This window comes from Schistocerca nitens, chromosome 6 (assembly GCF_023898315.1).
Source record: "Schistocerca nitens isolate TAMUIC-IGC-003100 chromosome 6, iqSchNite1.1, whole genome shotgun sequence".
Classification (NCBI taxonomy): Eukaryota; Metazoa; Arthropoda; class Insecta; order Orthoptera; family Acrididae; genus Schistocerca; species Schistocerca nitens.
In genome coordinates, this window is record NC_064619.1 from 387,996,637 (window position 1) to 388,068,725 (window position 72,089).

The window sequence follows — 72,089 nt, forward strand, 5'->3', positions numbered from 1 at the left end:
GCAGATTGGTAACGGATCAATAAGGGCAATGCTGAAAGGGCCATGTTTGCCTGTAAACTTGTGACACTACGCTTTACCTCAGTACACAACTAGGAATAATGAAAGTGTATCCCTGTCGCCAGGCAGTTGCTCCAGGCTTTGGTTACGCCGGGGACCCCGATATACAAGATAGTTTCACCACTGTCGGTGACCAAAACGTTAATCGGCAGACATCAGTTAACTCCTGGAACAGCCATCACAGAGAATTAGTTTTTGACATGGGTCGCCAGATCGACAAGACTAAAACATTAACTTCATTTAAATGCCGCTACCGGTTTTAGACTATCATTATCAAGTTCAGTAGGCTAACATATTTACTTACAGAAATGTGTTAGCCAGCAGCAGGCCGTCCGTTCCTCCACTGCACATGAATATCTGGGTATTTAGCGTTACTTGATGTGTTGTGTAGATAGCAGAAAGATTCTATGTATGTGCATTTGGTAAGATATAAAACGAAAGATTTGTATACACTTATATTCGTTTTTCTCGAGGTGGTTCCGTCTTCTACGGCTCATTATGCCCTCTCAGGAGAATGTGATGGTGTGTAAACAGCACACATAGCCGGCCGGTGTGGCGGAGAGGTTCTAGGCGGTTCAGTCTGGAACCGCGCTACCGCTACGGTCGCAGGTTCGAATCCTGCCTCGGGCATGGATGTGTGTGATGTCCTTCTGTAGCTCCTTGTCTGTTCCAGTATGTTGTGTTCATAGCCAGAGATGAACATCAGGGGGAGCCAAGTCCGAGCTGTAGTGTGGGTGATCAAACACTTCCCATCGAAAACGCTGCGTGGGAGTTCTCGTTGCCCCTGCAGTGTGTTGCCGAGAATTGTCATGGAGAAGGAAATGTATGATAGGTACATTATGTGGGGCCGAAGTCAGGCGAAACGTCGCAGCTGGCATCCATACATGGCGGGAGACATTATTGTTCTAGGAAGATTTACGTGCACACTGAGTGCTCAGCATGTGTTGCAGTCGACAGGCGTACTACAGATACTGCCCAACACACCTGTGCAAATATTCATCGGATTTTCATTTCGCGACCGATCGGACCTTAGTTCCCGAACAGCCGTTGTACGTTCGCAAATAGCCATACTCCAGATGTAGTTCGCAGAAGTCAGCCACACTAGGGCAATCCCAATTCTGACCGAACACACCGTATGACTACTAATATTGCCGAACCGCAACAGCAACCCACCGATTTGTGTATACACAGAAACACATCGCTCTTTCTGTACGCCAGACTTCAACAGACTCCACTAGATGTTGATGTAAATGTGCCTATGTGTTCATTATAACTTTCATTAAAGTATGCAAGAGAAATCAAGAGATGTTCTTAGGATTTGTCACTCTGGCAAAAGCGTTCCACAATGTCAAATGGTGAAAGATGTTCGAAATTCAGGGAAAATAGGCATAAGCTATATGGAAAGAAGGGTAATGTACAATACGTGCAAGTACCAAGAGGGGAACAGCAACGCTGGAGACCAAGAACGAAGTGCTCGGATTAAAAAGGGTGTAACACAGGGATGTAATCTTCTGCCCCTATGATTCAATCTATACGTCGCAGAAGCAATGACGAAAATAAAAGGAAGTTTCAAATGTGGGATTAAAATTCAGGCTGAAAGGACATTAGTGATAAGATTCACTGATCGCTTTGGTGAAGAAAAATTCAGGATCTGTTGAACGGAGTGAACAGTCTAATGAATACGGAACATGGGAGAATAAATCGAAGAAATGAGAAGGTAATGTGATGGTTCATATGGCTCTGAGCACTATGGGACTCAACTGCTGTGGTTATCAGTCCCCTAGAACTTAGAACTACTTAAACCTAACTAACCTAAGGACATCACACACATCCATGCCCGAGGCAGGATTCGAACCTGCGACCGTAGCAGTCCCACGGTTCCGGACTGCGCGCCTAGAACCGCGAGACCACCGCGGCCGGCAAGGGAATATGAAGTAGCAGAACTGAGGACAGGGAGAAACTTACCATCAGAACTGGGGATCACAAAGTAGACGAAGACAAGGAATACTGGTACGAAGGAAGCAAAATAGCCTTGAGGGACGGAGCAAGCAAAACATCAAAAGCAGACTAGCGCTGGCAAAAAGGGCATTCCTGGCCAAGAGAATTCTAATAGTATTAAACTAGGCCTTCATTTGAGGAAGAAACTTCTGAGAATGTGCGTTTGGAGCACACCATTACAGGATAGTGAAAAATGGATTGCGGAAATACCGGACCAGAAGAGAATCTAAGCGTGAGACGTGGTGCTACAGAAAAAGGTGAAAATTAGGTGGACTGACAAGGTAAGGAACAGGGAGGTTCCCCGTAGAATCGGCGAGGAAAGCAGTATATGGAAAATAGAGGCAGGGAACAACGGACAGGATGCTGGGACATGTGCTGAGACATCAGGGAACAACTTCCATGGTGCGAGAGCGAGTTGTAGACGTTGAAAACTGTAGAGAAAGACAAAAACTGGAATACATTCAGCAAATAATTGAGAATGGAGGTTCTACTTACTACACTGAGATAAAATGGTTGACAAATGAGACGAAGTCGTGTTGGGACACATCAAACCAGCCAGCTCAAAAAAAAAAAAAAAAAAAAAAAAAAACCTGGCCTGTTGGGAATCCGAGACACCGAGACACTCGAACAGTACTCAATAATGCTTCACACTAGTGTTCAGAACGCTGTCTCCTTTACAGATGAACCACTCTTTGTAAAACTCTCTCAATAAACTTAAGACGGTAATTTGCCTACCCTACTTCAATACTTACATGCTCCTTCCATTTCATATCACTTGGCGACGTTGCGCTTGGATAATTAATCGATCTGACTGTGTCAAGCTGCACATTACTATGCTGTATTCGAACATTAGTAGAACGTTTTTCCTCCTCATCTGCATTAGCCTTTTTTTTTCTACATTCAGAGCTAGCTGCCAATCACAACACAACTAGAAATTTTATCTAGGTCTTCTTGTATCCTCCCACAGCCACTCAACAACGACACATGTCTGTACACCACATCATCAGCGAACAGCCGCAGATTGCTGCTCACCGTGTCCGTCGGATCATGTATGTGTACTGAGAATAATGTCAGTCCTATCACATTCTCTGGGGCACTCCTGACGATACCCTTGTCTTTGACCAACACTCGCTGTCGAGGTCAAGGTACTGGGACCTATTACTTAAGCAACTTTCATATCTGGTAACCTGTGTGGAATAGATTTCATGTAATAGTTTATTTTGTGCATGAAGATTACTTTTGATATTCTTGGGTACTAGCTGCTTGTTAATGACTCATAACTGATGGTGCACAGGACACATGCCATTTTTATTCAGTATGTGGTCCAAGTATTCTACTCCTGCCTTGAAGAATTTGGCCAAAGTCGCAATGTAGCCCGGCTGCCTGCTGTTTCTTGAACAAGATTGATATTGGTGTTAATTAGCTGCTAGGGCAATGATATCGTCTAAATAGTTCTTAAAGGATGGTATGTCTGTTGTCAGTTCTAAAGATTGTTACTAACTTGCTGGTGCAGTGCGTTGCCTAAAGGCAGACGCTGAAACTGTTGGAGCCCAAATGGTGTATCAGTAACATCTACCTTTTAATACTCTTCATCTACTGAGCGGGGTGACGCAGTGCACACTGGACTCGCATTCTGGAGGACGACGGTTCAATCCCGCGTCCGGCCATCCAGATTAAGGTTTTCCGTGATTTCCCTAAATCGCTTCAGGTAAATGCCGGGATGGTTCCTCTGAAAGGACACGGCCGACTTCTTTTCCCATCCTTCCCTAATCCGATGAGACTGATGACCTCGCTGCCTGGTCTCCTCCCCCAAAACGACCCAACCCAACCAGTACTCTTCATCTAAGGGGATCTGCAAGAATGCATCTGATAGGTGAATGTTTGAGATCCAAAGGCTGCTGGATAGCTTGGCTAAAAGTACGTTAGCAGTGTAACTGGGTAGAAATCAAAAACGGCTTGCGAATACACAGTTAGTCTGAAGATGTCGCAAAGGTGTAGTTTTACACTTAGTTTTATCATTATTATTATTACAAACACTGACGTTGCTCATTGACTGATAGAGATTTGTTGGAGAACGTCCTGCTGCTCTAATCAGTTGAAATTATCTTTAATAGCATATTTTAATGTCAGTGGAATCGTCTGAAGCCGAAAGGACACGAGGAGAGCTGATGTATTTAAAATGGTATTGGTTGCATGGTAACACGGTCTGGATGAAAAAATGGCAGGAATTCTTTCCACTGCTTCTAGCAATTGAAATGAGATTGTGTCATAAATTACGTTTTATTTATGATAGTAAACCCAGAACATGAAAAAGAGTCCCAAAAAATTATCTACAGCTATGCGATCTACTGCAAATATGTCCAGACGTCAAGTGACATTCTTATAACGAGACGCGCTGAAGACACTCCCTTGAGAGTAATTTGGTGGTTTTTATTTTCTTGTAGGTTTTTGTAGGTTTCGACAGCACTTTGACGCTGGCAATTGTCCAGATTGATTAGCTTTACAGATCTTGGAAACACATTCTGTGCTGCCTAAATTGAAGTCCATGAACACTCGCAGCGGTCGTCCAGGAAGATTGTCTAACTGTGGCCTTATGCTGTTTTATATCTGCTTGTTCCATATGACAGCCTCGTGGATGTAAACGTGTGCGACTGGTCTGGCGCACATTCTACAGAGTGCCTCAGTATGGGGGCAGTTAATTCGTTTTTAAGCAGTGTTCAGATGATGGAGTTGACCGGCGCCGATGTCGGTCATGCCGTTTGATAATGAGGAAGACTCTGAAGAGAAGCTGGAACGACACTGTCTCCGTGACTTGCCCTGGGCTACTTCGGAAAGGGCCAACGTGACCAAGGATATTGCTTGCCAAACTGTAAATGAAAGATAAATAGAAATGAATTTCAACAATACCAGGTCTATACGTTTCAACGCCTCACTTGAACTCTTTCTTCTAGTGAGAATCTAATTACAATGTTCAGATTGAGTGAGAAGGCTTATGATAAGGATGTGGTTCGTCTACCTATAGCAGTCTGAGGTGTTCGTGGTTTATAGGCTGTGGACGATGACCCAATGTCATGCATTCCACCAGTCAAGCCCACAAAGGAGAGCTACGAGCAACTGGTGTTGACACTTCGCCATAGTCGATTTACCGTTTTTAAAGAATTTAGTGACAGCGGCCAACATAACAAAAAAAAAAAAAATCTGTGCCCACATGGAACGTTCATTTTTCTCAGAACCTGTTTGAGAATGTAACAGCCAAGATATAGTACGAAAGTGCTATGAACCCTCTGCCAAACACTCAATTGTGAATTGCAGAGTAGTCACGAAGATGTAGATAAAGATGAATATGAGAACAAGAAAACAATCACTCGTATGGTTATTTCCAGTCTTTTCCCCTCGCTGTTTCAAACACCTCTCTGTCCACTGGATTCACATACATATCACCGTCGAGATATCACCGTCGAGATAAAGTATTACGATGTGGAAGTTTCATTTTCTGGACAGAGAACCTTCTGTAGCGCTATGGCCACTCACATACGGATGGCGCATCCTTTCATGTCGACGAAATGTACTAAAATTTACTTTTCTGTTTTCAAGTCACTTAATGCAGCTCTTGGAGCTACACATACCCTTCCCCGTAACACTAAAGATAACATTACTTGGTCCACACATACAACAATTCTGTGCTTTCTTAATCAGTATTTGCTGGAACATTGCTCTACTTCATCTCCAAATTTGCATTAACTTTATCTACAGTCGGTCTCACAAGAAAGTGTGCGCCGTTTTTTACATGAAATTACAGACACTATTATAAATATATGTTTACTTGAAAATACACGTTATTACTAATTGCACAATTACCTAATACTTAATCCAATCACCGCCATTATTGCTTATAGCTAGGAACCTTTGTGGCATGCTGTCACAAGATTTTCTGAATATTCTCTCGGTAATCATCTCCATATCGTCCTAATTTTATATGACAGCTGCTACAAAATATATACTGGTTTTCCTTCAAGTTCCATCTCAATATGTGACCGAACATTTTCGATCGGATTTGCATCCAGAGGCATTGCAGGCCAATTCATTATGGTCACTCTATTGTCTTGTTCCCACACTGTATGGAGAGGGCTACGATGTTTCGGATCGTTATCCTCTTGAAGAAGAGTAGTTTGCCTCTTTCGAACCAAGTAGCTTCGTAACGAACCTCGAAAGACATTTCTGATAAATATTGCAAATGTTTGCACTGCCTCCTGATGCGTCAGCTATTTTGCACTCATTTTAAACTACAGCCGACAAAACAAAACATTCAACCCTCACACTGTTTATCTATTCACCGCACAAAAGCGAATTGAGCACAGATTCGACATCACTACCAGAGATGTGGCTGCGGACGTTACATTTAAAATCATGGCGTACACTTTCTTGTGGAGCTGACTGTATGTTGTAAATATTATGTAAGTTAGTTATGTGCGCCATCTGTCACATTGTATGGTAAATCACAATAACCTGAAACAAGTAAGTTTATTTAATACTGGCTAACCGGGTAATGCTTCAATTTTGCTAAGTACGTATAGGAATTATGTAGCCTCCTTCTCCCTTCTTTCTCTCTGTCCATGTCTTCCTCCCATCTCTGTTTGTTCATCTCCTCCTCCACTCCCTTCTCTCTGTCCATCAACCACGACCTCTCTCTGTTCATCTCCTCCCCTCTCCCTCTCTCTCCGTCCATCAACCACGACCTCTCTCTCCATGTCCTCCTTCCCCATCTATCCTTCTCCCACACCCTCTGTTCATCTCCTCTTCCAACTTCTCCCAGACCTTAACCCTTGTTTTTTTTTTTCAAATAAAACGTCTATTGGGAATTGAAGTCGCTTAAAATGAGTGGTTAAATCTGTTGAGATTGTTGTATACAGGTTACGAGAGCCATCTCTCCAGTTACTGAATCTGGCAGGATAGCAGTTTCAGTGACAGCATTTTGCATAGTTTCAATCTGCGGAGAGGGGATGATTTGAAAGTTTCGGGTAATTCAGTTTCCATACTGTTGTTCTAATCATAAACTGGTAAGCGGTAAGTAGAACTTTCCTGTTTTATATTAAAACTGACTGTGAAAAAGAAAACAAAACAGTGTATTGTTGTGTATACAATTTTTCCTTAAATGTGTATATGAGAAAGAATATATACAGAGGAAACGATTTGCTCTGCCACAGTAGCTGAGACCAACTGTGAGAAAGAAAACTGTATTGCACATTTTCACAACACTGCACAATTTCACAACGCTGCACAACATTTTCTTTCTCCACTCAGATTTAACATGAAACCTATGCATTATTATCAAAAGAATTCATCGCCTTTTGGACTCTCAGTGAGTAATGAAAGTCCCAACGCCACATGTGTCGGAACCTGCTGGACCTAGAATGTCAGAGGGTAGTATAGCTCCTAGGTCCAGTCCCGCTAACACACCCTCAACGTGCAACAGCTGTTATGATTGTCTCAAGTTATGTAGTCCAGTTTCATCAGACTGCTTATGAGAGCATCGTGTAAAACTTTGAAGTAAGGCAGGCAAGAAATTTTCCAGTGTTTTGGTAATAACAATAAACAATGTCTTGTCTCTATATTTTACTGACTTATAGAATTTGTGTATTTCTATAGCTATATGCTGAAATTTTACTGATGAGTTTCCACAACAGAAAACAATGTTTAGTTTAATACAGAATTAAGTTTATAAAATTATAAATACATGTTCTTTTGCGAAACGCAAAGGGATGTATTTTCATTTGCTTACTTTCAAATTCTGCTTAGCTCTCAGACATTTAACATGCTTTAGTAACTGCTCAAAGAGTGCGTTAGCAGCATATTCACCCATTTCAGTTTTAACGAAGAACAATGAATGTCATTTGTTCTTCTTGTAATTCAATTAAGGATGTCATTGTCCCTTCTGAACTTTAATCTATTGTTTACAGTAAAATTCACGAAAGAAATAAAATTTTCTGTGATGCTGCAGTTTAAATGCTGATCTCTTTAAACAATTATCCACCATATGATCTAGGATGAGTTGCAGTTTTGCAGTTAAAACTTTCTTTTTTAAGCACACTTTACTGCAGAATACAATTCTAAACCACAGTATTAAATGAAACGAAGAAAAATATGTTAACTTACAGATCAGTACCTCTCCAAGGCTTTCAATAACATGAAGTGTAAGAGTGCATGAAGTTAAGAAGTTTTAAAATTTTTTTCGTTTTTCAATATACATAGGGTGTCTCTCCTAGGAGTAGTCAGGTGAATTTTCTCTGGTGATTCAGCAGATATTTTCAATGTCGTTAGTGCATTGCATAGCAGAGATCAGCCAAAAAAAAAAATAGTGCTCGTCACACCCAGAGTTGAATGAAAGCACTGGCCTGGCCCACGCTGACTACTACCACCAAGCATGCAGTGCTGCAGAGTCGCGGCTGGACTGCTCTTTATCCTTCCTCTTTCACTGTTCCTGTCAATAAATATTAACAAAACGAATGTCTTACTAAAGGAAGCGCTCTAACGGATGGGCAGTTAAAATTCCGATTTAAAGATAACCTCGTTAATAAAGGGAAAGAAACCGACGTTTTCTGTTGTCACTGGGCGCCGCATGAAAGATGTGACGAGCAGTAATTGTTTAGCTTCATTCCAAGTATGCTCCGCAAGAACGAAATTGAAAATACCTGCTGCAGCACACGAGAGGATGCGTCTGGTGACTCTTAGGAGCGACAACGGGTATAGATACATTTATGGAAGAAAAATCGCAACACCAAAACATAGTTAATGCATTCTATTGTAGTTTCAGGAAAAAATGTCTAGATAACATACTTAAGTGGTTAACATTGAAGATATGCCACTGCAAATGTCAAATGATGATTCATTAACAACCAGTGTAAGCGAGAGGATGTTGAATGAAAGCATGGAAACGTGCCTGAATTGGTACCACATGGCAAATTGTGAGATGGAGTTCAATGCCTGTTGCACTTGGTCGGTAAGTACAGGGCGGTTAATGCTGGTTGTGGATAGCATCGGAGTTGTCGTAAGATCATGTCACATATGTTCTTGAGGGGAGACATATCTGGTGATCGAGCAGGCCAAGGCAATATGTCGCCACTTAGTAGAACATGCTGAGTAGTAATGGGCAGGTTGGGTGCATTTCGGGATAATTTACTGAGCAAAATCAACCCACCCACAAAAATAAGAAAAGGTAAGGTTGGATAAGATATAAAACACTAAACCAATAAAAAATGTATCTAAGCAATGACCTATAGATCGTGAAATTCGTAATCATTATTTTTAGTTCTCTTCATTCCTTTATACTTTAGTTTAATATTGCCATTTTCAAAAAGTTGAATATCCCCATTACCTATTATTTTATTAAACCTTCCAGGCAAAATGATTTTAAATTTATCATCAAGTTCCAAACAAATTTTTCCCCATACCAAGTTTTTAAACATTCACAACCTGTAATGTAATACATTTATTTACCTCTAGCTCACTAATATTTTTAAACAAATTAGAATTGCTAGCATTATTTAGCTTCTTCAGTAGAATATCCATTTACATAGAATGAAAATATAGTAGATTAATTACAACTCTATGGGACTGTGTGTATGGAATATCATTTTGTTTGAGGAATTCGAGATAACAGCCTTTACTTCTTCTTAAAATTGCATAGTTTAAAAATTTAGGTCCTGGAATACAAGCAATACGAAATTCCTTACTTAATAAAAGCTCATTTCATTTGTTTAATTTTTCAGGGTTGACACTTGTAGAACCTGTGATTATGTAACTGTCTGTTAATTATTACAGGTATCAGGTTTTTGGTGCCTGGAATACCATCTGTAATTCCATAAGAGTGTGTCATTATAGATTGCAATTTGTTTCTCATGATGTGCATATTGTACTGCAAACTCATAAATGAGATAAAAAATACACCATAAAAGTAATAATGATAGGAAAAAATTAAAAGTGTCAATAATTTATCTATACAACTATCTATAAAACAGTAACAAGAAAGAGAATTCATTTATCAAGGAATAATTTTAATTATCATAATAAAATCTTGTCTCAGTAAATGCAAGTGTTGAATAAATGTAAAAAAAGCGAAGTGGAGAAGTCAATTGATATCTTTCATTCACATAAATATACAAAGGATAAACATTTACATATGCATAAAGAACATTATAAAATGCTTAGAAAAATACACATAATAATAGTAAAATGAAGAATGTTTTAAACAGCTCATACCTAATTATAAGAATCCTTTCGAAAAATTTAAGGGCATGAAAGATTTTCTTTCTTTTTACAATCAACAGGAGCTAAGTAGAGAACAGCAAAGTGAAGCACATTGTAAAAAATGGATTGGTTGTTAAGTAATTAAGGATTTTCATTGCTTTTACTTACTGCATACATCTAGGGACAAGCTCTCAAGTAGATGCAAGATTTGTCAACTGGAAGATATGTGAAAAATAAAGTTGTGTGTATGTGTGGAAACGAAATACTTCAAACTGGTCTCAATCAACATTTATGAACAAATAGACACATCAAAATAACTGCAAATTAAATGACTACATTTTAGCAAAGCTAATGTTTTCTGTCTTTAAATAAATGGAAGTCTCTCTGAGAGAGTTTACAGTCGCTCAACTCTGTGGTTATTGCAGCAGGAAAATTTACGAGTATGCAGCAGATTTAGAAAAGGAGATTTAGTTAATTTAACTGTTTCAAATAATTTGCAACTGCCTACAAAACTGTCGAAAATTGGAAAGTATATAAACTGAGAGCTAGAGCTAAAAATCTTGGTATTAAAGGGTACAGTAGATTAAAGAAATCAGAGTTAGTTAACGTTGTTGGATTACAGGAGTTTAAATTTCATCCAGAATTATTCCAGAACACTAGATCAAGACCAAAATGCGCACCTAACAAATTGTTTTTACAGATTTGATGATGATGTTATTGAAAAATCTCAACCTTATAGAGAGGAGAAAATAGTGAGATTAGATCAGATTTTGCCATATGGTAGCAAACTATTTGAGCAACAAAAAGAGATTGAACCATCTAAAAAACATTTATTTTATTTTTATTTATTTATTTATGCATTTATTTTACCTGACAAGATTAGGGCCTTCAGGCCCTCTCTTACACCTAACCAGGCATACTCAGATTCAACAAATTTCAGTTTCTACAGAACATTAAGGACATATAACATGTTATACAGTATTAATGTTAAAGAAAAAATAGAGATTATAAACGTAGTACAATGATCATTATAACAATCAAAAAATAATTATAATAATCAAGAATAATTATAATAATAATAGTAATGACTATGTATATGAAAGTAAACATATTTTTCTTTTATGAATGTCAGTCCTATTGCTAGTTGGGAATTTTCTAGTTATATTCTTGCAGCTTGTGAGTTATTCTCATCAAGCAGAGACATAAGACAATAGAATGGAGTGAAAGAGATATAGAAGTTTTTAGATTAAAGAAGCTAGATCATGGTGTAATTAAAAATTTAAAACTTGGTCTGTTGACTTCCAAATCGTTTTTAATTATGTCAGTACTTTCAAACTCAGTACTGTCAGTGATAAAACGGATTATATAACGAAAGCACTCAATTACATGGTTGAAGTAGTAAAAAGGAAAACTAATTTCAGGAAATGAGATAAGTTGAATATAACAACTAACAATCCAACAAGTTTTATACAATTTCCACAAGATATAAAGCATCAGATAGTACTCGAGAATCTGTTCAAGTTTTGGCAATAAAAGGAGAAATGTCTTAACATCTGATGAGACTATTGATATAACAGTTCCTAGAGGCCAAGGTGGTAAAGGTAAAAAAAAGTAAATCTAGTTGAGGACAAAAACACTAGAAGATGTATCACAAGAATTAATAACAATGATAATTTGTGTTGTCCTAGAGTAGTAATTGTGACATTAACATAGCATGCTAATAACATTTTGGGCAGAGAACTATCAACAAATGAGATTAAGCCGGAGGTAAATACAAATTACAGAAAGAGGTAACTGATACATTATGTAATCAGTTGGGTGAACATAATGCAGAGGCGTTTACTCTGGATGACATTAGAAAAGTTGAACAATTGTTGGATATACAAATAAATGTTGTTGTTGTTGTTGTTGTTGTGGTCTTCAGTCCTGAGACTGGTTTGATGCAGCTCTCCATGATACTCTATCCTGTGCAAGCTTCTTCATCTCCCAGTACTTACTGCAACCTACATCCTTCCGAATCTGCTTAGTGTATTCATCTCTTGGTCTCCCCCTACGATTTTTACCCTCCACGCTGCCCTCCAATACTAAATTGGTGATCCCTTGATGCCTCAGAACATGTCCTACCAACCGATCCCTTCTTCTGGTCAAGTTGTGCCACAAACTCCTCTTCTCCCCAATCCTATTCAGTACCTCCTCATTAGTTATGTAATCTACCCATCTAATTTTCAGCATTCTTCTGTAGCACCACATTTCGAAAGCTTGTATTCTCTTCTTGTCCAAACTATTTACTGTCCATGTTTCACTTCCATACATGGCTACACTCCATACAAATACTTTCAGAAATGACTTGCTTTCACGAAAATCTATACTCGATGTTAACAAATTTCTCTTCTTCAGAAACGCTTTCCTTGCCATTGCCAGTCTACATTTTATATCCTCTCTACTTCGACCATCATCAGTTATTTTGCTCCCCAAATAGCAAAATTCCTTTACTACTTTAAGTATCTCATTTCCTAATCTAATACCCTCAACATCACCTGACTTAATTCGACTACATTCCATTGTCCTCGTTTTGCTTTTGTTGATGTTCATCTTATATCCTCCCTTCGAGACACCATCCATTCCGTTCAACTGCTCTTCCAAGTCACTTGCTGTCTCTGACAGAATTACAATGTCATCGGCGAACCTCAAAGTTTTTATTTCTTCTCTATGGATTTTAACACCTACTCCTAATTTTTCTTTTGCTTCCTTTACTGCTTGAATAACATCGGGGAGAGGCTACAACCCTGTCTTACTCCCTTCCCAACCACTGCTTCCCTTTCATGTCCCTCGACTCTTATAACTGCCATCTGGTTTCTGTACAAATTGTAAATAGCCTTTCGCTCCCTGTATTTTACCCCTGCCACCTTTAGAATTTGAAAGAGATTATTCCAGTCCACATTGTCAAAAGCTTTCTCTAAGTCTACAAATGCTAGAAACGTAGGTTTGCCTTTCCTTAATCTTTCTTCTAAGATAAGTCGTAAGGTCAGTATTGCCTCACGTGTTCCAGTATTTCTACGGAATCCAAACTGATCTTCCCCGAGGTCGGCTTCTACTAATTTTTCCATTCGTCTGTAAAGAATTCGTGTTAGTATTTTGCAGCTGTGGCTTATTAAACTGATTGTTCGGTAATTCTCAGATCTGTCAACACCTGTTTTCTTTGGGATTGGAATTATTATATTCTTCTTTAAGTCTGAGGGTATTTCGCCTGTTTCATACATCTTGCTCACCAGATGGTAGACTTTGTCAGGACTGGCTCTCCCAAGGCCATCAGTAGTTCCAATGGAATGTTGTCTACTCCGGAGGCCTTGTTTCGACTCAGGTCTTTCAGTGCTCCGTCAAACTCTTCACGCAGTATCGTATCTCTCATTTCATCTTCATCTACATCCTCTTCCATTTCCATAATATTGTCCTCAAGTACATCGCCCTTGTATAGACCCTCTATATACTCCTTCCACCTTTCTGCTTTCCCTTCTTTGCTTAGAACTGGGTTTCCATCTGAGCTCTTGATGTTCATACAAGTGGTTCTCTTATCTCGAAAGGTCTCTTTAATTTTCCTGTAGGCGGTATCTATCTTACCCCTAGTGAGATAAGCCTCTACATCCTTACATTTGTCCTCTAGCCATCACTGCTTAGCCATTTTGCACTTCCTGTCGATCACATTTTTGAGACGTTTGTATTCCTTTTTGCCTACTTCATTTGCTGCTTTTTTATATTTTCTCCTTTCATCAATTAAATTCAATATTTCTTCTGTTAACCAAGGATTTCCACTAGCCCTCGTCTTTTTACCTAGTTGATCCTCTGCTGCCTTCACTACTTCATCCCTCAAAGCTACCCATTCTTCTTCTACTATATTTCTTTCCCCCATTCCTGTCAATTGTTCCCTTATGCTCTCCCTGAAACTCTGTACAACCTCTGGTTCTTTCAGTTTATCCAGGTCCCATCTCCTTAAATTCCCACCTTTTTGCAGTTTCTTCAGTTTTAATCTACACGTCATAACCAATAGATTGTGGTCAGAGTCCACATCTGCCCCTGGAAATGTCTTACAATTTAAAACCTGGTTCCTAAATCTCTGTCTTACCATTATATAATCTATCTGATACCTTTTAGTATCTCCTGGGTTCTTCCATGTATACAACCTTCTATCATGATTCTTAAACCAAGTGTTAGCTACAGGGTGTTTCAAAAATGACCGGTATATTTGAAACGGCAATAAAAACTAAACGAGCAGCGATAGAAATACACCGTTTGTTGCAATATGCTTGGGACAACATTACATTTTCAGGCGGACAAACTTTCGAAATTACAGTAGTTACAATTTTCAACAACAGATGGCACTGCAAGTGATGTGAAAGATACAGAAGACAACGCAGTCTGTGGGTGCGCCATTCTGTACGTCGTCTTTCTGCTGTAAGCGTGTGCTGTTCACAACGTGCAAGTGTGCCGTAGACAACATGGTTTATTCCTTAGAACAGAGGATTTTTCTGGTGTTGGAATTCCACCGCCTAGAACACAGTGTTGTTGCAACAAGACGAGTTTTCAACGGAGGTTTAATGTAACCAAAGGACCGAAAAGCGATACAATAAAGGATCTGTTTGACAAATTTCAGCGGACTGGGAACGTGACGGATGAACGTGCTGGAAAGGTAGAGCGACCGCGTACGGCAACCACAGAGGGCAACGCGCAGCTAGTGCAGCAGGTGATCCAACAGCGGCCTCGGGTTTCCGTTTGCCGTGTTGCAGCTGCGGTCCAAATGACGCCAACATCCACGTATCTTCCCATGCGCCAGAGTTTACACCTCTATCCATACAAAATTCAAACGCGGCAACCCCTCAGCGCCGCTACCATTGCTGCACGAGAGACATTCGCTAACGATATAGTGCACAGGATTGATGACGGCGATATGCATGTGGGCAGCATTTGGTTTACTGACGAAGCTTATTTTTAGCTGGACGGCTTCGTCAATAAACAGAACTGGCGCATATGGGGAACCGAAAAGCCCCATGTTGCAGTCCCATCGTCCCTGAATCCTCAAAAAGTACTGGACTGGGCCGCCATTTCTTCCAAAGGAATCATTGACCCATTTTTCAGATCCGAAACGATTACTGCATCACGCTATCTGGACATTCTTCGTGAATTTGTGGCGGTACAAACTGCCTTAGACGACACTGCGAACACCTCGTGGTTTATGCAAGATGGTGCCCGGCCACATCGCACGGCCGACGTCTTTAATTTCCTGAATGAATATTTCGATGATCGTGTGATTGCTTTGGGCTATCCGAAACATACAGGAGGCGGCGTGGATTGGCCTCCCTATTCGCCAGACATGAACCCCTGTGACTTCTTTCTGTGGGGACACTTGAAAGACCAGGTGTACCGCCAGAATCCAGAAACAATTGAACAGCTGAAGCAGTACATTTCATCTGCATGTGAAGCCATTCCGCCAGACACGTTGTCAAAGGTTTCGGGTAATTTCATTCAGAGACTACGCCATATTATTGCTACGCATGGTGGATATGTGGAAAATATCGTACTATAGAGTTTCCCAGACCGCAGCGCCATCTGTTGTTGAAAATTGTAACTACTGTAATTTCGAAAGTTTGCCTGCCTGAAAATGTACTGTTGTCCCAAGCATATTGCAACAAACGGTGTATTTCTATCGCTGCTCGTTTAGTTTTTATTGCCGTTTCAAATATACCGGTCATTTTTGAAACACCCTGTATGATTAAGTTGTGCTCTGTGCAAAATTCTACCAGGCGGCTTCCTCTTTCATTTCGTAGCCCCAATCCATATTCACCTACTACGTTTCCTTCTCTCCCTTTTCCTACACTCGAATTCCAGTCACCCATGAGTATTAAATTTTCGTCTCCCTTCACTATCTGAATAATTTCTTTTATTTCATCATACATTTCTTCAATTTCTTCGTCATCTGCAGAGCTAGTTGGCATATAAGCTTGTACTACTGTAGTAGGTGTGGGCTTCGTATCTATCTTGGCCACTATAATGCGTTCACTATGCTGTTTGTAGTAGCTTACCCGTGTTCCTATTTTCCTATTCATTATTAAACCTACTCCTTCATTACCCCTATTTGACTTTGTGTTTATACCCCTGTAGTCACCTGACCAGAAGTCTTGTTCCTCCTGCCACCGAACTTCACTAATTCCCACTATATCTAACTTTAACCTATCCATTTCCCTTTTTAAATTTTCTAACCTACCTGCCCGATTAAGGGATCTGACATTCCACGCTCCGATCTGTAGAATGCCAGTTTTCTTTCTCCTGATAACGACGTCCTCTTGAGTAGTCCCCGCCCGGAGATCCGAATGGGGGACTATTTTACCTCTGGAATATTTTACCCAAGAGGACGCCATCATCATTTAATCGTACAGTAAAGCTGCATGCCCTCAGGAAAAATTACGGCCGTAGTTTCCCCTTGCTTTCAGCCGTTCACAGTACCAGCACAGCAAGGCCGTTTTGGTTATTGTTACAAGGCCAGATCAGTCAATCATCCAGACTGTTGCCCTTGCAACTACTGAAAAGGCTGCTGCCCCTCTTCGGGAACCACACGTTTGTCTGGCCTCTCAACAGATATCCCTCTGTTGTGGTTGTACCTACGGTACGGCTATCTGTATCGCTGAGGCACGCAAGCCTCCCCACCAACGGCAAGTTCCATGGTTCATGGGGGGATAAATGTTGTATGTTCTCAGAAATTCAATTCAGTCATCTATAGTGGTCCTGAGAAAGAAACAACAATTTATCTGTACAACGATCACAATCATTTTGATATAATTAACATCTTTCTTTGGATCATCATATTTATGTGATAACTGTAGTAAGCCATATAACAACAAAGACCACCACAGATGTAAAATAGAGAGAATTATGCAAAAGGGCAGAACACGGAAGTGTAGGAAACAAGATTTATTGTAATGTGTATAACAGATACTGTTACAATGAAGAATGCTTCTAAAATTACCAAAATATTTGTTGTACAGCTTACAAATGTGAAAGATGCAAAAAGATTTGTTTGACATATAAAGAACATAATCTAGCTTTGCACTTTGCAGGAATTGTAAGCAAGCAGTTAAAATTGGAAATCATAAATGTTACATGAAATAAAATTGCAAAAGGGAGGTATCTGTGAAATAAAATTTGGCGACGATTTTATTGTCCAAGGATGCCCAAATTGTAATAAAGAAGTTTGCTATGTTAATGGAGAATTTAAAGATTTTTAAGTTTACCAATGCTTTGAATGCAGTAAAATAGTTACAGGTAAGTAGTTTAAATCTTGTGAAAAGGGCTTCATTAGGAGAGTGAATTGTACCTACGCTGAGAGATATATGTGGTTTGATTATGAAACTCTACAAGAAACTGGAATACATATTCCAAATCTCATAATTGTTCACAATTTTAAAGAAGAAACTGCTCACAAATTTAAGACAGATAATGAATTCTGTCGTTGGAAGGTATCTGAAAAAACAGTTATCACACATTCGTAGCTCACTACGCAAAATGATACGATTCCCAATTAATTTAGAAGTACTGAGTTGAAAATACAATAAAACTATGTACCACATACACAGGAACTAAACTGATGTTATTGGAGATCAAATAGTTCGGCATAAAAATTATAGATAGCAGTAGCTATGCCCTAGATGAACTTAGTAGTTTTCTAAAAACATTTGATTTGAAAGATTTGAAGAAAGGCTAATTCCCTCATCTGTTCAATACACAAGAAAATGAAAATTACATACGGTCCATTCCTGATACTAAATATTATTGTGCTGACACTATGAAGCCAAAAGATGAAGAAGCATTTCTCAAGTCGCACAGCTCAACAGTTAAAGAAAATTATGTGTTCAATGTGAAGAAAGGCATTAATGAGGACAGTAATTCTGATGTGAACATTTTGAGGAGAAGTAGTTTGAAATTAAGAAAACAATTTTTAGAAATAGCTAATATTGATCCATTCCATTATCTAACTATTGCTGGAGCTTGTATGTCTATTTACAGATCTATGTATTTACCTGAAAATACTATTACTGTATTGGATAAAAAACAGAAAGAGAATTATAGTAAATAATCCATAGCTTGGTTAAACAGCTTAAACAATAACAACATTGAACATGCCGTTAATGGTGGAAAAGTAAGAATAGCTGATGCAAAAGTAGATGGTTTGATAAATAAACTAATGCTGTTTATCAATGTCATGATTGCTCCTGGCATGGTTGTAAAAAATGTTTCAAAAGTGAGACAATTAACAGTAAAAATAAGTAAACAATGGATGACCATCATCAAAACATTTTAACTAGAAGCGCAGAAATACGAAATACTGGACATAATTTACTATAGATGTGAGAATGTGATTGGCTAAACTCACCAGAGTATAAAAAGCTTAAGAAATTAAAACAATTAAAATGGCAGTGGTTCCATCTTTTTCTCCTAATGCTGCATCACTTGCATGTATTCTTTCTTTCACAGCTAATTGAAGTTCTTTATCGGCTTCATGTCATATTTTCTAAATATGTATGATCACAATAGGTAATGTCATGCTGTTTGCAAGCTTTGTCTAATGGATTAATTTCTTGATCTCCACCAGTTAATCTTCTTCTAGCTTAATGAAAGTTCCTCAAAATTTATAGCCTGGTAGATGAATATCAGGCATTGGTATATTATTTAAAACCCAACTGACCAATCCATTTCCATGCTTTTCACTTTTTTAAAACGTATGCAGAAGATTATTCAAAATCCTACTCAAATATGGAATTCTTTTTGGATGGTTGACAATGAAGTCACTAAATTTATTTGTCAACATTTGCATTATCCCAATTTTTTCATTGTGATAATTTTTATTCCCAGCTAATTCTTCCCCATGTATCACTGCTAATATATCAATTAATTGACAGACATCATTCATCCAGATATATTCGATTGGTTTTTCAGAATATTTTTTACTAAGCCTTTACCAACTTTTTCTCCTTCACTTTGTAATGTATCATCTAATTTTTTTTTGCCTCAGTGCTGGAAAAGAGTCATCAGCAACTTTTATCAAATATTTGTATTTATTTCCTCTACTCGATTTTATTTTATTTGGATTATTATCAGAATATAATGCTCCTAAATTGTATAATATATCTGAATAATTTGATAAAGCAGAACCTGTAAATAATGTATTTATTTCTTCCATAGTTATCTGCTTTTCAGTTAAAACATTTACTAATCCATCTGCACCTTCATATGTCCTATCACCAACAGTTAATTTTATCTCTAACAAATTTTACTGGTAATGTACCTGTGAATTTAAATGAACCAACAAGTCTTAATTGAGAAACTTTATCTTCACTGTGATTAATATATTCTAACATTCTTGAGTTACATTGATTTATTTAACATTTTTATCAACTTTTGCTGTCTCTCTCTTCCTCATACTTTGTTAATAAATATGTATCTCTGATTCACTGAAAGTATAGTCACGCGGTGGACTTTCAAATTTTTTAATTGTCAGTAAATCATTAAATTCATCTAACTGATTATGAGAATAAGGAACCATTTGCTTTCAACTTCTCTATTTACTTCCATAGCTTTCCAAACATTATCACCTTATTCTTCAGTACCTTGTTTAACTTTTTCAACTGCATTGCTAACTGGTCGATCTTTTTTTTATACTCAGTTTCTGGTTGTTTTTCCGTTTTTTAAACTCTTCTTTTAACGGTTCCTTTGCTCTTCTATTTCACCTAGCGTTTATAAGAATTTCATCATCATATTTTGCAAACATATAGTAGAGATGAAAAAACATTACTTGAACATTTTTTAATGTTGATGTTCAATATTTATGTTTATGTTTAACATTTATGTTGTTTTGAAATGTATTTTATTTCTAAACTTTCCTTCATTCACTTTTATGGTCATCTCTCTTGTAAAAATTCCACATTGATCATTCCAACATTTCCTACACGTTTCTTTAAATTCATCAAACTTTAAACCACCACCAACGAACTCACGGTAAATTTTGTTGCTGTTACCTTCAATGTTTTAAAATCTTTTTATAAATTCTCGTTATTTCAGTTGATCTAAACCTTTAAAATGGATGTACAAATGACTAATTTTATTCCAGGTGCTAGAATATAATTTTCGACCATTAATGTTGTTTTTCCATAATCACTTAGTCCTATGGTGACGCATTGAATAGAATTTGGTAAAAGTTTACCGTGATTACTTATTGATTACCTTTTCAGAACTTTTTTTTGATTACCAATCAGTATTCAATTAATTAAATAAATTTTGAATAGTAAATCAGCAGATTATTTCAATTGAGTGACAAGTCATCTGCTCTCAAAAAAAGATTCACAGATTCACTGTACCTATACAACACAGTTTTAATAATGTTGCACTGATTGGTTCCTATTCAACGTTTTTAACTCCAAATATTACATTAAAAATAACAAATTATATTGTGATGGAAAAACAATAGAAATTTCATCTGGTAGTATAGTTTTAAAAACTTGGAAAAATTTATTCATTTAAAAAAGCCTGGTATTCACATTCAAGCAGATGAAATTTTAAATAGAGTTAGTATTGAAAGTGATATTAAATTGTATATGGATATAAAAGTTAGTATTGGAAGTGTGCCTTGTTTTAGTAACCAAATTGTTGAAGTTAATTAAACACTGTTTGCTAATGACATTCCTAAAATCAATCTATTTGAATTAATTAAAGCAAATTTTTATTTGGCTGATGGGATGTTTGTAAAACATACTGATCCTTTTCAGTGACAAACTAATATTATTGCATCATTCAAGGCTATTGCAGAATTTGGTGGCCTGATAATTTACAAACCACATTATCCTGTAAATATTCCTATTTTTGATCGAATTCAAAATTGAGAAATAACTATACCTAATGAAAATGATAATTTTATTGAGTTCAATGGTGCTTATGTAACAGTTGTTTTAGAAATGTCTTAATAAATTTCATTCTTATTAGATTATGAATAAAATCGAAAGAAGAATAAAAAATCTAAATGACCCCAATAAGAACACAGAGATTAATATAAATATGGGAGATGGATGGGTTCATCCAAATGATGCTCAATTATATATGAGTTTTAGTATTACTGGAGCTGACAGTATACATTATCCATCATATGATGGAAAAGTCAAAAAAAATTAATTGATAACTAAGTCGCAAAGTTGTTTGAGGTCATCACTATAAAGAAAGGTAACAATATTTTGTGTAGACCGGAATATCCATTCATTTCTTCATCTGCCCTCATGAGATTAACCCCGATTATAGCTCGTGAGTTAACTATGGAAGGTCATATACTTAATAATGGTAAGATAAACCTGATGTGGGAAGTAGACTTAACAGTAGATTTAACACTACTTTTGATTTGGAGTTCAAGTGCAGGAGATGCTATTCTTAGATGGGCTGATAAAAACAATACTGGAACTGAAATAAAAGATACACTCCAAAAAGTAGGTAAAATTTTAGTAGAATCTGTGGAAATTCTTGTTCCTGTCAAAAAGTATGAACCAGAATATTCACTTGAGCTAGAAGAAGAATGTTTAAAAATCCAAAAACTCCAGTTTCTTTCTTTGAATTACAAACAGTTGAAATAGCCACATTAGAAGAAAAAAAATTTTTGAACTAGATATTGCTAATAATTAGAGTTCTTCAGAACTTGATATACATTACTTTATTTTCGTTGTTTTCCAAACTAATCGAAAAAATAATCAACTAATTGATTCATCTTTATTCGATCCTGTTAAATTACAAAATATCTATTTGAAAAATGGAAGAAATGAAGTTTTTCCCCAAGAATTTTGGAATCTTGATCCACCAAATAATTATCTGAAAGCATATGAAGCTTCCCTCGATTTTAAGAGAGTCGCTCAATTGAATGACAATGTCAATGTAAATCCCTTCAATTTTATTGAAAATTATCCTATTTTTGTTATAAATATGTCTAGTAGAATGGATGTGTTAGGTACACATAAAACTATAATATTATTAGGTTCCAATTTTGATGATAAAATTCCGAAAGATACAGTTGCCTACATGGCCATGTATGGTAAGAAAAATTTAACATATGATGCTCAGGATAGAATTTTGAGTGAAAATTTTTAATATTGTAATTTTTTTATTCTATACAAATGGATTCTCTACTGAAGAGGATAAATAATGTATGCAATTCTGACTGGTTTACAAAGCTTGGTGAGCTACCAAAAATAAATTATATTATATTACAGGATGTGGATATTTAAATATTAGATATGGAGGGAAAATTTGTGTGGAGCTTGACAGTAAATTAAGATTTATTTTGCCAGACAGGTTTAATAAAGCAAAAATGTGAACTGGACTTCGAATGTTTTGAAGATGGTGATATTAAACTAAAGTATATTGGATTGAAGAGACCCAAAAATTGTGATTACGTATTTCATGAGCTGGAGTTCATTGCTTGATTATTTTTTCATTGATTTAATTTTTTATATCTTACCTTTCTTTGTGGATGGGATGGGTTTTGATCAGTAATTTATCCCTGACTGCACCCAAAATGCCCAATTTCTACTATGCTGTGTAACAACAGCGAAATGTGGGCAACCATTATTCTGTTCGAAAACACTTCTTGGTATGGTGTTCACGAATGTCAGCATAAAAGGTTTAACCACCAGACAGATGCACAGTTTTGCAGCCAGGGTGTGTGGGATATCCATGAGATTGCTCTTGCTGTCATACGAAATTGCAACCCATGTCATAACTCAAGGTGTAGGTCTACTGTGTCGAGCAAGCAGACATGTTTCATGCGGACCCTCAACTGGCATCTTCCTAACCAAAACAAGGCCATCTCTGGTACCATCGTTACTCAGAAAACACAACAAACCTTCACCTTGCCCTCAAATGAGCTCTCGTTTGATACAATAAAAGTCGCAGTTGGCAGTGGGATGGGGCCAGTGGAATGCACACAATGTAGTGTCAACTCAACGTGTCTGATCCCAAAGGTAACAAACGCTACAGTGTCTCTTTAAAGAAAACCTGTTTCTCATCCTCAGACTGGCATTACTTGCGCCATTATTATACGACTGGCGCGAAATTTTTACAGACATCATCTTTCAGACCTAAAAACACGCCTACCGACTTTCGTTATGTGGCACAACTCAGTTCTTCTAAGGTGTAGTAAGTCTAGGAACAAACAGTGCTTTTTGGTCGATACTTCAGGCTAGTGACATATTGTAGAATCAAAAAAACGAATGCGCACCACAGACTGCAGTGTGGATTTGCCGCCAATGACTATTCTCTGATGTTGTTAGACATGAGATTGTTCTTTACGCGGGGTTAGAAATATTTCTCATTCAATACATTTAGGTCTTTTTTTAAGTGACTCGCCACTCTTGCGCTAACCTCTTCAAAAATGGTTCAAATGGCTCTGAGCACTATGGGACTTAACATCTATGGTCATCAGTCCCGTAGAACTTAGAACCACTTAAACCTAACTAACCTAAGGACATCACACAACACCCAGTCATCACGAGGCAGAGAAAATCCAAGACCCTGCCTGGAATCGAACCCGGGCGTGGGAAGCGAGAACGCTACCGCACGACCACGAGCTGCGGACCTAACCTCTTCATCTCAGTGTAGCACTCGCATTTGTTGGACATATAAAATCTTTGTCACAGTTTTTACCCTTATAAAGCTCCCTCTCCCATGGAGTTTATTACCTGATGTCTTAACACATGTCGTATCATCCTATGTCATCTTCTTGTCATTGTTTCCCCAATGTTTCTTTCTTCGCCTATTATGTGTCAGTCCACCTAATTTTTAATGTTCTACTCTATGTCCATGCTCGATTCTTCTCTGTTCCGGTTTCCCACTGTCCTTTCTGCGCTATAATAAAATGGTCTGCTCCAAAACTGTATTCTCGGAAAATTCTTCCTCAAATTAAAACCTATGCTTGAAATTAGGAATACCCTTTTTGTCTGTGATATTCTGCTTTTCGTGTCCTCCTTAGACTGTCTGTCATAGGTTATTTTGTTTCCAAGTTAGGAAAATTCCTTAACTTCAACTACTTTGTAATCACCAATTTTGACGTTACGTTTCTCACAATTCTCATTTCTGTTGTTTGTTGTTACTTGTGTCTTTGCCAATTTGTTCTCAATCCATATTCTGCACACATTAGACTGTTTCTTCCATTAAAGAGTTCCAGTAACACTTCTTCACTTTCACTGAGGATAAAAATGTCATGAACTGATCTTATCATTGATATCCTTTCACCATGAATTTTATTCCACTTGTATCTTTCTTATATTTCCGTCATTGTTTTTTCAATGTATACATTGAACAACAGGATCGAAAGATGGTGTCTATGTCTTACACCCTTTTTAATCTTATCACTTGGTTCTTTGTCTACCAGTTTTACTGTTCCTTCTTTGTTATTGTGCATATTGTATATTGTCCGTCTTTCTCTAACCATAGTCTCATTTTTCTCATAATTTCAAATACCTTGCATCATTTTACACTGTCAATCGCTTTCACTAGGTCGACATAGCAGATGCACATGTCTTGATTTTTCTTCAGTCTTGTTCCCATTAACAAGTGCGACATCATATCTGCCTCTCTGGTGTCCTAATCATTCCTGAAGCCAAACAGATCGTCGCCTAATAGATCCTCTATTTCTATTCCATTTTTTGTACATTAATTGAGAAATCAGCTTAGAAATATGACTTCTTAAGTTAACTGTGTCGTAGTTCTCGTACTGATTTGCCCTTGCTAATTGTGTAGAAGATTCATTTCCGAAAGTCTGATGGTACGTCGCCAGTCCCATGGATTCTACACATCAATCTGTGTAGTAGTATGGTAGCCACTTTCCCAACGATTTAACAAATGCTGATGCAACGTAGTCTGTCCCCTATGCCTTACTTGATCTCCAGTCTTTCTGCGCCCTTTTAAATTCTGACTCTAATATTAGATCCCCTGTGTCTTCCACATCCACTCCTGCTTCTTCTTCTGTCAGGTCATCTGACAGGTCCTCCCCTTCATAGAGGCCTTCAATGTGTCCTTTCCACATATCCGCTCTGTTATTTGCGTTTGACAGTGGAAATGCCGTTGCACACTTAGTATTTCCACCCTTAGTTTTAATTTCAAGTGCTGTATAATATATTAAAGCCATTTGGAATAAACTGTTAATTCTTCAGGTACAGAATTTCATCTTGAGTAAATATATATATATATATATATATATATATATATATATATATATATATATATATATATATATATATATATAGAACTATTTATATAACAAGTGGACAGTCAAGCCGTACCTTGTTACTCGTGCACTATCTTTTACCCTGAAACAGAAGACGGTTCATCACCATGCAACTCATGACACTTGGAAATGAAATGTGTTTCTTTACTGCCTTAACAATGTTTTATCTGTCCTGTAAATGGAAATCTGTAAAATCTGTGTTAGTTACCAACAGCTTCTATTTCAGAATGTAACTGGTTTTTGTTAATACTTGTCTTTCACTTGATTTCACTTACTGATTAATGGTATGTAGAAGAATAATAATGTAAAACTCTATTAAATACAGTATTATAAAAATTTTCTCGACTGTAAACACTTTAAAATTTCGGTCGACTGTTCCTAAAGTAATTTTTGAGATATCAGCTAAGATGTGTATGCCATCGATTCAGAATATCTATTAAACATTTATTACAGGGCTGGATAAACACGAAAATCTGTGAAGTGCACCTAGGTAGAGCACTCTCCACTGCATACATGCTGAGTCACCTAAAACTTTCAACGCCAACATTGCGGCTTTCACAGAATGGATTGGTGGTCAGTGGTTCGTACTATTCGTCATAAACAAATTGTAATAATACTAACAAAGTGTATTTTTGTGGAAACATACGCTTTTTAAATGCAAAATGCCTATTGGCATTAAAAAACTGAAAGTATTATAAATTAGATTGTCAGTGGTAATTGTTGGAGGGTTCTAATGCGAGTTGTTGACGAGATATCGCATTTTGGGAAGTTCTCGTGCCGACGCTTATACAATAACTGTAGTAGCACACGCTTAAGGACAACACAACTGCGTACACTAGCTATGTGGATTCTAACCACTAATGAGACAACTGACCATCACAGCCTGTGTTCAAAATGACCATCGGCAGTGGCAATACACGCTCCCAGTTTGGTATGGAACGACTGCCACAATAGTGCGAGCATTTCAGCGGAGATGTCCGTGCAGGCTGCAGTAATACGTCGTTGCATACCATAGCTTGTAGTTGGTATGTCCTTGTAGATTGTGTCTTTCAGTTTTCACAAAAAAAAAAACAAAAAAAAAAAACAAAAAAAAACTCTACAGGGGTTGAACCCGGGGAACAGGCCGGCCAAGGTACATGTCCTCTGCCTTCAGCCCAAATTTGGAAACAAATCGTGAAGGCATGCTGCAGTATTTCCTGTACTACGGGCTGGCAGCCATCACGTAGGTATCACAGCTTACTTCTAGTGTGCAGACGAATGTCTTCTAGCATTGATGCAAGATAGTTGCGCACGTTCGGTGTTCCCTCTATGAAACTTGGGTCCATAAGCTGATGGTTCACTATTCCACACCAGACGTTTACACTCCATGGACGCTGACGTTCCACCTGACAAAGCCAATAGGGATTGTCAGTAGACCAATAGCTCAGGTTTCGGTGGTTTACCTGGCAATGATTGATAAATGTGATGAAGATCACCAATCAAGATTCATGACACGTCTGGAGATTCCTATCTTAATGCCCATGTACAGAAGTTAACACGATTCTCATAATCGTTTCCATGCAGTTCTTGATGGAGAGAAATGTGATAGTGATGGAAACTGTGTCATTTAAATACGCATAAGACACTTACTTGACTTATTCTACTTCTTCATGTGCTGTACGGGAGCTGACGTGCGCATCAGCTGCAACTGCAGCAAGAACATTAATTTCCCCCACTTCAGTCATCACATATTTCCTTCTGTTACGTTGTCTAAGTGTCACACTACCACTTTCACGTAACCTGTTGGAGACTTTGATCAACAATTGACTTCTATTGGGATATCTTGCTGCATTCACCGTACAAGAAGGAACTGCATTTCTCCTACACTCTCCATACACCATGAGCATGTCGGTTTTTTCTACATTCGAAAACCTCATCGTCCACTCACGACCTACTGCTTGGACTGTCACACACTAACTGACTACCAATTCGCAGTGTACTCGAGGAACACACAAGCACACTGTGAGGAAGCATAACGCCACCATACCTAGCAACAATGCAAGTTGAATGGAACAGGCAAGTGTGGGCGTGGAAACTTTTCAAAATACGTTATCTCGTAAGTGACTCGCTCTAGAATACTGCAACAAAGTACACTGACATTGTAATATTCCCAACTTTTAGTTTTTCTGTGTCAACAGGCACTGTTCCTTTTAAAAAAAACTAATTTTTGGACAAAAAGTACAGTTTCTAACTATTAGTACAATCTGTTCATTGGCTAACAGGATGAACCCTTGCCTACCAACCGTTCTGTGAAAACCACACATGAAAAGCACTTCCCATTTCCGAAATGTTCACGGTGCAAGTTTTACGTGATTAGTCCTTTATATAAGGTGAGTCAACTTCCCCTGCCGATAAGTTTTATGCAACCCGCAACACCTTCAAAAATCACTGTGGTGTCACCGCCAGACACCACACTTGCTAGGTGGTAGCCTTTTAAATCGGCCGCGGTCCATTAGTATACGTCGGACCCGCGTGTCGCCACTGTCAGTAATTGCAGACCGAGCGCCACCACACGGCAGGTCTAGAGAGACGTACTAGCACTCGCCCCAGTTGTACAGCCGACGTAGCTAGCAATGGTTCACTGACAAATACGCTCTCATTTGCCGAGACGATAGTTAGCATAGCCTTCAGCTACATTTGCTACAACCTAGCAAGGCGCCATTACCAGTGTATATAAAAATGGAGATTATATCTGTACAAGAGCGATGTACACCAAGTATGGATTAAAGTTAAGTATTACAAGATTTTCGTACTTTATTGCAATTCTCAAGACATTGTCCTGTTCCAGACCTCACGCCGGTCTGCGTGTATTGAGACGCGTGCATTTCGGCCTCCTGTAGCGACACGGTGTTGGCTCTTGAGCCAACACTACAATCACGTCTGAGGTTTTCGTGTTCTCTCGCTCGCTACACACAACTGTTAGTCCTACAGAAGAAACGAACAGGGCACTTTTGGAGGAAATTTAATGTAGTCAAATTTTCGCTGGAGGCCATGGGTGCTGAGTTAATAAAGGAAAATGTGTTTGAAGGTCAAAGTTGTAAATTTTTCTTCAGTAATTCAATAACTATGGCCTCTGTCGAAAACATATCCCAGTACAGAGTTAAACAACATTATACTTCCTACAAAAAGATCCTCTGAATTTTTGTATAGGACTGTTAGTTCGTGCATATCGAGCGAGAAAATACGAAAGTCTTGAGCATGGTATTTGAAAGCGTAGTGGGTTGCATAATACCCATGGATAGGGGCAGCTGAATCACCTTACATATATCCCACTCTTCACTCTGAAGTTGATGGGACCTTCCTCGTATACGCAGCTGTCGCTTCTGAATTTGTCCCACTACAGTTGTGTAGACTTCCATCCCGGGCGTAGCAGATGATGGTGCGGTTTTCAGTAGATACATTAGCATATGTGACATATGTGCGTTCCACTCTTCATTTGAGGCCGGTGGAACGTGCAACGTATACCCATTTAGAGCTCTTAAAGTTTTCTCATGACATTCGTGTAGAATTTCTTCCTTGGCCAGTATATCAAAAGTTTCCTTCGTAAGTGCGTGGACACCACGACTATGCTACTATGCGCCATTCTGAAAAATAAAATAAAACGAAACTATGCCCCAGGAGCTCAGTCAGACGTGCTTTATGGTGGTGACACAAGTCTTCCCCCATTTACGCGTGGAATTCTGTTTTTCAGTTTCCAGATCAAATATTTTCTACCCTGACTTGGATGCGTCACAGCCTGTGAGGGAATTTTCTAGGATCACTTTGCTGTGCCTCTCATGAGGACTTTTTATACTACAGAAATTTTAATACTACGACCATTGCGGTGGTCTATGGGTAGCGCCTTTGACAAATAATCACAGAGACCTCCCTCCAAGGTTCGAAGCCCGCTACCGCTCAAATTTTCATTCATAATCGGCATTAGCGACCGAAGACTTCCACCCTCATTCTGCAACGGCTTTGTTAAAGAGGGTGGGGGATTAAACAATGGTTCTGGGCTCTCTCTTGTCCTTGGAGTCGGAAACTTCCCATAAAGACGAGACAATTAGCAATAACAGCTTAGGAATGCTGAAGGCAATGGAAACCAATTCATCAAAGACACTTAAAGTGTATCCACAGAACATGTGGCCTGTAACTGAAAAAGTGTAATGATTATATCTCCATTGGCAAAAGATCCCGGAAAAGGCACCCATTCTGATCTCCGGGACTGCCAAGGGGGTGGTGACCACGAGAAAAAAGACTGAATGACCACCGTAAGGATAACGTTCTACGAGTCGGGTCGTGGAATTCACAAGCTTCAACGTAATAGAGAAGCTATAAAATCTGAAAAGAGAAATTCAAAGGCTAAATTTAGATTTATTAGGGGACAGTGAAATGTAATGGAAAGAAGACAGGGATTTCTAGTCAGATGAGCATAGGGTAATATCAACAGCAGCCTAAAATAGTATAACAGAAGTATGATTCTTTATGAATACGAATGTGTGTTATTCTGAACAGTTCAGTGACAGGGTTGTTCTTATCAGGATCGACAGCAAACCAACATCGACAACGACAGTTCAGGTATACATGCCGATGTCGTAAGCTGAAGTTGAAGATATATAGAAAGTATATGAGGATATTGATAGGGTAATACAGTACGTAAAGGGAGATGAAAATCTGAGATTGGAATGCAGTTGTAGGGGAAGGAGTCGAAGAAAGGGTTACAGGGGTATATGGGCTTGAGAAAAGGAATGAGAGAGGAGAAAGACTAATTGAGTTCTACAACAAATTTCATATAGTAATAGCGAATACTCCTTTTTAGAATCACAAGACGAGGAGGTATACATTCAAAAGACCATGTAGTATTGGAAAATTTCAATTAGGTTACATCATGGTCATAAAGAGATTCCGAAATCAGATCCTGAGTTGTAACGCTTACCCAGGAGCAGATATAGACTCCGATCATAAAGTAGTAATGATGAAGAGTAGGCTAAAGTTTAAGAGATTAGTCAGGAGCAATCAACATGCACATAAGTGGGATACGGAAGTACTACAGACTGACCATATACGCTTGAAGTTCTCTAAGGCTATAGACAGATTAATGAGACATTGCTCAGTAGCACTACAGTTGAAGAGGAATGGACATCTATAAAAATGGCAACCACCGAAGTCGGAAACAAAAACATAGGTACAAAGAAGGTAACTGCGAAGAAACTGTTGGTAACAGAAGAAATACTTCAGTTGGGCGATGGAAGAAGGAGAATAAAAATTTCCAGGGGAAATTTGGGAATACAGAAATACAAGTCACTAAGAAATGAAATAAACAGGAAGTGCAGGGAAGCTAAGATGAAATGGCTCCAGGAAAAATGTGAATGAAACGAAACAGAAATGATTGTCGGAGGGACTGACTCAGCATACAGGAAACTCAAAACAACCTTCGGTTAAATTAAAAGCAAAGTTGGTAACATTAATGGTGCAGCAGGAATTCCACTGTTAAATGCAGACGAGAGAGCGCATAAGTGTAAAAAGTACACTGAATGGGAAGATTTGTCTGGCGTGCTACAAGAAGAAACAGGAGTAGATTTAGAAGAGATAAGGATCTAGTATTAGAATCAGAATTTAAAAGAGCTTTGGAGTATTTAAGATGAAATAAGGCATAAGGGATAGGTAAAACTCCATTAAAATTTCTGAAATAGTTAGAGGATGTGGCAACGTGACGGCTGTTGACGTTGGTGTAGAGCATTCATAAGCATTGCGATGTACCATCTGACTTTCGGAAAAATATCATCGACACAATTCTAAAGGCTGCAAGAGCTGACAAGAGCGAGAATTGCTGCATAATCAGCTTAAAAGCTCATGCATCCAAGCTGCTGACAAGAATAATATACAGAAGAACGAAGAAGGAAACTGAGGATGTGTTAGATGACTATCAGTTTAGCGTTGGGGAAAGATCAAGGCACCAGAGAGGCACTTCTGACGTTGCGGTTAATAATGGAAGCAAGAATAAAGAAAAGACACGTTGAAGAATAAGAATAAAGAAAAGAAACGTTCATAGGATCTGTCGACATGGAAAAAAAGCTCAACGATGTAAAATAGTGCAAATTGTCCGAAATTCTGAGAAAAAAGAAAAGACACGTTCAAGAATAAGAATAAAGGAAGGACACGTTCATAGGATCTGTTGACATGGAAAAAGAGTTCGACAATGTAAAATAGTGCAAATTGTTCGAAATTCTGAGAAGAAGAGGAGCAAGGTATAGGAACAGACAGGTAATATACAATATGTGCAACAGCCAAAATAATAAGAGTCGATGATCAAGAACGAAGTGCTCGGATTGAAATTGTGTGATACAAGTACATAGTCTTTCGCCCTTACTGTTCAATCTGTACATCGAAGAAGCAATAAAGGAAATGGAAGACTGGTACAGGAGTGGAATTAAAATTCAAGATGAAAGTATATCAACCATAATATTCGCTGATGATATTGCTATCCTGTGAGAAAGAGAAGAAGAATTACATGATATGCTGAATGGGATTAACAGTCTTACGAGTACAGACCAAGGGGTGATAGTAAATCGAAGAAAGACGAAAGTAATGAGAAGCAGCAGAAATGAGAACATCAAGAAACTTAATATCAGGATTGATGGTCACACAGTAATAGAAGTTAATGAATTCTACTATGTAGCCAGCAAAATAACCAGTGATGGACAGAGCAAAGAAGACATCAAAAGCAGATCAGCATTGACTAAAACGACATTTCTGGTCAAGAGAAGTCTATTACTGTCAAACTTAGGCCTTAATATGAGAAATAAATTTCTGAGAATGTACGTTTGAAGCACAGCATTGTACATTAGTGAAAAATGGATTGTGGGAAACAGGGACAGAACAGGATCGAACCATTTGAGATGTGGTGGTACAAAATATTGTTGAAAAATAGTTGAACTGATAAGGTAAGGAATGAGGAGGTTCTGCACAGAATTGGAGAGCAAAGGAATACGTGGGAAACACTGGAAAGAAGGGACAGGATTATGGGACATCTTTAAAACATCAAGGAATGACTTCCATGGTAGTAGAGGGAGCTGTACAAGACAAAAACTGTAGAGGAAGACACAGATTGGAATACATTCAACAAATAACTGAGGACAAAATTTGCAAGGGCTGCTCTGAGATGGACAGGGTTTATTTTATTTCCGCAGTATGTACGTGCGATGTCCTACATCCTTTCTTCATCTGGTGCAAGGAAGGCTCTCCATATGTCACCAGGGAAGTAATAAGGGATCCGGCTCCAATTAGAATAAAAGAACTCCAGCGCAGACGTGCACTGGAATAGAAACATATTTATTGAGAAAGTTACTTTAGCTTTTAGTGTATAAAATGTCATGTACACGTTTGTTGTAAACATAAAATCGTGGTATTTAACTTCAAAATGATTTATAACATCCTTTTTGGGTTCTGAACCTGGCCCCTGTAGAGGACAATGAAACGAATTATTTCTCTGAAACAATATATTTTATGTTTCACACTTTTTGTTTAAGTTTGGTCAGTTCGTCTGGTGAGTAAGTTACATTAAATGCCATACCAGATTTCTTTGGCTCATAACATATTATCAATAGGTAAAGGTTTTACTGTTAAATGTGCACCCGTCGAATCAAATACTTCCAACGAAAATTCTCACAATTTATTGCTAAAAGCAATTCTGAATTTGTCAATAGAACCCAGCTCCTCAAAAAATGTCTTTTGAGCCTCATTGTCATTAGCTATTCTTTCGATACACAAATGTGTTCTACAAATATATACTTCAAATCTGTTGATAATTAAATTGTCATAGATATTTTTAAAAATTGTATCTCGTCATTTAGTTTATGATATGAAAATGCTGGAAAGTTGTTAGCTATCGTATCAAATTATTCCTTGTCCCCATAATTAAATGTATCGTTAAAAGTACCGGTAAACTTAGTAATCCAACGGGCAATGAAACCGAAACGAGGTATAGATGACACCACGTGCTTCCTATAGAATGTCTTCCTTCTAGCTACCGGCAATGTCACAGTCTTTTCCTGAGCCCAAGACGCAGTACCCATGATCGATTCTTCCTTCTTCTCCATCAGCGTATCCATAGCTTTTGGGTAATGTCATGTTAGTTTAGTGCATTCAGTGATACAGGTAAGAGATTAAAAACTACCAATTTGCAAAGGTATCTGACAGTGATGAAGAAAGTTACGAAATTACTTGAAATTTACATGTGTCTCTCTCAACATAAATGACTATAATTATTTTGCTAATCGAGATACACTAATGAAACTTTTATAATTGAAAATCTAATAGGTATTGCTTCACATCGACATGCAACAAGACAGTTTTCTATGAATTTTCACAGTTATTGACCTTAACATTTGACCTGGAATATCTTAAAAACCCTGCCTTCAATTTTTTTGAAAAAAATATTTTGTATTGCTCCGATATGCTATTATAAATAAAATAGGCCGATCAAGATGGCACACTAAAATCATCCTGCCAAAAAGTTTCTTTTGTCAGTATCAGTGCACTATCAAAATGCAAAGGAGCATATGGATATGAAACGCACGTTTTTAAAAAAAATTTTGTACGAAAATATGGTGTATATTATTTCATTTGTATTATGACCCACTTTCTGTGAAACCTTTACTGTGTTGTTTCAGTGAAAATACAATAAAAAAGGGCTATATCTTGCTTTAAAAATCTGCAATTAAATCATTGATGTTCACCAGATTTGATGAAGGGAGGAAGCAGTTCCTTCCATATGTTGCCACTAGATCTGGTCTTGTGGGAATGTAACATCTTCTGATAGCATAAGTATCTAGTATGGCAGAAAACGGAAATGATGGGAATGGTCCGTGTGGATGGAAGGAGCTGGTCTCCAGGTCATCTGTTTCTTCGTTATTTTCAAAGACATATGCAACCCACCAAGGACTGTTGTAGAAAGAGGCAACAAATCCATGTTTGTCTGTTAACATTATTTCTTTTCATTTAGCAATCACTGACTCTTCTATGCTCATTAACAAGCAGAATACGTCTGTTCTTTTATCCCTTTGTTAACAGATATTACAAAATGGAGCATATGGGCACCTAGAATAGCACCTGTAGTCGTGAAATATTGCTTTCAGCTTGGTCACGTCTTTATATCACGCGGCAACCATGTATAGTCGAAAACATATGAAGAAACATTTTCTTTGCCCGACTGAAAAAACTATTATGGTGTCAAAATAAGGTTTTGGTGAAGTTACCTGAGGCTGGAAAGTGTGACGAATCTGTTTACAGCCTCTGCAACCTCATTACAAGATCCTTTACCATGTGATGTAGCAAAAAAAAAATGCTGTTAAGTATCTTCCTACGGTGGGACAGAGGCATGAAATTCTTTCTGTTTTTGTATTGGACAGTACATTCATTCAAAAACTGTTCAATGAGCTTTGGAGCTGGAAAGTGACATTTTAAGAACTTGATGAAATTGCTCTGGAAGGATTACGTGCACACTGTATTATACTGAAGACAGCTACTTCCACAGCATTAGAATTTGCGTCTTTCAAGTAAGCTACAAATACGTGAATTCTAAACAGCGGATTAGAAGAGTTAAATCCTGTACTTCATCCTTATTGGTGAATAGGTAATTCTCTAGAAAATACCCAACATACTCATTGACTTTGAGTTGTTCTTTAGTGATTTTTAAAATCTGCGACTGCTACTTGGAGATACATGAGTAGTAGGAGCTGTTGTAAACTGTCTGCAAACAATATAATGGAAGAGTCTGTTGATTTTGTTATAGTCTCCACAACTTCCTGTCTGTAGTTAACCAACTCTTTTATGTAATTGTGTCAATGCACTTTCTACCAAACAGTTCAAACAGATAATCACTCAGTCTCGTCAAACCTAAGTGCAGTGTTGTATGTAACAAATGCTACACAGTGCTTTTATGACGGCAATGTGTGTTCTTCACACACAGTTAGTTCTTTCACTTTACCCTTCAACCGTAAGTTCTGGTGTGAGACATGCAAATAAACAGTATGGGTCCCATTGTCACAGGCAAGAACAGTGCTTCGGCCGTATCTCACAAAATTTTGAGAATCCTGCACTTACATTGATGCTTGTATCTTTGAAATATGCATACAGTTCCTTCAGTTTTTGCAACCGTAGCTGCTCCTTCTTATCTACTCTAATTCATTTTCATTTCACAGACACACAATCTGTCTTCAGAGCATCACACAGCTCACATTATGGTCACAATATAGATCATGGTCACGTTGAAGGATTTTTTCACAACATTTCTTACCTGGCTTTGGATATGATGTCACTAATACAGCATGATCTGCTACTATCTCTTTTGCTCTTCGTTCACGTAATCTGACGAGGAGAATTCTTTCATGGTTTCCTTATCCTCCAGTTCTCTGGAAGTACTGTCAAAATTTGTATTTGTCACACATACGTTCTGTACTGTGAAACTTCTTTCAGCTGGGTTATGATTTCTCTTTCTCATTTGTGCTCACGCTCTTTTTCCAGTCGTACCACATGAATATGATTCAACACTGATATACCTTTTTCAACTTTTGCTTTAGGTAGTTTCCCTCATGCCAAGACCTCTTTTTCTTTAAACGAAATTCATCTAAAAGCAGAAGGCTAATATTTAAGAAATCCAGTACAACATCCAATCCTATTTCGTCTTCACTTAACAACACCTTTCGAAGTACCTAGTACAGCTGAGGCAACACGTGCAGGGGTTGAAGGATTCTGTGATATTTGCTTTCTGCATTTACTGTAAACTTTTTCCCCTTAGCATTATATCGGGACAGTTCTTTACCATCCATTGCAGAAAATTCCTCAAATTATTCTATACTCTTGGATGAGCTCCTCCTTTAAATGAATTGGAGCAGTACCATTTTGACTTGAAATCAAATTTTTACGAATTACTGCTAAATACTACTTCACAGCATATGTACATTGCCGGTTGACTGAACAAGGCACACCCATGAAACGAGCTATAGATGAACTATAATCATTTATTTTGTGGCAGACTTGTAACTTTCTTCACAATGGTCATATACCTCCACAAATCGCTAGTTTTACATCTCTTATCCGGATCATTGGATGTATCAAATCTCAAAGAAATCTGAGGGGGCTTCATTGAGCTCTGCGTTCAAATGACATGGAATTAGCCCCTCTGTGTTAAATGAAATGTGGTACCGAATATGACAATGAGCAAACTCAGTAGGCAAACGGCTTATTAACGCCTCATCTGCAACATACATTTCGTTTGACGCAGACATATCATATCCACCATGAAATGTCGTCAAACCCCGACTATTTTTACCATCAATTGTTACAGGCCTGCCTTCAACAATTCGTTTCCGTATGTAACTGCACTCTTTCCACTTATGCCACTCGAATTTCTCAAACAATATCACTTTATATAAACGAACACTATATCCACCGAATCCGAATTCATAAGAATACGGCACTAGCTGTTTCGTGTTACATATATGTGGCCTGCCGGGTTGGCCGTGCGGTCTAACGCACAGTTTTCCGGTCGGGAAGGAGCTCCTGGTCCCCAGCACGAATCCGCCCGGCGGATTTGTCTCGAGGTCCGGTGAACCAGTCAATCTGTGGATGGTTTTTAGGCGGTTTTCCATCTGCCTTGGCGAATGCGGGATGGTTCCCCTTATTCCGCCTCAGTTACACTATGTCGGCGATTGCTGCACAAACAAGTTCTCCACGTACGCGTACACCACCATTACTCTACCACGCAAACATAGGGGTTACACTCGTCTAGTGTGAGACGTTCCCTGGGGGGTCCACCGGGCGCCGAACCGCACAATAACCATTGGTTCGGTGTGGGGCGGCGGAGGGGTGAAGTGGACTGCGGTAGTCGTCGTGGGGTTGTGGACCACTGCGGTTGCGGCGGGGACGGAGCCTCTCCGTCGTTTCTAGGTCCCCGGTTAACATACAATACAGTACAATACATATATGTGGTATTAGTGGAGTACATACAATATTGTGATCACTGGTACTTTAATATGTACTCTCTTGACTGTGTTAGTTATTTTTTCTCTCTGTTTAGCGTTCTTTTAACAAAAGCACCATGTAATTTACTACTTGATGTTTTCTGCACGGTTGTAACAGTGGACTACAACTGTCAGTAGTGGACCACACCTCTCAGTAGTGTACTACAACTGTCAGTATGGGCTCTCTGTATTGTGTTCATACTTCCACTCCCAAGTACCTCACCTGCTACCCACAGGAAAATACACAGTAATAGCTTGGTTATGCCACACGTACTTGGAAGTATTAACCGACCTAAAATATACTACTCTTCATACCTTTAATTATTAGTCTCCAAATGAACTAAGGACTGATGTAAAGTTGTTCAGTACACTTCCTCAGTCATAAACAGAGATATCTGCACTTATATCCCTAACATTGTGTCTGTAGTTTATGAATAAGTTTTTTGCGTATGAGACATATTTTGTTTTCACATTCCATAATGCAGTTCGCAGTTACCTTAGTATATTTCTTCTGCTACGTTGCTGCCCCCCTATAGGTGTCATACATTGCCTGGCGGCAGCAAATTCCGCACGGGTCTGCAGTTGCATTTCCACAGTCGCGACGTGAGCCGGGTGAGCGGCAGCAAGGGGAGGGGTGCCTAGGAGGTGGTAATTTCCGGGACCGGCGCGCCGTCGCCTGCGAGCCGTGAGTAATTAGGCACGTTACCGCCCCACGCCACGTCTCCTGGAGACAAACGCAGGCTCAGCCTCCGTCGGCGACGTCAAGACGCCGCACGAAACGTCTAGCCAGACGTCTCCACAGCGACGAGCTGCCACGCCTGCCTGCTGCCTCGCTGTCTTCCAGTCGTGGCCGTCGTTAAGAAAAGCTACCACCGAGGTGCAGCCGCTGTGTTACACTGGTATGGAGAAGGCAATACACATTGTTTGGGACACCTCAACATGGACTGTGTGGTAACGCTAAGCGTACCGACTTTGGAAAAAGTTCCAGAACTTATTTAATTATTGATACGCAGAATCAAGAAAATCAGCCGGCCACTGTGGCCGAGCGGTTCTAGGCATTTCAGTCCGGAACCGCGCTGCTGCTACGGTCGCATGTTCGAATCCTGCCTTATGTCCTTAGGTTAGTTAGGTTTAAGTAGTTCTAAGTCCTGGGAACTGGTGACTTCCGATGTTAAGCCCCATAGTGCTTAGAACCATCAAGAAAATCGCAATACGGTCCCTCCTCTTAATCATCGTACGAACATAGAAACTGCAGGTATTAACGGACTGCGGAACAGCAAAGCAACTACAATCTCTTAGTACTGGAAAGGTATCAAGGCCAGATGAAACACCTATAAGTTTCTACAAAGCTTATGCGAAAGAACTTGCTCCTCTTCCAGCTGCAGTATCTCGTAGTTGACTGGAGGAAAGAAGGGTACCTAGCGACTGGAGAAAAGTGCATATCACTTCCGTTTCGGAGAAGGACAGTGGGGCAGATGCCCACAATTATAGGCCGGTATCGTTGACTCCAGTCTGCTGTAAAATTATGGAACAAGTTTTAAGCTCCAGAATTATGATGTTTTCGGCTAAGAAAAATCTCATTAGTACAAATGGAAATGGACTCCGCAAACAGAGATCTTTGCAAAACTCAGTTCGCTGTGTTCTTCCATGAGCTCCATAGCGCTCAGATTGGTGCTGTGTTCCATGACTTCAGGAAAGCATTTGACGTCGTGCCGTACTCCCGTTTAGTAAGAAACGTACGAACTTATCTAGTATCGGACCAGCGTTGCCACTGCATTCAAGACTTTCGTCCAGATAGATCTCACTACGTCGCTATTAACGGAACAAAATCGACTTATGTTAAGGTAATTTTAGCAGTACCCAAGGAAGAGTGGTAGGATCGTTATTGCTTACAATGTATATACTTTACATACTAGAATGCGACGGAAGCTCTTCAAAGCTGTTCGCAGATGCTGCAGCTGTCCATAACAAAGTAGCATCGCCAGAGGACGGTGTCGATTTGCAGATGACGTGCGGAGGATTGATAAATGGTGCAGACTCTGGCAGGTGACCCTGAACGCAAATAAATGTAACATATTACGCATACATAGGAAATGGAAACACTTCGCACTTAGGACACAGGAAATGAAACCCACTCGTATACGACTATACTCTCAATGAGAAACTACTGGAAACAGTGTCTGCCGTAAAATATCTAGGAGTAACTATCCAGATCGACCTTAAGTGCAATGACGACAGAAAACTAATAGTATGAAAAGCAGATGCCAGACGGATTAATAGGAAGAATCTTAAGGAAATGTAACGCGTAAACGAAAGAAATGGCTTACAAGGTGCTTGTTCGACCGATTCCTCAGTGTTGTTCATCAGTGTGGGATCCTTACCAGGCAGCATTGATAGAAAAAGATAGAGAATTTACAAAGAAGAGTGGCGTGTTTCGTCATGCGGTCGTTTGGTCGGTAAGACAGCGTTACGGAAATGCCCCACAAACTCCAGCGGCAGACGCTACAAGAGAGACGTCGTGCATCACAGAGAAGTTCACCATTGAAATTTCGAGAGAGTATTTTCCGGAAAGATGCAGCCAACATATTACTTCCTCCCACACACACACACCTCGCAAAAATATGACAGAATATTCCAGAAATTTGAGGTAATCCACAGGCTTACCAACAATAATTCTTCCCACGCACCATTCGTGAGCGGAACAGAGAAGGGCCGATCAGTTAGTGGTACCCGAACTACTCCTCACCGCCCACTGTCAGGTGTCTTGCAGAGTATTGATGTAGAGTAGCAGGTAGATACCTCAGGATGTGTCCTAACAGCCGATTCCTCCTCTTAGTCAGCTTCTGCCTCAGACTTCTTTTCTGCCATATTCGATTCACAGCTTCTTCATTTGTTATATGATCTGCGTATTTGCTCTTCAGCATTCTTCTGTAGCACCACATTTCAAAATTTTATATGCTCTCCACATCCCTACTTTCGATCGTACACGTTTCTCTTCCGTACAGGGTTCGCTTAGTACAAATACTTTTAGAAAAGTCCTGCCGTCATTAAATTTCACATTCAGTGTTAATAAACTGCTCTTGTTCAGAAAAGTTTTTTTCCTGTTGCCATTCTGCATTTTATGTCTTCTGTATTTCGCCTGTCGTTAGTTATTACGCAGTCCGGAACCGTGCGACTGCTACGGTCGCAGGTTCGAATCCTGCCTCGGGCATGGATGTGTGTGATGTCATTAGGTTAGTTAGGTTTAAGTAGTTCTAAGTTCTAGGGGACTGATGACCACAGCAGTTGAGTCCCATAGTGCTCAGAGCCATTTGAACCATTGTTAGTTATTAAGCTTCCGAAATAGCAAAGCTCAGTTGCTGATGTTAGTGTCTCATTTCCTAATCTATCAGCATTACCTCATTTAATTACACTATATTCCATTACCCCTGCGTAAATGCGGTTTAGTTTCATTTTGTAATTTTTCAAGAGACCAGACATACTATAAAACTGACTTTGCAAGTCCTCTGCCATCTCTGTCGGAATTACAGTGCCCTGGAAAACCTTAAACTTCTTATTCCTTATACCTGAACTCTAATTTCATTTCTGGATTTATCTTTGGTTTGATTTACGGCATTTTGTAGGAGTATTTAGCACATGGTGATTTTTTACACATGGAGCAAAGCAAGGGGAGAATGTCGTGTTTACCTTATCTTGCCACATATTATCATTAAAATAGAGCTACCAAGACACATTTACGTGTACTGTGCAGAGGTATGGGCGATCAAGAAGGCACTGGAGCACGTGACACATCTTGGCGGCGTAAAGTTTCTGATCTGCGTGCCCCTCTTAGTGCTCTGCAGGCTATTCAGCAAATTTTCCCAGACGATAGGGTAGTTTAAATAGTTCAGGATACGATTCACCCCCTGCAGAAGTGGACGTGGCCTTCTACTGAGTCCCCGAGCACTTGGGAAACGAGGGGAATGAGGAAGCTGACACAGCAGCGAAAGCAACCTGCCAGTAACAAAAATGGCTCTGAGCACTATGGGACTTAACTTCTGAGGTCATCAGTCCCCTAGAACTAAGAACTACTTAAACCTAACTAACCTAAGGACATCACACACATCCATGCCCGAGGCAGGATTCGAACCTGTGACCGTAGCGGTCGCGCGGTTCCAGACTGTAGCGCCTAGAACCGCTCGGCCATCACGGCCGGCCTGCCGGGAACATGCCATAGTTCCCCCTACGGTCTATCTTCTAGTGGGTGACGAAGAAAGTGTTGGCTGAGTGGAAAGCACAGTGGCTGGAAATGGCCAACAATAAATTACGGTCGGCGAAACCATGTATTCGACCATGACCATGACGCACTTCCCTTCGAACTTCAAGAAGTGATGCAATGGTCCTCACTCGCCTTCGTACCGGACACTGTCCAGTGATGCATGTTTATCTCTTCGACTTTCGCAGTGTTTTCGGCGTTCCACTCATGGTGCACGATGGTTCGACGTCTTGAACCTTTTATGCTGATAGGATGGATGCCTTTGGTCCACTGAGAGACGTGGCCTCTATTTTAGGCAATGACGAAACAATAGCAAGATAACGTAGACTTTTGTGTTGCGTAGGACTCCTGCCTAGTATAAATGGAAGAATATTTTAATACATTTTTGGGCGGCTGGTTCATTCCATTAATTCTGCAATCATCCAGCCGTCTGATTGTAATGTTGTTCATCCGTGTGGGAACCTTACCAGGCAGCACTGATAGAAAAGATAGAGAAGTTATAACGAAGGCTGCTTGTTTCGTCACGCGGTCGTTTGGTCTGTAAGACAGCGTTACAGAGATGCCCCACAAATTACAGTGGCAGACGCTACAAGAGAGACGTCGTGGATCACAGAAGGCGGTGAAGAAGGCACTGGAGCACGTGACACATCTTGGCGGCGTAAAGTTTCTGATCTGCGTGCCCCTCTTAGTGCTCTGCAGGCTATTCAGCAAATGTTCCCAGACGATAGGATTGTTTAAATAGTTCAGGATACTATTCACCCCCTGCAGAAGTGGATGTGGCCTTTTACTGAGTCCCCTGGCACTTGGGAATCGAGGGGACGTATGGCAACTGTATGAAGAGATATACAGGAGATTGAATTTTTATTACTGTGACTTTAGTTACATTTTCGTTTTAAGAACAGTAACTATTCATACACCAGTTCCACGGCACTCAGAAATGGAGCTGATTACTACGCTGTTTAGCGCCCAGAAAATTTGAATCCATCCTTCTATCACTTATGGCATGCTCGGTGTACATGGAGGGAATGACGAGAAACCTGTAACACTCTTCTCTCACATACAGCTTCGCTTTAGTAAAAGTAACGTAAAGTCGTGTGGCATGAATGGCTGGGAGACCTCTAAGGCAGGTTAGCCGCATTATTAAAAAGAATTTTCCTATCCTTCGTGCCCGCAGGCAACTCACTTTCGCGAAACTTTGGTGGGTAAGTGTATTTTTTAAGTTAAATGACCGAAACATGTGTGTATGTAATGTAGCGTCGTGTTCGCATTGGAGATGACGAGTGAAGTGAGAGGGTGAAAGCCAGTGCCATCAGAGAACTTATTCCTCTCGAATAACGTCAAGAAGGCCAGCGAGCTTAACGGCCACGCCGGCCGCGGTGGTCTCGCGGTTCTAGGCGCGCAGTCCGGAACCGTGCGACTGCTACGGTCGCAGGTTCGAATCTTGCCTCGGGCATGGATGTGTGTGATGTCCTTAGGTTAGTTAGGTTTAAGTAGTTCTAAGTTCTAGGGGACTGATAACCACAGCAGTTAAGTCCCATGGTGCTCAGAGCCATTTGAACCATTTTTTTAACGGCCACACCGGATCACCATCAACAGTGTCACTTGCCCTCGCTTCATGTAACGCTGGGGAGAGGTTCGTAATTTAATTCACGTCAATGGCACAAAGACTGGTCATCGGGAATAGTGCGCCATTGCCCCTCCTGTCCTCGACAGCACACAGCCTCTGTGGACCGTCGCCCATCCAAGTACTGGCCCCATCCGACCGTACTTAACTTCGGTGATATGACGGGAACCAATGCACCCATCTCGGCACGGCCGTTGCCAGCTACCCTTTTATGTGCTTCAACTCATAACTGCCGTCTCTTCTTGACCGTCCATAACTCCGTTAAGTACACCGAGAGTTGACTATGTAGCCTGAGTTTATTGATAAAAGTGGTAAGGTAACAGGACATCAGATATTGTCCATTTGCTTGGATCCATCGGTCGAAACACCAATGTGCTCGCAATACTCCGATAAAATGCCCTAAAGAAACCAGAGACAAATTTGGAAGGGAATTATAGCTTATGGATACGGAATAGAAAGTCAAAGATTTATGCTTGGCATTTTAATTCTGACGGAGATGGCAAAAGACTCGCAAATTCAGTTTAATTGTACGTCTGGTATTTTGAGGAGAGATTATAGGAAGAATATCAAGCAAATTTAACGAATGGTAATGGAATGTAGATCAACTGTATCAGATGTTGTTGAAGTACTAAGAAATGAGACACGCAAGTCAGTAGGTGGGTTTTGCCATTTTCGCTGCAAAATAACTAACAAAAAGTGAAGTACAGAAAATAGGAAGAAAGGCGTTTCTGAACCAAAGAAATCTTTAATATTGAAAGTAAATTTTAATAACAGAAGACTTTCGTAAAAATCATTTGCAATGAGTGAAGCCTTACGTGGAAGAGCAAGTGGGCGATTGCCGGTAGAGATACAGAGAGCATAAAAGCTTTTGAAATGTAGTTCTGTAGAAAAATGCTGACGATTAGGTGTGTAGCTTGTACAAAGAATGAAGGAGCTCTGAAGCGAAAAAGGAAAAAGAAAATCTATGGCAGAACCTTCAGTCCATATAACCTTCCGTTCCACGTATTTTATCTCTGGCGCCATCAGAATTGGAAAGACTGTATTCCAGCTAACATTGTGGAACTCTGTCACTAACTCTACAAATTCTTTTCATGTGGGTTTTCTCTTTTAAATCTATCTTCAAAGACAAGTCGTACGGTCAGTATTTATCCGTGTTCTCTCGCGTTTCTCCGGATGTAAAACTGATATTCCTTGTGGGCGTCCACTATCTGTCTGTCTATTGTGCAATAAGTAATTCGTGTCATCGCTTACTACAATGTTAGTTCGATAATACGTTCACAGATGTCAGCACAGAGTTTTCTTGGATTAGGGACTGTTACATTTTTCTTAAAGCTGGAGAGTGTTCCCCTCTCTTTATATACCCTGCACACAAGCTGAAAAAGTTTCATCATAGTTGGTTCTCCTAGAAATAGAAATTCTGCAGAAGTATCGTCTACTCCAACTTAGGTCCTTCAGCGACTGTCAGATTGTTCTGGCAGTACTAATTTTTTTTATCTTGGAACTCTTCCACTTGGTGCGTGTTTGCACACACACACAAAAATATGAAATTGTGAGTCTGCCTTGATGCAAAACACTTTTGCTATTTTTTTATTTATTTCCCAACTAGTTTCAGTGAAAAATATCGCCATCATCATCAGGTTCTTTAAATCTGAAACATGCAGAAAACACCATAGTTACAAAACACCATAAATCATATGTGCACCGTTTGTTTTTTAAATATTGTTTCCTGAGAATTCTTTCATAATAACTTATTTGTTATACATTACAACATGGTTTTAAGATTGTTTTCGTGTCTGCGGCAATTTTCTGTGTTTTTCTCGGCATGCATCATATCATCTGCAGTATAATAAAATAGGGTATTATGAAAGTATTCACAGAAGACAATATTGAAAAACAAACAGTACACATGTAATAATGTTTTACGGTGTTTTATAGCTATGCTATTTTCTACATGTTTTAGATTTAAAGAACCCACCGATGATGGCGATATTTGTTGCAGAAACTATTTTGGGGAATAAAAAAATAAATAACAAAAGTATTTTGCATCAAAGCGAACCCACAATTCCCATAGTGTTGTCTTCTGAAAGTATAATATCACATACTTCACCTTAACTTAATTTCTCTTTATGTGTAATACTGCCGTGTACAGACCTCCTAAACATTTCTTTAAACCTTCCATCCTTCCATTTTATCCATTCTTTGCTTAGCAGTGTTTTGCCGACAGAGCTCTTAATATTGATACGGTTGTTTCTCTTTGAGAAAATGCGTCTTAAAACATGAATATTCCACTAAACGATGCGACGACTAAAGCTACATGTGAATAGTGCCCAGTCTATGGGCACCATATATCTTAATTACTGGAATCATCGTAGAAGGCTAAATAAATATAGCCAGCCACTGTGGCCGAGCGGTTCTAGGCGCCTCAGTCCGTACCCGTGCTGCTACTACGGTCGCAGGTTCGAATCCTGCCTGGCATGGATGTGTGTGGTGGCTTTAGGTTAGTTAGGTTTAAGTAGTTCTACGTCTAGGGTACTGATGACCTCAGATGTTAAGTCTCATAGTGCTTAGAGCCATTTGAACCATTTAAATAAATATAAAGATTATTTCATTTAACTTAAATCTGTCTTATACCACACCCATCATAATTTTAGTCCCTTTGTTTATCTCGTGCTCCTGCTCCCGTAACATTCACTCTGCTATTAATAGTTCATTATGCACGCTATCCAACTATCCTTCGACTCATAAATTTTGAACAGTTTTCATGTTATGAGTCAGTTTCAGACGCGCACAGCTATGTACCATGAAAGTACCACTGCCATTTATTCTATTCTGTCACACGACTGTATGCACTCTAGTCTCACATTAACCTTTGCCTTATGTTCCTCAGGTGCAATGCTTCCGTATCATGGTTGTGTTTTCTGTTATACTCGACGGAATTACATGTTTGTAAGATACACTCCTGGAAATGGAAAAAAGAACACATTGACACCGGTGTGTCAGACCCACCATACTTGCTCCGGACACTGCGAGAGGGCTGTACAAGGAATGATCACACGCACGGCACAGCGGACACACCAGGAACCACGGTGTTGGCCGCCGAATGGCGCTAGCTGCGCAGCATTTGTGCACCGCCGCCGTCAGTGTCAGCCAGTTTGCCGTGGCATACGGAGCTCCATCGCAGTCTTTAACACTGGTAGCATGCCGCGACAGCGTGGACGTGAACCGTATGTGCAGTTGACGGACTTTAAGCGAGGGCGTATAGTGGGCATGCGGGAGGCCGGGTGGACGTACCGCCGAATTGCTCAACACGTGGGGCGTGAGGTCTCCACAGTACATCGATGTTGTCGCCAGTGGTCGGCGGAAGGTGCACGTGCCCGTCGACCTGGGACCGGACCGCAGCGACGCACGGATGCACGCCAAGACCGTAGGATCCTACGCAGTGCCGTAGGGGACCGCACCGCCACTTCCCAGCAAATTAGGGACACTGTTGCTCCTGGGGTATCGGCGAGGACCATTCGCAACCGTCTCCATGAAGCTGGGCTACAGTCCCGCACACCGTTAGGCCGTCTTCCGCTCACGCCCCAACATCGTGCAGCCCGCCTCCAGTGGTGTCGCGACAGGCGTGAATGGAGGGACGAATGGAGACGTGTCGTCTTCAGCGATGAGAGTCGCTTCTGCCTTGGTGCCAATGATGGTCGTATGCGTGTTTGGCGCCGTGCAGGTGAGCGCCACAATCAGGACTGCATACGACCGAGGCACACAGGGCCAACACCCGGCATCATGGTGTGGGGAGCGATCTCCTACACTGGCCGTACACCACTGGTGATCGTCGAGGGGACACTGAATAGTGCACGGTACATCCAAACCATCATCGAACCCATCGTTCTACCATTCCTAGACCGGCAAGGGAACTTGCTGTTCCAACAGGACAATGCACGTCCGCATGTATCCCGTGCCACCCAACGTGCTCTAGAAGGTGTAAGTCAACTACCCTGGCCAGCAAGATCTCCGGATCTGTCCCCCATTGAGCATGTTTGGGACTGGATGAAGCGTCGTCTCACGCGGTCTGCACGTCCAGCACGAACGCTGGTCCAACTGAGGCGTCAGGTGGAAATGGCATGGCAAGCCGTTCCACAGAACTACATCCAGCATCTCTACGATCGTCTCCATGGGAGAATAGCAGCCTGCATTGCTGCGAAAGGTGGATATACACTGTACTAGTGCCGACATTGTGCATGCTCTGTTGCCTGTGTATGTGCCTGTGGTTCTGTCAGTGTGATCATGTGATGTATCTGACCCCAGGAATGTGTCAATAAAGTTTCCCCTTCGTGGGACAATGAATTCACGGTGTTCTTATTTCAATATCCAGGAGTGTAAAACACTTAGAACGTTCCTTCGCAGATCCTCATGATCTATCGTGTTACCGGTAGGTGGTGTTGCGCCGCGATACCGATGTTGAATTTGTACCCGCGGGACGACATGGTTCAAATTAAATCATTTCTGCAGAACATACTAATGCACATGTCGTGTGAATATGTCGTCATATCTCTAGTCGTTCAAGGTGTTCTGTTTTTTTTCTGAACATGAGTATTTCTACAGAACCACATACACTAAAGAGCCAAAGAAACTGGTACACCTGTCTAATATCGTGGAGGACCCCCCGCTAGCATGTAGAAGAGCATCAACACTACGTGGCATGAACTCGACTAATATCTGACGTAGTGCTGGAGGGAGTTTACACCATTAATCCTGCAGCGCTGTCCATAAATCCGTTAGAGTACGAGTGGATGCAGATCTTTTCTGCACAGCACGTTGAAATACATTCCAGCGGAAATGTTGAAAATCAGAAGTGTTCCTGGAGCCACTCCATAGCAATTCTGGATCTGTGGGGAGTCACATTGCAGAGATCCTATATAGCTGCAAATGCACACGCCCAACACAATTACAGAGCGTCAACCTGCTGACATGCAGGGTCCATGGATTCATGATGTTGTCTCCATACCCGTACATGTCCATCCGCTCGATACAATTTGAAACGACATTCTTCCAACCAGACAACAAGTTTCCAGTCATCAACAGTCCAGTGTTGGTGTTGACGGACCCAGGTGAGGCGTAAAGCTTCGTGTCGTGCAGTCAGCAAGGGTTCACGAGTGAGCTTTCGCCTCCGAAGGCTCATATCAATGATGTTTCGTTGAATGATTTGCGCACACACTTATTGATGGACCATCATCGAAATGTGAAGCAATTTGCGGAAGGGTTGCACTTCTGTGACGTTGAACGATTCGCTTCAGTCGTCGATGGTCCCGTTCTTGCAGGATCTTTTTCCGGCCACAGCGATGTCGGGGATTTGATGTTTTACAAGAATATTGATATTCACCGTACACTCGTGAAATGGTCGTACAGGAAAGTCCTCACTTCATCGCTATCTCGGAGATGCTGTGTCCCATCGTTCGTGAGCCGGATGTAACACCAGGTTCAAACTCACTTAAATCTTGATAACATGCCATTGTAGCAGCAGTAATGGATCTGACAACTGCGCCAGACGCTTGTCGTCTTCTATAGGCTTTGCCGAGCGCACCGTCGTATTCTGCCTGTATTTGAATAAGCATGCCTATACTAATTTCTCTAGCGCTCCAGTGTAGATCTGTATATTATCTTTAATTTTTAATAATCACAGGAACATGCACGGTTTCGTGATATCAGATCACGTCTTCAGGTGTACATCTACAAGACAGGAAGCATACGGTCGACATTATGATAAAACAGACGGAATGCCTATACTAATAATGTAAGCTCTATGACAAACAATGTGAAATACTCACACGTCAGTAAACCACTAATCCCAGAAGGAGGAGGGTCAATCATCTCAAAATAAAATACTGTTACCCGCAACAAGCAGGGTGTCATAGATCAGAGTCATCAGTTGAATAATTATTTTCTCTTTTGTGGTAAGTTCCTATTGGGCTGAGGTGATCGGTCCCTAGGCTTACACGCCGCTTCATCTAATTTAAACTTACACTAAGGAAACATATACACCCATGCCCGAGGGAGGACTCGAACCACCGACGTGGGAAGCCGCGCGAACCGTGGCTAGGTGCCCGTGACCACGTGGCTACCCAGCGTGGCCAGTTGAATAATTATGTTAAATGCGCGTTAACCTACAACGAAAAGAACAAAATAAGAAATCAAAGAAAGGTAAAAAGTCCCACCTAGTAACTCCGATTGATAAGAAAACTCACTTCGTACCAGGAAGCGGCGGACAGAATCTTCCTAACTGTCTCGCCTTGTAGGGCCACACTGCTAGTCAACGTGCTGATGTTTGTAAAGGAGGAGTGGGGAAACATAAAACCATTTGCACGCGTATCGAAATATCATAGGAGTGAGAGACCCCTGATATACAGCACAACCACAAAAACTATAAAATACTTCAACAAAAAAATATATAATGCCAAATAGACCAAATACAATAACATACTACAAAGAGCCCAGGATCAATCACCAAGCAGCCGAAAAACTATGTATGATATTATGTGCTTGAAAGGCAGCCAAAGTTAGTTATGTCGTAACTATACTTGATTATTAAGGGTGTGCTGCGGTAAAGCTTTAGATCGCATAATATCAGTCTCTTCCAGAATGTTTATGGTCAGCATCATTACCTCTCCGTGTACGACTTCTAAATTATGAGCTATACATTAAGCTGATACTTATTGTATTGCTGATAGCGTTTACTTAAACTTATGGACTGACTTTTTTCAGGTTCATGAACATTTATTTTTATCTGTTATTACTTTTTAAGTTGTAATTTCATGTACTGACACATTCCATGACCTTGGAGATTTGCTCCTCAATTTTGTCCTACGTAACTTGACGTAGGAATAAAAATAAAAAATAAATGGTTCAAAAAATGTTATGGTGTGATTGAAATGGCAAAAATGTTTACTTAAGGTAAACTAAGAATTACTCATACTTTAGTGTTTTCAGAACCTGATGATAACACACTGCCAGTCTGCCCTACATACCTGGCAGGACAGTTGTTGCTATTCCCATAATAGTTAGGTGGAGTTAAGACATTAAAATATACTATCTAACTCTGATTGCCTTTCAAGAACATAACGTCACAGTTTTTCGACTGGTTGATTATTGATCCCGGGCCATTTGTTATATGCTTTTGCGTATGGTCTGTTTTTATGTTGAAGTATTTTGCAATTTGTGTGGTTATACTGTGTAATGAGGGCCTCAGTCATTCCCGTGGTAGTGGATACGCGCGTTAATGGTTGTATCTTTCCCCACTATGTATGTGGTGGCCTCATTTTCAACGTTACTAGTGGGACCTTTTGTCTTCATTGTCTTCTTGTTTTGCTCTTTTGATTGTTGTAAACGCACTTTTAACGTGTACAAATTTTCAGACGATCAGTTTGATCTATGACACCTTGCTTGTAACAGGTATCAGTATTTTATTTTCAGAAGAGTGAGTCTACCTCCTTCCCATGTAATGGGGTAAAAGTTTTACTGACGTGTGAGTGTTTCATACTGGTTGTCATAGAGCTTAGATTATTAGGATAGGTATCCAGTTTTTAACATAATGTCGATTGTATGTTTCCTGTCCTATAGATGTACACTTGGAGATGCGACCTGATTTCACGAAACTGGACGAGCTCTTGTAAATTAAAGTTCATCTACAGCTGAAAGGGTTTAGTTCTGATAGGTGGATTACTACAGCTGCAGTTGTCTACAACAAAAAACTAATTGTAACCACATACATTCTTCCATATTTAGTTATTCGGAAGAGGAATCTTTCATAGGTTTCACTCTGATAGTGTCTCAAGTTCACAGCGTGAAAGAGGAGTAAAATCAAAGGAACTCCTATTTTGATTTAGGTGCCGACACTCAAAGGTTTCCTATAAATAATGGATAAAATTTCTACACCACTCAATCAGTCCACCCACGCACCGTATATGGATCACACCAAATGTATCACATTTCTAGTGAGAGAATGTTATCGTCTCGATGTCAGAAAGTTACAGAATTAACTATCAGTCAACTAAAGTATCGCACTCATAGAAGGCCCACACGGATTAAGACCTTCTGAAAAACTGTTACCAGGAGTTTTTGTTAGTTTCGAAAAAGTCAGTGATAAATTTGCTCTTCGAGGCCAACGAGACCAAATCACTTAACGGAAGGGCATCAGAATGTTTACGGAATAGCAATAAAATCTCACAAAAGGAACTTACCATAAGTTTATGAATTAAGTTTTTCGGCCCTACGTAAAAATTAAAGTAGTGTCTGTAAGTTATTGACCCGTGGAGTGGGCAAAACGATCTCTCATTATACTACGAGCTGTTTGACAATGAAATTGGAATAGCTTCTCGTACTTGTCCATTAAGCGTAATTCCTGTGGAAAGATCTTGGTTCCAAACAGCTGTATTTATTGATTTATTGCAGGACTAGTTTAAGATAGAAACAGATTACCTTCAGCTTCATTGTGACTTAGGTATCAGATTTGTGACAACCCACAGCCTTATCAAGCATCATATAACCAACTAACATCTCCATTCAACTATAAATGATGAATACATACATCGTATAGTCAATATGTGGCGAAGCACATAGCAATACTGTATTCTTTACAGATTTCTCATCGTACAAATGGCTCTGAGCACTATGGGACTTAACATCTGTGGTTATCAGTCCCCTCGAACTAAGAACTACGTAAACCTAACTAACCTACGGACATCACACATACCCATGCCCGAGGCAGGATTCGAACCTGTGACCGTAGCAGTCACGCGGTTCCAAACTGAGCGCCTAGAACCGCATGACCACCGCGGCCGGCTTTTCTCATCGTGCAGAAAAAGGAAATCACAACTAGAAGTGATGCAATTACAGTACATTCCTTGATCCATAATCAATAATTGCAGACCTCAGATTCGAAAAAGTGCACCGATATGCGTGGTTTGCAGCAAAATTATCGTCAAATCGCTAGATATTTAGCAATGTTAGCGAGGTTGCTTCTCCGAATGATACTCGTAGTAAAAACTGTGACAGTGGCATATGTGTCTTCGAATGCAGTGCTCCAAATTGTTATGCTTTGAACATTTTTAAACTAGTTTTCACCTTAGGGAATGCACTTGTTGTCTTGAGTAAAAGTTAAAGCTAAAATTAATATCTTAGAGACAAGAAGGAATTAAAGATGTTAGCTGCCAGTGAGCATTGATTTATATCAAGGGGGCACGTTGAAAATTTCTGCTGGATTGAGGTTAGAACCCAGGTTTCCAACTTACTAGGCAGATACGCTGGCCACTACGCCATCCAGATACAGAGGTTATCGCATCTCCACGGAGTACACTAGCACGCCTCCCGTCAGACCCAGATTCTCAGCTTACACCAGGCACTACTGATATAGGGCCCCTGCTCATTAGCTGATTCCCGTAAGAGCTCGAACTTGGAGTGCATCTTCACTGAAGCTTTAATTATACGTGGGGCGTCTGTTCTTTCAGTTTTTAATCTTCCTGTAAGCGTAAATACTTTGCTGTTCTCGGATTGAACTGTCAACGGTATCAGCCATGTCATAAATGTGATGACAAGGTGAAATAGTTTTTCTTGCACTGTTTTAACAATATAAAATTTTTTGTTAAAATTTGTCCTCTAGACAATAGGCATCCTAATATTAGGCTGCTGTACTTGCGTACCATCTACGACTCTTCGTTGAAAGGACACGGTATTACGTTACACTTTGCCAACTGGACTGCTAACCTCTATAGGTACTTCACCTCATATCCATAAAATTTCCTTTCCACTTCAAAGGTAAATCAAGGATTTCTACTTCTTGCTTTCTTTCTTTATTAAACACATTCCCTGTGTTCACCAAAATCTTTTTACCATCTACTGCATCTGTAATTTTTGCTGTAACTCTTCTTTTCAGCACATTATGTGGAACAAGAAATTGCTTTATTGCAGTAGAAGACATTATTCTTTACCGACTCATTCGCATTTTACATCACAACAGGATACCATTTTTGTTGCTCTAATTTCTGATGATTCTTTCTTGGCATCTTCATGCCTCAGAATGTGGAACAATACTAAGCGGCTGCAGCGGACCGTTTCCAATTATATTATTCTACTAGGCAGAGTAGAATAGAGATGGTTTCAAACAATAAAAATTAATCAATTCAAAATCGTCGCAAATTTACAGAATGAAAGATCGTACTTCGTACATAAAAGATTTTAGAAGCCAATCTGTAGCATTACTGTAATGGTGCAGTAGACAGGAGCTAGGTGGTGAAGTAGTACGTGGCTGGATTAGTTAATAAACACATAATATTTGAAAACACGTTCCTAACAGATAAAATTTCCCAGATGATAAAGAGAATCTTAACTGCAAATTTCATTGATCACGTCCACAATGTAATTAATCACGTAAGTATCACAGAAGAAAACTGAATCTCAACTTCCCACCGAGATACGTGGTTCAGTGGTTAGCACACTGGACTTGAATTCGGGAGGACGCGCACGCCATAAACCCGTGTCCGGCCCTCCTGATTTAGGTTTTCCGTGGTTTCCCTGAATCGTCTCGGGCAGGTGCCGGGATGGTTCCTTTGAATGGGCAAGGCCGGCTTCCTTCCCCATCCTTCTCTAACACAATGGGAACGATGACCTCGCTGTTTGGTCCCCTCCCCCAAATCAACTGACCAACCTCATATTCTCGTTTACCCTTGAAACTCTCAGTTAACTTTGAACTCTAGAAAATTATTTGGGCTACAAGCCAAATAATTAATACAATGACAAAATTTACTTTTTTGAGCTACTTAGAGAGTCAGATTTGACACACTGTTAAGGCTGCACGTTACCTCAAGAATTACAGTAAGAACAGACTCAGGCGTCACACGCAGAGCCAGCTGGCTTTGCTATTGGCGTCAGGCGACGGAATAATTACACTTAGCGGTAAAAAGGGACCACTAATCCATGACGACATAACGCTCGTCAACTGTCAGTACAAGTTCTAGGATTTACAAACACAATTATTGCCCGCATCTCGTGGTCGTGTGGTAGCGTTCTCGCTTCCCACGCCCGGGTTCCCGGGTTCGATTCCCGGCGGGGTCAGGGATTTTCTCTGCCTCGTGATGGCTGGGTGTTGTGTGCTGTCCTTAGGTTAGTTAGGTTTAAGTAGTTCTAAGTTCTAGGGGACTTATGACCACAGCAGTTGAGTCCCATAGTGCTCAGAGCCATTTGAACCATTTGAACCACAATTATTAAGCTACATGAAAAACATCGAGGAAATATAAGCACAGGCTCAGAACACATGAACATACACAGTTTAAAAGCAACCAGTCCACATTTCCACAAATGAACAAAATGTAACTACTTGGATTTTGTATCAACTATCAGCTAATTAAGGAGACGACTCAAAATACCCATTTAAATGCATAAACGGCTCCGACCAGTATCTTACACAATTCGATAATTATTTTACAACAGTGACAATCTTAATCACAAAACTTGCTCTCTATCAGCACACTTTAATTACTTTGCGAATTTGAGAATATCAGGCCAAATTTTTCACAGCCCGGAAAACTACACTCATATCGTTCCCAGACGGTTTTCTTTTTTTCCTCATGATGGCAGACAGCGACAGTGCGATAGGTTTGGTAGGTTACCCCATAAAATAACGATTTCACAAGCAAATTTATCACAGCTCACTATTAAACAAAGGAAGTCCCCGCAACAAATTGACAAATGAAGCCGGATCCACAGGACACTCATCATCCAGAAGTCACCATAGCAGTGCTGTATCTACAGCCATGAGTCCTCCCAAGGCGTGCAGTAGAACTTTCCGTCCACTATGCGCCAGACCAGAGAACCTTTCCGAATCGACGCGCTTGAAAACATCACGGCAATAGAGAAGTGCTTCATCCGTTGTCCACTCAAGTCCGTAGCAAGCGCACCGCGGCACCAAAGATCAGGTCGTCCAAACGATTGCCATCCAACCTTTCTTTTCTCTCTCTCTCGGTCGCTCACCAAGCGAGCACTCTTTAGCCTCCGCTCCCCTCCATCACACACTCTGGCCGCAACGAAGGAGATGCGCACTACTGGTGTAGGAGGCAAAGAGGATATTCGCGCAAAGTAAATCGAACTCCCGCTACACAGCTTAATTATATGTTATACGTGGAAGTAATTACAGTACTGGCCACATTGGCGCATTTTTCGGACGAACAGTGTGGCCACTTTTCCCGGTCGGACGATTTCGACATTTGTTGATCACAGATGAAACCGTCATACGGAAAGATATGACTAGGAATTACATATTTCAGCCTGTAGCCATGTTTAACAGTTGTTATTATAAGAAAATATTGCTCTACATTTAAGCTGTAAAACGGAAATAAAAATGACATACCTTAAATCAGCAAATTTATCACCCAAAAAATAATGGAAAAAGCATCATCTGTTGAACTCACTGACAAAAGTGACGTTGTGATGCTGTACGTCACAACCAGTTTCACCGCTAATCGGCAGACAGCAGCACACCTCAGGGCGAAAAATAAGCAAGAGCCACTTTTCCTGACGTGGCCGGTTTACTCCACATCCCCAAACTCCAAAATTGAAGTACGCGGAACAGTATGATGCTTGTTGGCGCAACGCCCTAATAAGACACAGCTTCATCTTGAAATTGTGGCAATATATGGACCAAATACAATATCGAAAACGAGCCGTGGTGGTACGGTGGCAACAATTTGACAAACGTTGCACAGGTGTGGGTGATATTGATCGCAAGTCCACACTCGCCCCTTGCGGGTTCCATCTTTTCGACAAACTGAAAGAACGTGTGAGGAGAAAGAGATTTTCCACCGATGAGGGTATTCACACAGCTGCTTTCTAATGTCTGCGTGACCTGGGAACTGAACGATTGGTATAACGTTCCGACTGTGGTTTACAGAGACGTGGTAATTATACTGAAAAATGGTGTCATGTATCAGTGTCACTTTGACGAGTAGTGCAGCATTCAATAAAAGATATTTTCCCCACCACAGTAATTTGTAACTTACTTTCTGGAGTCCCTTCGTATATCTGAGATCTTTTTCCATATCGCTTGTTATTCTGTTAAGTATGTTGATGCACTGTGGCTGAAAATGTGTCGATCCAGTTCTCACCTCGCCGAAATCACAGACCTTCAGTCATAAAGCATATCTGCTTCGGCGTCCGCATCCTACAGTACTGTAAGGAAATAGCAGCATGAACTTCATTGTCGAATATGAAGAGCTTTGTAGATGGGAGTTGAATGATCGAAGTATACAGTTGCCACGTTAATAACGGTAACGATAGACATCTCTTTGGTAGATCTTGTGCAAAATAAGTTGGCTCCTATGCAGAAAAGCATTCTCTTTATCGGCGCTGAGTGATTCCACCTCTCTGTTCTGAAGGGGACGGAAGTTCCACGTTATAGTCGCCTACTGACTGTCGTCTACAAGTATGTGCGCCTCGTCCGCGATGAACCAAAGTTTTTCTCTCTGCCAAAGGTACAATGCGGAAACGGAGGTTCAAAAAATGGTTCAAATGGCTCTGAGCACTATGGGACTCAACTGCTGTGGTCATAAGTCCCCTAGAACTTAGAACTACTTAAACCTAACTAACCTAAGGACAGTACACAACACCCAGCCATCACGAGGCAGATAAAATCCCTGACCCCGCCGGGAATCGAACCCGGGAAGAAACGGAGGTGAGTGCAAGCCGGGTGCCCTGCAGCCTCTCTGAAACGACTTTAAAGGAACTACTTGGTAAAAAAATTTGATTCTCTCGCATCTGATACCCTCATTCGTCAGCTTCATGATACTCTGTCTGTCACTGTGTTGACGGTCAAAGTTACTGTGATGTTTCTACAATAAATAACGTACTGCGGAAAAATCGAGTATTTTGCTATGATTCTGCATATGCGGGAAGTTAAGTCATACATTCCTGCATACGAAATGAGAATAACACATAGAGCTTCTCTTTAAGTCTGAGACGAGATCTACATCTGTCTTTGGTGTTGAGAAAATGGATTGTATGCAATGCACTGACTTCTGATCACATGTGCAGATGACAGAGTGAAAGTGAAATATTCATAAAATCCATTATATCTCACAAATAGTTCGAGATACCGACATGAATTTTTGGTGAATGATGTCACATAAAGTGGAGAGTGTCTTAACGTATAGTTAACATGGAAACTCCATTATCTTCTGTCGTATACAAGTCATTCTCGATTTTTTCAATGAAATAGTGTAATTTTTGTAAGGGCCATCAATATGTGGGGAAATAACACACGTGAAAGAATCACACTTTTATTTTTGTACTGAGCATGATCTTTGCACAAGCCAGGCGTGAGCAAATAACAGACCGCTGGCCACTTGCGGCCCGCTAATGGTTTTTGAGCAGCGCGCCCATAAAGGCAGAAAGATCCACATTGAAGAGGATGTCAGTATGCGTTTGCAGTGTTCAACTATTCTGACAAACCAAGTGGACACTCGGCGCAGTGGCTGATGGGAACGTTCCCATCACCCACCCAGCCGAGTGTCAACTTGGTTTGTGTGAATAGTACGACGCGCTGTGGTTATCCGGTTGATCTGGTTTATTTTCATTTTGGCTGTGGAACAGTTTACATATGAATCTCAAATTTGAAGGGAATCATGCACCCTCCGAAAAAGCATGATGGATGTCGTGAGTTTAATGAAGAATGGAAAAACACGTATTTCTTTGTTGATACATAGATTAAGGCAGAGTTTGTTGTATCATGAAACGACATCCGCATTTAAATTGTGTAATCTGAAACGATATTACGAAGCAAACATAGTGAGTTTGCCTGCAAAACTTCCGAAGAACGCAAAAGAAAAGCTGTGCAATGTATGAAAAGGATGAAGGAGCAACAAACATTACTTACAAAGCTATCAACTCTTCAAAATAGCACTACAGAATCATGTGTCATAGTAGCCCACAACCCTGATAAACGCAACAAACCTTTTTCGGATTGCAAGTTAATAAGCAGTGTATGAGTGTATGGTAGAGTATGCAAGTGCCTTGTGTCCTGATGTTAGAAGCTTACTGGAAAGCTTTCCTACTTCCACAACGACTATGTGCGACGCATTGACTTCCTTAGTGACCAACTCACAGAACAGCTGAAGACTGCGAGCAAAGATTGTCTTTGGCTCTCCTTGACAATGGATGAAAGCACAGGCAAAGAAGACGCTGGATAGTTACTCATTTTAATCTGTGGAATTAACTAAAATTTCGCCACTAGGGAGGAATTGCTTGGCCTCTATCAGTTAAAGATAGAACCACTGGTGGGCACTTGCTTTAGTGTGCTGTGAATTTTCTGAAGAAACTGTCTTGGAACAAAATGGTAACCATTAAAACAGATGAGACCAGAGGTTTCAGTTTGAGAAGTGTAGGAATGGTAAAGCTTTCAAAAAGTAAGTTACAAGCACAAGACACAGACAGTGATGTTTTATGTTTTCGTTGCATTTCAATCAGGAGAGCCTTCGTAAGGATGCACTGGACTTAAAACATGTGGTACATCCTGTTGCTGGTGCCATGAACACGATCAGGGCAACGGATCTCCACCATCGACTGTTCAGATGTCTTCTTGAGGAGGTGTGGGCAGAGTACGAAGAAGTAATATACCACAGCAGTGTAAAGTGCTTCATAATGGGCAAAGTATGAAAAAGAGTCAGGGCACTGGATAATGGAAACGTCTTATTTCTGCACACAAACAAGGTACCTCATGATTTTGTTGCAAAAATAGGGTGTGAGGATTGGAGATACGAGATGATGTTTGCAACTGATATATTTGAGAAACTGTATAAACTAAATGTGACGTTGCAGGGAAAGGAGTTCTTTGCATATGAAATGTGGATGCAAGTAAAATTCAAAGTAATTGTAGGCGTGTTTGTAAGATAAGCAGATGACTTCAGGACTTCAAGAAAATTGAGCCTCAATTCAGCTTGCTATCTTATCCCATCATTGCTGATATTGACACCTGAAAAGATGCAGTTGCAACTTACTGACATGCAGTCAGATCACACCGTGAAAGAAATATTTAATGCTGTAACATTAGTTCAATCTTAAAAAACTCTGTCAGCTGAAAAATTTCAGTGTAGCTGGGAAAATTTTCTCCATATTTTCGTCTACAAATATTTGTGAGCTAAATTTTTGTTGCATTAAGATCAACAGTCGATGCTGTCTGACATACATTAACATGCAGTCTTTGAAGAGAAACTCACCAAGTAATATCACTCCTGATTATTTTTTTAAATGGTATAAGACTGTGGTAAGATCAAATTTTCTCATTAAACTGCTTCTAAATTTAAAATTTCTTGCAGATGTATATGATATGAAGTTACCAAATAAATAAACTGAATAAAAGTATGACAATTTTAAATATTTTTAATTATTTTTATGGTACAATTTATACCTTCCCTGAAATGTAAAGTAGACTACGTGGGAATGTGGGAGCATTCCGACATAGTCTTCACATTTGTGATAGACATTGTGTCCAGGTGGCGCAGTAGTTACAACTACCTAATAAGCAGCAGACCCCAGGTTCGAATCCTTTTCTGGCACACATTTTCACTCGTTATCACTGATTCTGCACGAAGTACCGATGAAGTTGATATAATTAATTCCTTCCCTTTCCTGTTTCGTCCCCACACCCCACCTCCCACCTCCGATTTCAATGTACATAATATGTATGGCAACTGCGGATTCCATATGGTGCCTGTTCTTTCAGACATGTCCGAAAGAACAGACACCATGCATTTATGTAACTGACTCGCCTCAAAGGGCAATAAATCCACCACCTTCAGTGCGGATGCGCATTTATGTTCGACCTCCAGCAGGAATCTAAAATTAGCGAGCATGGAGGAGACGGGTGGTGACAACGGATCGGTAGCATTAAGTGAAAGTGTGGGTCAGCCGGCGAGCGTGCCGAGATGATCCGCACATTTGCGTCAAACGCTGTGTCCGGGTGTTGTACTGGTTATTGCAAGTGCGTAGTATGGAGGAGATCCCGGTTGGAGTTTCGGTCCGGCACATGTTTTCACTCGTCGCCACTGAGTCTGCACGAGGCCCTGATGCAGCTCATTCCTTCCCTTTCCTTTCCCATGTCCCCCATAGCCCTTCAGCTTACACAATACGTATCATAGCTGCAGATTCCAAGTGTTAGAGTATGATGCACTTTGCTCATACTGCATCTGGAGATCTTAAACGAATTTGTTGACCGTAGTGTTACAGCAAAATCTTTACAATCAAAGGAGTCAGTTGTACGCATCAAAATTACGTAAAATGGGCTCATAACGGGGAAGACTGTTTCGCACAACGGCCATGCACATGCTTGTAATGAATTGTTGAAACATTTTCTCCATGATTTGACGCTTGGAACAAGTCTAGATACGTGCAACAGAATAACCGAGAAGACAACAGCATTTAAAACGGCTTTTTGAAAAAACAAAAAATTAAAACAATGGCGCATGGAATGTTCCCCATTAACACTCTTCAAATGTTATTGTAGAGCATAGTTTTTAAATGGTATCAAAAGTGAAAATTTGGATTATACAGAGGGAGCTGATACAGTATGTAAAAGTAAAACAACTGGTGTTTGACGAAATGGATAATATCCAAATAGCTAATATTGTAGCCTAAAGTGGCTATTAGGTTATATCAGAGTGAAGTATCGTTACTCGGACATTTAGAGTTTGAATAGTGAGCCTTTCGCCTGAATCAGTCAGTGAGAAGTTTAATTGATTCGTAGTAAGTTGATCCGCGACAGTTGCAGTGGGGTGGGCGATGCAGCTTTGCGCGCCTACCTCAACCAGTAACGTAATGCCATGTATAATATTTTCTATGGCAACGCCTCAGTGTTGTCGCAGCTCTATAGATGGCTGTTATTTGGCCTACAGCCGCTTGACTTCGCAATTGAAAGCTGGGGATATTTTTATACCATTTCGACTATAGATTACTTACATCGATATTATACAGCATATTCAGTAAATCTGGCGTGTGCTCACATACTACTTCTCTTCCCACCAAATGTATGGTTGTGAATGAAAGTTCGACAAAAGAGTGACCAATATTTTAATTGCAAAAATAACATGGTATATGTCCCGCGTGGAACTTTCGCCATCCAGTTGTTCATGTATCTGTTAGTGATACAGAAGTTGTAGATTGTCTCCCATTCGGCTTGACAGCACATCACTGTTTCTTTTTCTTTCTTTCTTTTTTCCATTTTTTAATGGTACAGAGCGTTATCAGAGTCCTGTCTGCAACTATATGGCGCTCACACTCATATTTCCGTCGTTGTGAAGGCAGGTGGCAATACCGGACGCCGTAGCTGCTTATGAGAGGGAAGGTGATCCTAAAAAGAGAGGACCTGCACTTCCACAAGAGAATGAAAACACGAAAGAGAGAGCTTCTAGCTGCGCACGTATACACGCATATTTATGTCCTTCTCTGCCGGAGCGACAAAATGCCGCTGGATGGAGAAATTAGAAAAAAAGAGTTGGAAAAAGGGGTGGTGTGGGGAGGGGAGAAAATAAAAACGACGCGGGAGCGTAAATATGCAAACAGCGCGAGCCGGCAAGTGAGGTTTATGTTGGGAAGCAATCTGAGTGCAGCGGGCGTGGAATTGTCGAGCAGGTCGCTCCAAGTGGAAACACAAACAGCGGCCACCGCAGACCGCGCCGCGGCTATCCCGGCTGTCCGCTTTTGCGCTGTTTACAGTGGCGCCAGCATAGCGCGCATCAAAGCTGGCGCAAAGCAGCTGACTCGCCGTCGCGTCGCCGGAATGAGATTTTATTTTCCCGCACGGTGCCCGTCCGCGCTCATTTATTCTGCCGCACTGCCGGCTTCCGCTCGTGTTCGACAATGGGGGAGCGAGGAGGAGTCCCAAGGACGGCCGGTGCTTACGTAGGTCCAGGCAGCGTGATAAATGGCGTCTCAATGTGGCCACGGAACCGATGTTTCCTGCTTTGAGCGACATGCTCGGAGACAAGCGTGCTTCCGTACCTAAAAAAGGAGAAAATATCCTTTATCGCCCCCTAGTTCCTAGAAGTCTTGTCGTTCCCACGTACGGGGCTGTACCTGTACCGAATGATGCCTGCCACCTCTTCTTCAAGGTATTATCGAAGCCCAAAACCCTGTGACATTTTTCTCGCCTGTGTTTCCCAGAACACGGGGTTCGGAGGTTCGCAGTAATAAACCATGCAGTTTCCGTCATAGCAGAACACGTATGACCCATCTGCGTTTCCCCTTCCGTTTGCTTTTGCATTCATCATCGTCAAACAGCATCCAATTACTGACGTAATCGGGAAGTTGATGATAATACCTTTGCTCGAAAATATCCCGACTATCAGCTACAGTTTCTAAGATGTGGTAGGGCTAATAGTACTTATTGGGTGTCTATTAGATTTTGTACCGATTACTGAAAAGAACGGTCTCTTTTGCGAGCAGTAGTTTATTATGCAATTGTAAACTACTGGAGCATTACATGTAAACCGAAGGAGCAAAATGTCGTTCCAGATATAAAAAGAAGCACAGAAAAATGTCAAAGAAACATACTTATACATAAAATACGTCATGAACAACTGCATATATCGAGGTGTAGTATCCAGTAAGTTATATGGGGCAATACGCCGAACTTTCTCACATAAACAAACAATGCGTCAAATGGCTCTAAGCACAATGGGACTTAACATCTATGGCCATCAGTCCCCTAGAACTTAGAACTACTTAAACCTAACTAACCTAAGGACATCACACAACACCCAGTCATCACGAGGCAGAGAAAATCCCTGACCCCGCCGGGAATCGAACCCGGAAACCCGGGCGCGGGAAGCGTGAACAAACAATGTTTAACGTTTGTACCTGAGAATTAACTTCGCATATTTCATATGAACGATGTGTTTCTTTCATGGCATTGGAAAGAATTTCTGAAGAGGACTTCATGGATATTTCATGAATGGAAATTGATGCACTATTACTATGGGCTCATCTTTCCCAAAACTGCCCTATAACTAATAAAAAAACCAGAGTTAAAATGAATAATGACGTGCGAATAATTAATACCCAATGACTAATGAGATTGCCAGTACCTGACGAATGTAGTTACATTATTATAAGGATTTTCGTGGTTCATCTAGACCTCTCTAGAAGCATATTAAGTTGAGCTGCAACATGAATGAACAAACTCTTCGCTCCCCCCTCCCCCCTCCCCCCGCTCATCCTCACCCTCACTTTCCGCAAGAAAGTTCCCAGAAAGTCTTGCCATCAGTTGTTGTGGTCAGTGCCACCTGGTCACGCAGCCTTTCTTTGTGGAGATGCTGCTCAGTGCTGAGCACTGAAGTCATAATACAGATACGACCTCCCGCGGTATAGGACCTTCAGCAGAATCTGTGTTAAACTTTAAGGTGGAATGAGGAGAAATACCGTTTTCTATGAGTTCCGGAAGAACGCTCTTGTGAATAAAACGTAGAAATACTCCACCCGTAGGAGAAAAGACTGAAACGTGGAGTGAGAAGGCATAGTCTTGACCCTTTGATGGCATGAAGCGCTGCGAGACCCAGACGCTGCTAAGACCGAATGTTTAACACGATGACTTCCTCCAGGACTGGGTATCGTAAATAAATTAGGAATCAGAAAGTGAAAACCGGCAGTGTTGTCGAAGACCCATGTCGTTGCTCATAGAAGAAAAAAACATAGCGAGAGCGGGTTGCAGTTTTGAAACCTGGTGGTAGTCAAAGGAAAGCAAGATTCGGTTACGACTGTGGACGGGGCTGTAATCAATTAGTACTGATTGTCTTTTACAATTACACACACTTTATTTTAAACCAGTAATTCCTGACTCAATAATAAATAAATAATATACCACACGTTATTAACGAAGGAATAAACAACAGTGAAAAAAATAGGATTTTCAGTGAGTTACAATTTAGCAAATCACCATTAAATACAGATGCAATAGATAATGTTTTAAAAGCAAGCCACTGTGATCTGGGCAGAAGGCCTTACACGCCAGGCGGCGGGGTCAGTGATTTTCTCTGCCTCGTGATGGCTGGGTGTTGTGTGATGTCCTTAGGTTAGTTAGGTTTAAGGAGTTCTAAGTTCTAGGGGACTAATGACCATAGATGTTAAGTCCCGTAGTGCTCAGAGCCATTTGAACCATTTGAACCCTTACACGCCAGGAATGGCAATAAATTAAGAATTGTTTAAAACTCGCTGCAGTTTACAAATTACAGGTATTGAAATATTAAAGGCAAGTCGACACAAACACATCAGACGCCAGCAATGGCAGTAAATAAGACTTTAAAGGCTTACTGCGTGAATACAAATACCAAATAAGAATTTTAAGGCAAGCGACCAAAATCACTGCTGAAGGCCTTACACGCCAGGAATGGCAATTAAATATAATAAAAATTTTGAAACCAGCCGCAAAACAGCAAATGCAATAGCAAAAGTTAATTTAAAAAATAGGCAACTGATCCGTACAGTTCTCCAGGAAACGACCTCTGAGAAGGTCCGGCAACAAACACTTTCGCGAGCGATGAGATAGGCAGCCAAGAATTGCATTCACTTCACAAGATGGTAACTCAGACTAATGGCAGTCTAGCGAATGACTAATGATAATTTTGCTGAAGCTACCTGACATCCGATAAACCAAATTCAACGATGGAACAATACGCCAAAGCCGGAACCAGCGGTCTGAACTACATCTAGAATGCCACGTTTAGAGCCCGCAGAATGAGAAAGGAATCATTACCATCAAAGTAGAGGAATCACCAACCGGACTACAATCCGTCAAAGCTACATGCCTTACCAGACAGCAACGGAAAGGCAAGGAAATGTACACTACCGTTACATATACTAGCCCTCCACGGCAGGTAACTGGGGCGTTATCTGCCACCAGGCAAGAAAAATTACCGGTGGTTGAACTTAACAAATTGTAAGAAGCTGAACGCAGTAAATAGTAATAAGAATTCGACGAAAGCTAATCAGATCCGCCCTCCCGAAGCACTCCACTCGCTGCTCTTCGCCTCGGCGACACTACGGGCAGCAACACGAACCCAAGTCACTGGATAATCGCGGGATATCACAATGGTGGAGGTTTCTCTACTTGGATTGAAATGCACTATTCTTAAAGCTTGCTGGATCCGGTTTACGACGAAGTCGTGCACCCTCTTGTCCACAGTCCTTCCATCCGGCAGTCCATGCGTGCCATCGGCGGTCTCGGCGTGTTCTCGCACTGCGCGGACCTGACTTCTCTTCAGTTCCCGACGGAACTCGCCACTCACACGACCCGGCAAAACAACGACGTCGCCCCAAAGATAGGGCAACAACTACAACATATCGATAACCGGCGCTGCTGCCACTAGCGGATAGGCAACGCTTGCGAAACCGAGTGGCGCCAGTCAACACGAGAAGAAGACAAACAACCTCAACCATGCCAACTAAACGATACCATATGGCTTGCAACAGAGGGTGGAAACCTACAAACAGCACCAACGCGAGCTGCAGCACGGCTCAAGTTTCTCAGCACCAGGTGTTAGGGAAATTTTGGAAATTTATGATACGATCCTATGGGACAAAAATGCTGAGGTCATCAGTCCCTAAGCGTACGCACTACTTAATCTAGCTAATTTATGCTAAGGACAACACACACACACACACCCATGCCCGAAGGAGAATTCGAAGCTCCGACGGGGGGCGCTGCGCGAACCGTGAGAAGGCGCCCAAGACTGCGCGGCTGCCTCTCGCGGCCGGTGTTAAGGAACGCTTTAGTAGTAGTCAGCTAATCAAAATGAGGTAAAGAAAGGAAGCTTCCTTTTCGGAACCAGACTCCTTCAGCTCAAGCTTTCAACGCCAGGAGCATCTCTACGACTAGGTAAGCTGAGGGACTTAGAAATATTTCGCAAATTTTTGGTGCAAAACCAAATACAGAATTTGCAGCGACTTCAGCTTCTACCTGCACATTAACATGGTGAGGTCTGGAAGCCACAGCGAGAGAACAGTAGAAACAGTCAGATCGTTTTGAGTGAGTTCCACTAATTTGCAAGCTTCCCACTGACTTGGTTACATATTTTATGTGATCAACATGCTTTCAACTCCGGACATAAATGCAAATGCTTACCTTTCTGTAGCACTATCCGCCTTTTAATACTAACATATCATCAAAAAGGTACGACTTTTCGAATATTGTTTTGTAATTAGACGCAATTACGAGGGTTCACTGAAAAGTAATGCCCCCACCTTCGTAACTCTTCAACATTGACAGCATTGTTATGCGGCAGGTACTGGCTTGTTCCGTGGCCTCTTCTCTACAGCTCCAGTTTGCGGGAAGCCTTAGCATCGAACGGTTGTGTTGTTACGGTATAAAGTATGTAACCCTACGCAGATGGTCGGTCAATGCGATTTAATCAACGTCCTGTCACTGAATTCTTGACAGCAGAAGGTGTCATCAGAGAATGAAAGCAGTTTATGGTGATTGTGTTGATGTGAGTACTGTGCGTCGTTGTGCGAGTAAGTTTAAAGATGTTGCGGCCGGAATTTTTGACCTGCGTGACAGACAAAGAGTTGGACGTTCTGTGACAGCAACCACCGAGTTTGATAAGCAAAATGTTGACAGATTGATTCAGGACCATAGTCGTATCGCTCAGAGGGAAACTGAAAGCTCAATCGGGATTTAAAAAGGATCCGAAAGGAAAAGGGAAATGTTTTCCTGTGGCATGACAATGCCAGACCACACACTTCACGTGCCACCACAGCAGAACTTCAGAGACTGGAACTCACCGCCGTACGACATCCTCCATACAGTCCAGATTTAGTACTGTCTGACTTCCATCTGTTCCTGATAATGAAAGACGATCGTTACGCTTCTGATGAAGACGTTGAGAGAACTGTGAGACTGGTTGCGGGAACAGAGTGCCGACTTCTTCCGTGACGGCTTCAGAAAACTTGTTCATCGTTGAAGAAATGTATCCTATTGACAGGTGATTTTATGGAAAAGTGAATATTGGTAACTAAAGATCACATTCTAAAGATTATTTCTGCGTTTGACTTATTCAAATTTTCCCATCCAAATCCAATTAACGAAGGTGGAGGCATTACTTTTTATTCAATCCTCGTATTAGAATCAGATTCCCGCTCCTTTACCCAGATTTTCCAAGGTAACAGTTTGATATTTTCAATGTTTATCAGACGATTTAATGAACACTTTAGTGCAATAAACTGAATTAACTGTGGTTCTTCTTTAATTTCGTATCCAACGAATTCCCTGTTCATCATTTTTGAATGGCTACGATTTATTATGTCAGATTAACAGTGCCATTTTACATAACCTAACAGTTTTAAACACGCCATCCACTAGGAATAGTAACAATAACATAGTGCCACAAACCACTGTTCTGCCGTCAGGAGATGTTTGCACAGAAGTCTTCCCTACTGTACCAAAGGTAAGCAGCCCTGTCTCTCGGATGCGGTGTGGTCTGTTTATGATTTATACTTTCATATCAAGTATTCAAAATGTTGACGTTCAGCACTGAAGTGAAAGAACTCATAGTATAACATTCTAATGTCGTGTCGGATTTTTTGAGCGACGTAATGAAGCAACTCGACGTGACATGGACTAAACATGTCGTTGGAAGTCCCCTGCAGAAATATTGACCTATGCAGGCTCTATAGCCGCCCACAATCACGAAATTGTTGCCGGTACAGGATTTTGTGCATGAAGTGAACTTTCGAGGAGGAGCAGGGGGAGGACGCCAGTGTTAAACGACCCGTCGACATCGAGATCATTAAAGACGAAGCACAAGTTCGCATTAGGGCAGGATGCGGAAGAAAATCGGCCTTGTCCTTTCAAAGGAACCATCCCAGCATTTGCCTGAAGCGTTTAAGGGAAATTACGGAAAACCTAAATCAGGATGGCCGGACGCGGGTTCAAAATGTCGTCCTCCCGAATGCGAGTCCAGTGTTCTAACCACTGCGCCACCTCGCTCGGTTGAATTCTCGATTATGCCCCATGAACGTTGGATGGGATTTATGACGGGTGATCGTGGTGGACAAACAGTTCGCTCGAATTGTTCCCTATGTTCTTCAAACTAATCGCGAAATTATTGTGATCCGATGACATGGCGCGTTGTCATCCATAAAAATTCCATCATTGTTTGGCAACATAATGTCCATGGATGGCTGAAAATGGTCTCGAAGTAGCCGAACATCTAGAAGACGCAGTCCATTCCACGTAAACATAGACTACACCACTATGAAACCACCAACAGTTTGCACAGTGATTTGTTAACAACTTCGATCCGTGGCTTCGTGGGGTCTGCACCACACTCGAACCCTACATCATCTCTTACCAACTGAAAGCGGCACTCATCTCACCGGGCCACGGTTTTCCAGTCGCCTAGGGTCCAACTGATATGGTCACGAGCCCAGGAGAGGCGCAACAGGCGATGTCGTGCTGTTAGCAAAGGCGCCCACGTCGTTCGTCTGCTGCACAGCCCATTAACAACGAATTCCGCCGCACTGTCCTAATGGATACGTTCGTCGTTTGTCCTACATGTAGTTCTGCAGTTATTTCACACAGTGTTTCTTGTCTGTTGGCACTGACAACTGTACGCAAACGCAGTTGCTCTCGGCTGTTAAATGAAGGCCGTCGGACACTGCAAGGCGGTGGTGATGGCTAATGCCTGATATCTTGTGTTCTACACACAATGTTGACTCTGTGGGTCTCGGAATATTACATTTCCTAACGATTTCCGAAATGGAAAGTCTCATGCATCTAGCTCCAACTGCCATTTCGCTGTCAAATTCTACTAATTGCCGTCGTTCGGCCACAATCAGTCGGGAACCTTTTCACATGAGTGACCTGAGTAGAAATGGCAGCTCCGCCAATGAATTGCCCTTTCACACCCTGTGTACGTGATACTACCGCCGTCTGCATGTAAGCATATCGCTTACCCATGACTTTTGTCATCTCTGTATCTAAAGCGACAGACTGTTGTGCTTGCCGAATTTTATCTAAATCTGTAGCAACGCAGGCCCGTATGATACGTTATTTTACGATATTGGGAATAATTGGTATTTCCTTGGAGTTCTTGCTTTAATTTTCCCTGCAGAAAAAACGTCATACATGTTGCTTCGTGTGAATGTGCTGGCTATTTTGTGATTAACGAACGACAATCCAACGATCTCCAAATGTTCTGTTAAGGAGGTTTGTAAATTATCTAGTCAGACGGACTGGACATCTGTCATCTGGGTATTATATGCACCTCCTTACATCTAACGAAATACCTTCGTACAATTGCAGTAACATATTTGTTCAGAGCTGCAGTTGTCTGTGGCTACAGTCTCATTAATGTAACGTGGACTAAGGATGGGGTCTTTGAAAGCTCACATCACACATTATGAGACCGAGGCCGTGAACGAAATGTAGACAGTTGATGGTTGGAGTGTTGACATCACAGTTACAGATTTTCTGCGCAAATCAGGTGTCCCCTGATGCAGCGATAACTCCTTCAGCATCAACTAGGCCTGATTATGGCGCATTGAAGAGCCAAACCTGGTAGCTGCATGATAAATAAGATCATGACTTATCATTTTCTTACAATTAGTAAACGGCTATTGTCTCCAAGACCTCCATCCGAAAGGATGGACATACAAAAGGAAAAGCAGAAAGGATGGCATTCGTTGGAGTGTAGAAGTCGCACATCTTTGGCCTATCTCACTCACATCTTCGAGCTCTCTGGTATTGAGCATTATCGCTGCTAAAATGGTAGCTGATTTTCTGTCATAGGTCAGTACGCTTTTTCGTTCATGTTTTACATTTTTGACACTTCCACTGCCTTCAGTTTTTTATATTGTTTGAAAAAAGCAAGTTACCTGATCACAAAATTACACGAACACAAACTTTTGGGCTTCAAGACGACAGGCAAACATACGAACCGCATCTGAGTTACATATGGTACAGTAGGGCATCTTCTGCTGACAGCTGTACTGTTATCTTATTACTATTTTATCGCCTTGTGTCGTTGAAATCGCCTTCGAAAGTCCTTTCCCATCCCACGGAAAAATGTATGTAGTTACACTGAAAGAATACAAAGCTGGTGGTATAGTTATTCAGCTATTAACGTCAAACATTACTTGCGTAAGTCTTAAAAGATGCCGTATTCTACATTAAACACCGAGAAAAACCGACTTCTACATGTTTACTCCTTCTGATATCATTTATGGTCTGTCTCAGCTATCTGTCTCTAACAAACGGTCGTGAAGACGGTATGTAGCCAGATTAGATCGCTCATGTCTCAATGGCGAAATGATAAGTTTTCGAAGGATGAATACGATGTCGTCAGACTGTGTGCAGTCTTTCGGAACATCATCCGAGGGCAGGTATATGCAACATGTCCGTCAGCAGTGGATTTATTTACAACCAGATTGAAGGTCACAGGTCACTGGAATAAGGGTGGGTGTAGGTGCGACGCCACCGGACGCTCGCAGCGAGGCAAAATGTCGCCTGCACGAAAGGGTTGTGCTATTCTTTGGCGAACACTGAGTACGAGAACATCGAAAAACGGTGTTAGGCATGCTGTCGGCGAACGCAACACAATTCAGTTACGTGGTGAAGTACTTCCATGTGAACATGGCCGTACCGAGGGCTGATGAGATAGTACCCTCTCCTTGGGCGACAACATAAGAGAGGGCGGAAAAGCTGACTGGAAAAGAACACAAGAAAGACGTTTACGAATTAGTGAGAAGGTATGTGAGTTCTACATTTTACCTTGGAGAAGAAGCATTTCCCTCGGCTCCCAACCGTAAACTCACTCTTCTGCCACAGTATCATTACTGCAATGTCGTTTCGTAGAAGTGGCATTATAAAGGAACCACGGTTAGAGTGCAATGCAATATTACTTGGCCCATAACTCCGCTGAAGGCCTAGCAAGGCACAGGGAATGGTAGGGGTGGGGGTTCCCCGCCGACGGGGCAGGGCAGTAATTCTGCAGCTAAAGCCTTCACACAAACGCCTATTTCGTAGAACATCTAAGCTACAACTAGCCAGACTGCAAACAATCTGATTAACAAATAATTCCACACGTCAAACATTTATGATTATAAACGTAATTAGTTATAAGATTACTCTGAAACTGCAAGAAAAGGAACCCTTTTTTTTTTAACTTGAAGTCTTTTTTTCTTAATCTTGTGTCCATGTTACAATTAGCTTCTTTTTGCAAAAACACAACGGTGCTTACACAATTTCACCTCTGTAACAAGTACATGCAGTTGAAATGGCGACGAATCCTGAAACAGTCTATTATTAACCAAGTAAGAACAACAGCTTATGCAAAGCTCGGACTCAGTATAAGAGTAAATCTGTGATTCCTTCACTCTGCAACGTCTTTTCGTTCAAGTGGCATCACAAAAAAGCAACTACTAGTGTGAGTACAGTATTACTTGTCCGCTAGCTGCACTGACGGCGACGACCAGCTATTCACTGAAAAAATCAGGAGTCACTCATATATCGCAGTAGATGAAAAACTTTAACATGCTGCATGTATG